The following is a 66418-nucleotide window of genomic DNA, read 5'->3' as shown; positions in this document are numbered from 1 at the left end:
TATATCATTTATAAATAACAAAGAGGAGGGGCCCGAGGCGGAGCTTTGGGAGACACCCGAGTCAACCGGTACTGTACGAGAACAATGATAATTGAAAAAAAAACGTACTGTTTTCGATTGGAAAGATAACCGGAAATCCAATTTAGAAGCTGAGTATTTTTAAGAATTAAATCCAATTTGAAGAGTAATTTATTGTGAGAGAGCGTATCGAAAGCTTTAGCAAAATCCATAAAAATTGCATCTACCTGTTTTCCGGAATTTATAGATAGTGCGAAATCATGAACTGTAGTTACCAGCTGGGTAGAAGTAGAAAATCCTTTCCTGAATCCATGTTGTCAACCTGACAAAATATTGTGCTTATCTAGAAATTCTGAAATATGCTCATGTATTATATGCTCAAGTAGTTTGCAGGAAGTTGAGATTAATGAGATTGGTCGATAGTTCGTAATAGAATGGACATCTCCACTCTTATGTAGGGGCTTGACTTTAGCAGTTACCCAGTCATCCGGAACTTGACCATCTTTCTTACATATAGAAACAAGAATTGTTTGGTACTTTGAAACTCATTGTGCATAGCGTTTTAAGAACTCATTCGGTACTCCATCAGGAACTGAAGATTTTTTAAATCAAGTTTCAAAAGCAAATTCAAAACTCCCTCTTCACTTGTGACAACATCCGATAGGGGTGGGCTTGACACATCAAATGTTTCCAGGACTCCGTTATCCCTTATAAAAACAGATTTAAAATGTTCATTGAAAGCATTAGAAATGACAGAGGAATCGCTAGTTTCTACGCCGTCAATTTCAAAAACGTCAGTGGTCACAGTACTACGCGAAATTAAACTCCAGAACCTCTCGGGAGACGAAGACATGAGACTCGGAAGTTGTTGGCCGTAATAGCGTTCCCTGTCAGACAATACATTTGCTTTCACTTGAGAAGCAAGTTCAGAAATTCTTTGCTGGAGGATACTTACGTCTTTAGAGTACCATCTTTGATTTTTTAAACGTTTGAGCCGTCTTCGCAACTGCAATGTTTCCCGAGAAATCCAGGGGTTCTTCCCTTTCGATTTTTTTACAATGCGTGGAACAAATCTATCAATACACTCATTTATAATGTCCTTGAAACGCTTCCACAAATAATGAATATCAGTAGTGCAGCTCGAAAAAGAATCAAATTCAAACGACAGTAAGTCCAATATCGAAGTGTCATCTGCTCGTGAAAAGTTTGGGAACGAGACCCTTTTGCAATTTTTCTTTAAAACAACATTAGAAAGCGGAAGTATCACTGCCTGATGATCAGATATTCCAGGGAGAACAGAGCAGCTAGCTTGAGCAGCGATTGAGCCACTAATGAAAAACAGATCTAGAATTGAACAAGAGTTTGCCTGTATTCGAGTGAATTCATCAACGATTTGCATTCAGTCAAACGAAAACGCTATATCAATCATTTTTTCACCAATTTTATAGTTAGGTTGTTGCAAAGAGAAAGATGGCCAATTAACATGTGGTAAATTAAAATCTCCAGCTAGAATTATCCGATCCTCAGGCTTCACATGCGCGACAAGGTAGTTGTGTAATTCATCCAGAACATCCTCGGAGGAATTGGGTGGGCGATAAATAGCTCCAATGACATACCTGGTCTTTCCGTAATATGCTTTGCAAAATATGCCTTCGAAATTACGTATGTCATGCATTTTTGTAATTTGCAATGACTGTGTAAACAGGATCGCCACCCCACCACCTCTACTTCCACGGTCATTCCGATACACACGGTAGCCCCGTGGAACAAATTCACTATCAAATATGTTATCGTGCAACCATGTTTCGGTTAGGATAGCAATAAGGGGACTATAGGCCAGGAGGGTTCCTTCTAATTCTGCGGTTTTGTTAATAACACTTCTACAGTTTATATTTAGTATTTTCAGCGACTGAATGCTGCACTTGTTCCGCCATTTTGCATTCTTCTTTACCTTAACACGTGCATTTTTCGCTTCATTCCAACTGAACAAGTTCCCATCCACACTCAGTCGATTATAGAGAAGCTTTACTTTAGCACCGTTCTCTCTCTCGTTTTCGGAACTTTTCCACAGATTTCTGCGTGCCTCACGAACCTTGTATGAAAAATCCTCAGAAAAGGACAATACAGAGCCCTTTAACTTGTGCGTAAGCTTCAAAACAGACATCTTCTCACGATAATCAATAAACTTTAGAATAACTGGTCTGTCTTTGTTTTCAACTATGCGGCCAAGCCTGTGGCATCTTTCTACAGTAATTGCCCTTATACCTAATTTATTTTCGAGGATTTCATTGATGTTATCTTGGAGCATCTGAGGCGTTTCCCTAGGAGGTTCTTTTAGGCCGTAAATGATTAAGTTATTTCTACGGCTCCGATTTTCAAAGTCATCAAGTTTGTCTTCAAGGGATGCTAATTTTTGTTGCATTTGAGTCATAGAATCCTCAATTTTTTTCACTTGTTTAGGCAATGAAGAAAATTTATTCATGTGACGCTCAATCGCTTCCACTCGTTCTGCCAGCGTGCCAAATGTTTCTACTAAATCTTTCTGATTGGCCTGCACGTCTTCAATAGCTGCTTTCATTGTTTTTTTTTGGCCAGCGAGTAGCTCAGATAGCATTTCCTTTTCCGTAAGAGGACCAGGATTAGCTTCAACGTCACGGCAAACCAACAGATCAACAGGTATAGGTGCGACACAAGCAAAAAGAAGTTTAAGACACATTGGGCAAGGCAGCAGCAGCAGGAAACGGTTATCATTACGATAACACGGAGCAGGAAAGTACCTACTAACCTGTATCGCAAGGCAAAGCGGATTACTGAGCATGCTGCCTTCTCTGCTGCTGACAAGCCCACTGCTGTGAAATGAGCTTGCCCGTAGATTTAAAGGCTCCGAAGTGATCACGGGAACCGACGTCACTCGGCGATGATTGCACGTGGACGCTATGATGAAAGGGGGCGTTGTTTCCTCGATCCAGCAGCGATCGTCCACAGGCGATGATAACCAGCCCTCGTTAGGCCAGCCAGACGAGGTGACGTCATCGTTCCGAGCCATCCCCGGGAAGACGGTGCACACCGCAGGACATTCACCCAGAAGAAGTGCCAAGACCTGTATCGCAAGGCAAAGCGGATTACTGAGCATGCTGCCTTCTCTGCTGCTGACAAGCCCACTGAGAGCGATAGAGAGCAAGAGAGAGGGAAAGAAAGAAAGAGGGAGAGAAAGAAAGAAAATCACGAAGATCGGAGAAATAAAGAGAGAAATAGACAAAGGAAGAAAGAGATATAGAGAGAGAAAGAAATAAAGCGAGAGAGAAAGGTTAGAGAGAGAAAGATAGAGAGAGAGAGAAAGAAACAAATCGCCACGAAGATCAGAGAATCAAAGGAAGAGACAAAGAAATAAAAAGAGAGAGATAGAGAGACAGAATGACAGAGAGAGAGAGAGAGAGAGAAAGAAAGTCACCAGAACCGATGAACACTTTGAATATCCTCATTCCTAAACCAAAAGACCGTCCACCAAAAAAAAAAAAAAAAGCTCGAGGCGTCGTCTATAAAATCAGCTGTGCCGACTGTCCAGCGTCGTACATCGGGGAAACCAAAAATCTAAACGAAAGAATCAGACAACATGAAAACGACGTCAGAACATTCAACCGAATACGCAGCGCCGTCACCGAACATTCCGAAGACGCCGACCACAAGATTTCTTTCCAAGATTTCTTTACAAACTGGCGAAAAAGGCTACTACTGGAGTCATGGCACATTCAGAACACGGCGGGTAATATAAACCGGGTGAAGGGCATCCTTCCTTCTTTGTATGTTCATGGCCTTGCAGACGCGACGAAGGGAAGAAAGGACCCCCCGCTCTAGTTCAGCAATAGCACAACAACTCGTCCCCCTGTCCCTCGTCAACGCATTCCCGCGACTAAAGGGCGCCCAGCATCGGTCAACCCAGCCGACCAGTGACGCCGAAGCCCCCCCCCCCCCCACCCCACCACCTCTTTTGTCTCTCTAGAAGAGGTGCCCTGCCAAGTGTCTCCGCACCTTACGCTCTCTCCCCCTTCCTCTCCTTTGTTACGACGGACCTTTTAAAAGCGGCGCCGCCTCCGAAGAATACCCCCTGAAGAAGGAGCCGAATTGGTTCCGAAACGTCGGGCTAGTATATTTCCTTATTTGGTTGGAGTCAATCTCTAAGTCTTAATCAATTTTCCCAACCAGACAGGTAATTATGTCGAAATGTTTAGCTTCAAGTCTATACGTGCAGACTTCGGACAAGAGGCAGTGCAACTTGCAAAGAACTATATCAAAGCCCTGAAAGGCATCTCCACCTTCAAGACCCACTTAGACTTCACCCGGAAATGTAAAGACCAAAACATCGTTCCACGAAGTCTCCAGCTACGCCATCCTATCAACACAGCGGAAGGCCGGGACATCATCAACAAGGCTCAGCAAAGACTGGTGACAGCGCGGATACACGAGTGCCACACAGTGATTAGTAAGAAAGAAGTCGACGCGTTCTTCGCCAGAAGACAGCTCGAACACAATGTACCCCAACTTTTTTCATCAATTGATTCGTTTGCAAAGGCCATTGCGTCCTCAGAAGAAAAGAAACACCGCGAAACACAGAAGAAAAAAACTCTCTTCTTTAATCAAGCAAACCGAAAAACCAGGAGTGTTGGACAGGCACACAGTAACGAATTTATCACCGAGAAAGCTCACAATAGAAGAGACTTCAGTCCTGGCAAAAGGTCATAAATTCAACGTCACCACAGATAAATTCCCCTGCCCAAGATTGTCGCCGCCCTCGAGAGCGGCATCCAGCAGCTGGACCCTAAATTGCGGGAACCGCTCAGATTAAAAGCAATAGGCATAATAAGGTGCAATAACAACCGCCGAAGAGAAAGAAACTTGTCATCTGACGAAATAAGAGCGCTGCGATTACTGGGGGAAGATAGGGACATTGTAATTTTACCAGCGGACAAGGGCAACTCAACCGTCGTGTTAAACATGCAGGACTACGAGGAAAAGGCGTCCACCCTCCTTAACAGCCAAGACTACGAAAAATTAAAAAAGGACCCCACCACAAGGACCCAATCAGTACTCAATAAGACGCTGGTCGAAATTTTCCGAAACCACCCAAATTCTCAAAATCTTTATCTAATATTAATGCGCAGGAACGGGTCCGCACCAGCCTTTTACGGCTTGCCAAAACTACATAAACCCTTACGGCCAATCGTAGACTTTTCATGCTCCCCACTTCGATCACTATCCACATACTTGCACCAGATTATATCGCCACTCACCGGAAAGACAGAATCCCACGTGCGCAACCCCGAAAACTTCATCAAGCTCATATCAAATGTACGCCTCAAAGATGATAAATGCCTGGTCTCTTTTGATGTGGTCTCTTTGTTCACCAGAGTACCCATTCAGTTAGCAATATCCGCAACAAGGGATGCCCTGGAACGCGACGACACACTCGACGAGAGAACCCCCTTGAGTGTAGACGAGATCTGCCGCCTTCTCGAGCTATGCCTGTCAAATACCTACTTCACCTTGCGAGGCAGCTACTAGAAGCAGGTGAAAGGAACTCCCATGGGGGCCTCAATTTCCGTCACCATGGCTAACCTAACGATGGAAAATATCGAAGACAGAGCTCTGAGTACTTTTTCCCCGAAGCCAAAAGCTTTCCTCAGGTACATGGATGATTGCTTCTGTATCGTGAAGGAGTCGCAAGTCGAAAACCTGCAGAGCCATTTAAATTCCATAGACCCGGATATACAGTTCACGTCGGAGCGCGAACAAAACGGATCGTTACCATTCCTAGATGTACAAGTTACACGAACCAACGGCAATCTAAAATTCTCAGTCTACCGAAAACCAACCCACATAGGCCGCTACCTACACTTCGCATCCAACCATCCCGCACACCACAAGGCATTGGTCGTAAATTCTTTATTGAAAAGAGTCGAAACTCATTGCACATTGGAATCAGATCAAAAGAAAGAAAGGAGAACGGTTCTCAACGAACTCAAAAGGAACGGCTATACAACGGAATTCATTCGAAAAACAACCCGACAACAAAAAAGAAAAAACAAACTACGAGACCTCCAATCGTTGACTCCCCCTCGACCACAGAAACGAGTGTCCATCCCATACGTCAAAGGTACCAGCGAAGCTCTCAGCCGAATATTGAAAAAAGAAGACCTCAAAGTCGCGCATAAACCGATGAACACTTTGAATATCCTCATTCCTAAACCAAAAGACCGTCCACCAAAAGAAAAAGCTCAAGGCGTCGTCTATAAAATCAGCTGTGCCGACTGTCCGGCGTCGTACATCGGGGAAACCAAAAATCTAAAAGAAAGAATGAGACAACATGAAAACGACGTCAGAACATTCAACCGAATACGCAGCGCCGTCGCCGAACATTCCGAAGACGTCGACCACAAGATTTCTTTCCAAGAAACCCAAATCCTTCAAACAGAGACAAACGGGCGAAAAATACTACTGGAGTCATGGCACATTCAGAACACGGCGGGTAATATAAACCGCGTGAAGGGCATCCTTCCTTCTTTGTATGTTCATGGCCTTGCAGACGCGACGAAGGGAAGAAAGGACCCCCCGCTCTAGGTCAGCAACACCACAACAACTCGTCCCCCTGTCCCTCGTCAACGTATTCCCGCGACTAAAGGGCGCCCAGCATCGGACAACCTAGCCGACCAGCAACGCCGAAGCCCCCCCCCCCCCCCCCCACCCCATCACCTCTTTTGTCTCTCTAGAACAGGTGCCCTGCCAAGTGTCTCCTCACCTTACGCTCTCTCCCGCTTCCTCTGCTTTGTTACGACGGACCTTTTAAAAGCGGCACACCGCCACCTCCGAAGAATACCTCCTAAAGAAGGAACCGAATTGGTTCCGAAACGTTGGGCTAGTAAATTTCCTTATTTGGTTGGAGTCAATCTCTAAGTCTTGATATAGTCCTTGCATATGATATTACAGGAGCAAATTTATATACAGGCGCTTCTGTATTGCAGGTATGGGTCACCAAGAGCTCAAAAGCATGCTATTAGCCTCTAATAAACATTATTGTAAATCTGCTAGCAAAACCATTATGCCAGTTTTTCAATTGGCTTTGCACAGCAGAGTCAAAGCACCTTCACTAAATCGAGAGCGTAAAATTGATGCAGGCAGAAACCATTTTTCTAGGTGAAGTATTTATCTGTAACAAAACATTTGTGTAAATGTAGAATCATTAGTAGCTTGACAACACCAAAAACAACTTGAGACGTATTGGAAAGTACAAACGGCCAGCAGCTTGACACCATAAGAAAGTTGAATACTGACAGACGTCAGTATTCAACTGACGGTAAATGAGCAAATAAATAAATACATAAATAAATGCACACGCAGACTGACATGACACTCAAAAAGAACACTAAGTACTTGCCTTCTTTATCAGGGAGCCAGTGACAGTAACCATGGCACGAGTCCATGGCATCACTGAATACGCCCATGGCATCACTGATATACGGAGTGGTCATTTTTAAGTTTTACGATATTTTTCAAGACCGCCTGTTGCAGATAAAATAATTCTAGTCCTTGAGGTGGATTATTCAGAGAACATATTCAATTATTTATAAATATTATTAACTTCTTCATTACCTTACGGCTCCTATTACAATTTTCAAGTTGTAGCCGGTGAGATTACACGTTGTTTACACTTGGAATGATTTTCCAGAGTGACACCAGTTTCAAGATATATATACGCCATCAAACGGACCGTAAAAATGCACTGTTGTTCAACTTACTTCTGTGACACAGCGCTCTTGTATACTTTGAAGAGCCAAAGTAGCTGGAACGTCCATGTTTTTCGTCCCATATTTTTGGAAATAACTCGGAAGTGGTGTCATCCTGGAAATTCATTTTAAGTGGATAGGTCTTGCAAACTCACCAGATACAATTTGTAAACTGCAATATTCGTTGAAAAGTAATTAAGTGAATTAGTAAACTTGCGAGAACGTTGAATATGTGTTTAAATTTGTGGTGTTAGTAATGCCTACAACTTTGAATAGTACAGCTCAAGAACAAAAATTATGCTATCTGCCACAGGCAATCTTTAAACTTCTGTAAGACTAAAAAATTATAACTCTCTATAGCCTTCTTATTTATTCGTTGAGTGGTGTGTGCCAATTTTACTAAGCTTTATCTACCTCTCAAAGAACATGGCAATTGCAATAAGTGATGCCATGGTAGCAGTACTACTGTGCTACATTGCTTGTTGCATGATCCATGTGCTTTCTGCCATGATTACTTGGTTTCTGAGCAGGTCATTCCATACCAACTAACCTATTCATTTTTACTGCTTCATATTTTTATATGAAAAACCATCGCTACTAGTGACATGCTGGAAGACTAAAAAATTATACGTCGTGTCAGTTCCATTTCAATTTTGTTCAGTGCCACAAATAAATTTATAATGAAAGAATTCACAAAAAATTTAGTTTCATGCGCACATGAAAGGCACATCACTGCCAATACCAAACAGCTTTTGTTGCACTTTAGATTCAAGCTTGCTTGTACCTCTTAGTTCTTACCTCTTGCCTCTTAGTTCTGTATTGGGATAGCAAAATAAATCATTTTTGCGAACTTATCTAAAAAAGTTTTCATTGAAATGAACCACTCTGACAATAGCACAAATGCACTTGCAGGTGTATGTATGAAACCAAAGTTCTCGAAAAACTTTCATTGTACCTACTTTTGCTTACAAAAAAAAAAAACTTGAAATGATGTGTCATCATGGAACAGCAGTTAAACCCGTTTTGAAAACAGCTCTCGAAAACTGGGTTGTTTGGCATGAAATGACCCAAGATAACTATAAAATAATATGGTAAAGAAACACTATCTTTGGTGGAGCTACAATAAAAATTAACATAGAAATATAGTGAAAAATTACAATTCACAACGCTTGTAGCTGCTTTGAGCCATCCAACATGTGCTCTAAGGAGACTAGCATAATTTGGGTGATATTTAAAAAAATACAAAAAATTACAAAACATAAAACTTGTATTCTGAATTGAGCCATGCAACATGAGCTCTTCAAGAGACTAGGGTAATTAATACAAATAAAAGCCGGCAGATGCCACGCCCTGTGGAAATCTATGTTATACGAAGCCGTGTGCGGCGACCCTACCAAGTTAGCGAAACGACTATGAGAGTACCAGTAGGCAGCTGTTTCATGACCTACATGACACGCATGTCATGACATTCATGTCATGAGTCATCAGCAGTCCCTTTAGCTATACCTAAGAGACCTTAAGGCGAAAGCCATAGTCGTGCTCATGACAATGCTTCTACCACCAGCCTTTAGTGTTTCCTTCACTTATGTACGCACGTCAGAACCCATTTCAGTGGCTTTTGATTGTTAATCTTTTTTCGCTGAGTCATTAACGTTTTTGCTGAGTCATGCTCATGACAGACTTCTACCACCATCCTTTAGTGTTTACTTCACTTAGTGCCCACGTCCGAACCCATTCCAATTGTTTTTGAGTTTTATTCTTTTTTCGCTGAGTCATTGTCATTTATGCTGGGTCATTCTCATGACTGTGATTTCTACTGTCATCCTTTAGTGTTTCATTCACTTAGTGCCCAAATCCGAACCCATTCCAGTGGTTTTTAGTGTAGATTTTTTCGCTGAGTCATTGTTATTTTTCCTGAGTCATGCTCATGACTATGGCTTCTGCCAGCATCCTTTATTGTTTCCTTCACTTAGTACCAACTTCCAAAATAAACCATTTCAGTGGTTTTTGAGTGTTAATCTTTTTTGCTGGGTCATTGTCATGACCTACATGACACGCATGTCATGACATTTATGTCATGACCTGTCACTCATCTTCGTCATGCACTCCTCTCAAACTATGCCAATTTTAGTACCTGCCAAGTTAACGAAACAACCATGAGAGTGCCAGGACGTCGGCAGCTGTTTCATTGCCTACATGACACGCATGTTATGATATTCATGTCTTGGCATATCATTTATTTTCTTCATATACTCTTCTCATAGTATGCCACTTTTGGTGCATACCAAGGTAACGAAACGACCATGAGAGCACAAAGACGTAGGCAGCTAGATAGATACAGTCAAAGTAGCAAATGTTCCCCAAGAAAGGCTTCACATTTAAAATTAATATAATCATGTCATGAGTTACAAAAGCACATTTCTGTGCTCGATGAAAAATTCGAATTGGGTTCTTCAGGATTCCAACATAAGAACCATAAGTGAACGCAAAAATGTCCAGATTTACAAATCCACAACACTTCTGTGTTGGTTGAGATGTCCAACTTGGGCTCTTCATGAGAGTTTAGGGCTCATGCGAGAAGCGAGGCCAGGGTGTTCTTTTCATAGGGCATGTTGGTACCAGGAAATTTTCGACAAATGAAGCCTGCAAAAACACAAAACCAGAACAAGTTTTAAGAACCAAGTTCCACATGCAAGAGTGTGGCATACGGTATACCCTCCTTATAACAAAACCGATTTATTTCTTTTGTTTATCCAAACTTTTTGCAGGTAAGACTGCAGATCATGACTAGTTTATTATATTCAAAGTGAAGTGGCACGAGACTCCACTTAGCATAAATGCAGAAGAGGGCAAGAAGGAACAGCAGACTGTAGCAGAATAACTTTATGAATATCCTCGATGGCAAAAATGTGAACTTTGCTTGCTTAGAAACAAAATGGGTAAAATAATTTCATATTTACACGGCCTCGACAAAAATTGTTGTAAAGTGACGTCAGTCACAATCAAACTGCCTCGCAAGCGCTGGCGGTGCGTGCGGTTTCTTCTACTATCGTTTCCCTTGCCCTCCCTTCCGCCTTTCATTTTCGTATATATACGCTCCCTGACGGAAGCAATAAACATTCATATTCCAACCTTCCAACTGAGTGCTGTCGTATTCGGCATACACGGCACGTGTGCCGCAACTATGCAACAGTGGCGACGAGGCCAGGTAGAACCCTCGAAGATGAAGTAAGCCAGGCAGTCAAGTTGGAAACAAGGGAAGCAGTGGCCGCGAGTATACCGACCATGGCTCATCACCAGCTGCCAGAGTACGGCTACCAGTGTGACTGGAAGGCCTACATCACGGAGGCAGAAGCTTATTTCGAGGCAACTGGCGTCAGTGACTCGGGAAAGAAAAGGGCGTTGCTGGTAGCTGCATTAATTACGCGCACCGTGCAAGTGCTCTCAGGACAGGTTGCACCGAGGAAGCCTAACTCGCTGACGTGCGAGGAAGCAGTGAAAGTTTTGGATGACTACTTCGACCCTAAGCGTCATGAGATAACGGAGAGCTTCCGGTTCTTCAATCGCTGCTATTTGGAAGGTGAGGCCATTCAACAGTTCATCGTTGAAATTCGCCGAATTACGGATGGCTGCAATTTCGGTGACATGCTAGATCGGATGCTTCGCGACAGGATCGTTGGTGGAGTCAGGTCAAAAGCTTTGCAGAAGAAGCTACTAGCGAAAACGGAGTTAACATTCAGGGAGGCCGAAGCAATTGCCATATCGGCAGAAGCAGCTGAAAAGGATACAAAGCAGATGTCTGCCGACCTTGTTCCCTTGCTCAAGGTTCATGCAGGCCAAGCGCATGCTGATGAGTCGGTGTTAGAATGTGGGCGTTGCGGAAGCAAGAAACACAACAGGAACGTTTGCGGCTGGGCGAAAGCTAGGTGTTACCGCTGCGGTGGATACGGCCATCTGGCCAAGATGTGCCAAAGTGACGTGCGGAAAGGACGCTTAAAGGCACGTTCACAATGCAGACAAGGAGAAGCTTTCGCAGTAACAGCGGATGTCAAAAGGGAAAATGTAGACGATGACGATGCGCACATTTGGACAATAACCGCGCCATCGAAAGGTCAGCTGTCACCTCCTATTCGTCGTACTTTCACATGGTGTGGCATTGACGTACCCATGATTGTGGACACCGGTTCACCCGTCTGTGTCGTGTCCAGAGAGCTGTTTGAGAAAAAGCGTGAACAGTGGCCGCCATTAACACCCGCATGCATCAAAGTGTCCTGTTATCTTGGAGAGCTGCCAGTATTAGGGAAATTGAGTATGACGGTGTTCTACAAAGACAAGGAGGTCAAGAGTTCTTTGATAGTCCTGAACCGTTCAGGTCCGAGCCTCTGCGGACGAGATTTGATTGCCAAGTTCAGCGATGCAGGATCCTCGGTACTCAACGTATCAGTGCAACAAGGTCCTGGCCCAGGAAGCAGCCGTACCCCAGCCATGGATGCTGTCCTGTCCGAGTTCCAAGACGTCTTCAGCACCGAGCTGGGTCTAATCGACGGACACCCTGTCCATTTGAAGCTCAAGGAAGGAGCCACGCCGAAGTTTTGTAAGGCCCGTTCCCTTCTATTTGCTATACGCGACAAAGTTTCAAAAGAAATTGATAGGCTCGTAACGCTTGGAATACTGTCACCTGTAACGCACGCCGAGTGGGCTACCCCTATTGTGCCTGTCATGAAGAAAGACGGCACGGTGAAAATCTGTGTCGATTTCAAGGTAACATTGAATCCCATCTGTGAACTGGAGCAGTACCCATTGCCAGTGATCGATGACATTTTCGCAAGCCTGAACGGGGGGGGGGGGGGGGGACTGCTTCAGTACGCGGGATTTACGCGACGCCTATAACCAGGTTCCCCTCGACAAGGACACAAGGAAGGTGTGCGTAATTAATACACACCGTGGTTTGTTCTGTTACAACCGACTGCCGTTCGGCATAGCTTCTGCGCCTGCTATTTTCGAGCGGAAGATAGAAACAGTTCTGCAGGGTTTGACAGGTGTTCAAGCTTACCTCGACGACGTTGTGGTATCGGAAAAGCATGGCAGCGCCGGCAAATTACGAGAAGTACTGCAGCGTTTTCGTGAGCACGGAGTGAAGCTCAGACTTGAGAAATGTAGCTTTCGTCAAGAGGCAGTGACGTATCTGGGTCATAAAATCGATCGTGAAGGTCTCCATCCAATCGAGAAGCATGGTGAAGCAATCGCGCAAGCCCCCAACCCCAAAATGTTCAGTAGCTGCGGTCGTTTCTGGGCATGATTACGTTTTATTCGAAGTTCGTGCCTAACATGTCTTCCTTACTTGCACCGCTGTACAAGTTATTGGAGAACAACACACGTTGGTTCTGGGGACATACGCAAGAAACAGCATTTAGTGATGCAAAACAATGCCTTCGGGCAGCGGCAGTGCTGGCTCACTATAATCCCGAGAAACCCCTCAAGCTAGAGTGTGACGCTTCACAGGATGGAATAGGTGCCGTGCTTTTCCATACATTCGGAAAGATCAACAAACCCGTTGGTTTCCGTTCTAGAACGTTAACAAGGGCTGAGAAGAACTACTCTCAGCTTGAGAGAGAAGCCCTTGCTCTTGTATTTGGAGTGTCCAAATTCCGTGATTACCTCACAGGCCGAGAATTCGTTTTGGTCACCGACCACCAGCCGCTCCTGGGTCTGCTGAAGGCGGACCGACCAACTCCAGCATTGGCAGCTGCTAGAATACAGCACTGGGCGCTGTACCTGGGCGGATTCCGCTATCAGCTTCAATGCTGTCCTGGTAAGCAACTCCTCAATGCTGACTCTCTTAGTAGACTGCCGCAACGTACATCTGAGCCGAAACTACCAGAAGGAGATCCACCAGACTATCTGCTAGCCTTGGCTGGGTTCGACGAGGGAACTGTGTCGGTTGAGGAGCTAAGGCAGTTGTCTGCAGATGACCCTTCTCTGAGTCAAGTTATGCGATTCACTAAGAACGGTTGACCCTCCTGCGCAAAAAGCCTGAACATGAATATCGCACCATTTTTTGACAAGAAATTGGAGCTGTCTTTGACTCACGGGTTGTTGTACTGGGGCCGTCGAGTAGTTGTTCCGACGGAGGCGCGACGTCGCGTCTTATACCTTTTGCATGAGACGCACCAAGGATGGTCCGCTATTTAGGCGGTCGCCAGATCGTCATTCTGGTGGCCAGGTTTAGATCACGACATAGAGTGGCAGCATCATGTCAAAACTGTGTTCAAATCCTGCCCATGCCGGCTACAGCAAAGCCAAAGAGCTGGCCCGTTACTGATGAAAAATGGGCAAGGGTTCATATCGATTTTGCTGGTCCTATTGCAGGGAAGATGATACTCGTTATCGTGGATGCATACAGCAAGTGGATTGAAGCTGTGCCACTCCGACAAGCCAACGCTTCGTGCACTATCAACTGCCTGCGCGGTATCTTCTGCAGATTTGGCGTGTTGCGAACCATCGTCTTGGATAATGGAGCGCAGTTTACCGGTGACGAGTTCGCTACTTTTGTCAAGAAGAACATAACGCATCCGGGCACAGCCGTATATCACCCCCAGTCAAACGGTCTAGCAGAAAGGGCAGTGAGAACAATTAAGGACGGCCTGAAGAAGATTGGTGAGGGGCGGTTGGATGATAAGCTGAACAGACTGTTTTTCAACTACAGGAGGACACCTAACCACTCGGGAAAATCACCGTCAGAGCTGCTCTTCGGATATCAAATTCGATCGCGGTTAGATACACGTTTTCCTCCTGTACACGCAGGGCCAGCCAACGAACCAGACGATTGGCAACTGTCATCACCTGAAGCTGCCGTGTACGCCCGCAACTTCGGAACGGGTGAGAAATGGACGCCAGGAATTGTACAGTCCAAAATAGGTTCTCGGATGGTTGCCATACGAACGCCGGCCGGATCAGTACGACGACAGGTTGACCAGGTGCGGAAGCGGGAAAATTCGACGCCACCGCTTGGTACAGATCAAGAAGCGGCAAATCAAGCATCAAGAACAGGTACTCCTAGTGACTACCCACAATCGCCGAGACCGCCAGCTGAACAAGGGGGCATGCCCGAACCAGAGCATGAAATCCAACCGGAACTCGCAGCGAGCAACGCTGCCACGGATGAACCCGACAGCCCACCCCAAGCTTTGCGGCGCTCTACACGTCAAAGAAAACCCAACGTAAATATACCTGGTAGCGAAGCTTCCATAGAAGCCCATACGTTCAAAACATGGTTGCTTACCGGCGGTTCATGGGGCTTAGCGCCATCTGTGTGAGGAGGGAACACTTTCGGCGGAAGAAAAAATAATTTGACGTCATATCCGTCAAAAACAGAGGTGACGTCATTTTGTTCTGATAGCCGCGAAGTTTGTTTTTGGAGGCCTACCATTAGAGCTGTATATTCAAATGCCCCGCCATTCGCCTTCATGGGCGTTCCGAGTTTTCAGCGCGAAAAGCGATGCCGGAAAAGATCAGCCGTACGGGTGTCGAAATCGCGTCGCTGCACAGAACATACTTTCTTTGGAGGCCGACGAACACTTTGGGCGTAGATTGCGTGAGTGCTCGTCCTTTCGTCGGACGCCAAGCCCGTCGGCCAGCGCTGTTGCACGAAAACAACTACAGTAAACAAGTATCTGACGGTCGCAACTCACTACTTTTGACTGCACAGGTTAAGAGACAATAAAACTACCCGCGTCACCTAATTCAGACAAACGTCGACATGCAACACAACACATATGAGGGGGGGCGTATTGTAACAGGTGAACTTTACGAGCGCGCCTTTCCACGCACTCCAAGAGTTGCATGGCATTGCAAGTGATAGTGGCGTCAACGCCCGCCGCTATCGATGGGCGCTCTCACGGTGGGCCCTGAAAAAACTTATATATTGATAATGATCTAGTAAAATACAGTTGTATCTTTTCTCGCCCTGCATATATAAAATGAATTAGGAATTTTATTTTCGTTGAATGAGTCTAACTGCGTCTCGCTTTAATTTAAAAACGCTTTTTTTTCTTTCCCAGTGTTTATTCCCTCCAAACATAGTCGCGCTTCAATCGCTGCTCCCATAACCACCCTTGCTGATGTCGGTGACAATTGGTTCTGAACCGCTTTTCGCCCGAAGCTTCGCGACCTATGTGGATCGACCTTGGAAAACCAGTGCAGCGACTCCAGTATTAAGGGAGGAGGCATGTTGTAAAGTGACGTCAGTCACAATCAAACTGCCTCGCAAGTGCTGGCGGTGCGTGCGGTTTCTTCTACTATCGTTTCCCTTGCCCTCCCTTCCCCCTTTCATTTTCGTATATATACGCTCCCTGACGGAAGCAATAAGCATTCATGTTCCAACCTTCCAACTGAGTGCTGTCGTATTCGGCATACACGGCACGTGTGCCGCAACTATGCAACAAAAATGACAGCCAAGCATTCCTTCACCGTAGTGGAACGGTTCCTTTCAGTTGGAAACAAAGTGCGGCTTGGGTACGCAACGAGGCGCTCGGCTCCACCTTGCCACTCTACTGGGACGGCACAGAGGCCAACGTTGCTGACATCCGTGTGCAACTCGGTGTCACTGTCTTCGTCAAAGTGTCCTAGAACTGGAGGTGTTTGCAGACGTTTCTGCAGTTCACAGAAAGGCTAAACAAAACGATCGCTGATATGATTTCTATGTATGTTGATGTCGACCACAAAAACAGGGACGACGTTCTCCCATATGTTACGTTTGCATATATTAGCGCCGTTCAAGAAACTACCAGCTTCACCGCTTTTCCCTTGGTGCATTGCCGGGAAGCTGTAACGAGGTTGGACTCAATGCCCACCCACTGTTCTAATGTTGTCACTGATGCTGCCGAATTCACTCGATGCGCCGAAGAGGCGTGCCAGCTCGCACGAACGCGTATCCACTACCAAAAACACAACGACGCCGACCGATACAATCTTCGTAACCGAGACGTCACTTACCAACCCGCTGACACAGTACGGGTGTGGACACCGATCCGCCAGTGTGGTCGGTCAGAGTAACTTTTGCGCCGGTACTTTGGACCTTATACGATCGTTCAACTACTCGGCGGCGTCACATACGAAGTGATTCCTGAAGTAGAAGGCACCACGCGCCGTCCCCGAGGCCCACGCCTGTCCGATGTCGTTGACGTCTCTAGGTTGAAACCATACTACTTTCGCTGACCGCAAAGCTCTAAACCTCTCTCACCATCTACGTCTTCCTTAACGGTATCACTGTGGTAATCTCCAGTGCATGCATGTTCCGCATCGAGATGATGCTTCTAGGGAGGGGAAATGCCACGGCCTTGACCCGAATGCCAGCCGCTCGGTGCAATTCAAGGCAACATGCTAGGCATGTTGGATTACTCCCCGAAGAAGAGAACGACGAAGGTGCCAGGACAGCTTCATAAAAGATCTATAGCTTCGACCGAAGTCTTTTGTGGTTTTGTCTGTGACAATATCGTTCATAAAGAGGCGACTACTGGCCACAAAAATTATTTCTTTTACCTTTCATAATTAAAGTGTGCACCACTTTATTGTGCTTTTCCAGTCTTCAAATACAATTCTGTCATGTCACTAGAAATGAGTGTGGCTTCACTTGAAGTTACTTTTTACGAGCTCAGACTCTCTACTTTAAATATGCTGCCTATAACGAAGTTTGTTTCCTGCCTGAATGACTGTTACAACGGCGATTGTCCTTATTGATGCTTTGATCGAAACAACCAAACAAAAATGCCACACAACTTGTGTTCGCTCTGCTGAAAGGCTGCTGTCTGGCATCACAGGGACCTCCTTCAAGACAGGAGCAACTTTAATTGAATGTGGTCTGTTAAAATAGGTGAAACCACTGTGTTTTGCGTTACAGAAACTGGAGGGCCATATTGATTGCCGGAATCCGGTGGAAGTGCTGTCCCTCGTATTCAGCAATTACTTCACTTGATCATAGCTTCTCCACAATTCCTATACTATAACAACACTTTAAGGCTACTTAAGCACGTCATATATGCCACAAGATTGGTAGCGTGCTTCACAGACAACTCTTCATTGCAATGATAGTGAAGCAGTGCCACCAATGCGCAAATGCACCTAACTTTGTCTGGTGGACGCACTAAACTTCTTGCAATTGGGGCTGCTTTTAAAATTAGCACGTTATTATGGAGGCGTTAGGAACTTAAGATCAAACCAACAGTCATTCGAAATAGTACGCTATCGTAGCATGCAGTTGCAGACCCAGGCTACTTGCAAGTCATTTGTTGTCCGAATGACAATTTGGTAATTTAAAATAAAAAATGTGACTGAAAAAATGCAACGGGAAAGGATTTACGGTACTTGCATATAACAGCGTTGACCCTGATAGGGACAAGAGCCTCTTTTTGCCCATTGATGGTGTCGTTTCCGAAGAGTGAGTGGCCCACGTTGTTCTCCTCTGTGAACACATGGTGATGCAAGGCCCTTGCAAACTTGCCTGGTCCACCATGGTACGCCATGGTAAGTTGTGCCAGGATCATCTGAGTGAGCACCTCTGCAACCTATGTGAACCTGTATGTTTAAGTAAATGTTAGCAAGGTAGTTTTAAGGCTTTTAAGCACATTTACACAACAGCCGCACTCCAAATAAATCACAGCAATACTGCCTGCTCCAGACCAAAAATGCTGATCTTACTTCACTAGTGCCATAGCTTTTTCTGCTGTTTGTATGCCATGTTCTTCAGAAAAACAAAGATTCATCCAGCACCCCAAATGAGGTCATAATAATAGGTAAACCAAATTATCCAAACTTTAATTCCAGTAGCATTCTCAGGATACTTCACATACTTTAGGGTTCTCTGTCTCTATTTTCCAGCCAATTTGCGTCGCTTGGTAGTCAATGGTCTAATGGGTAGAGTATCGGGCTGCTATGTTGAGGGAAGCGGATTCATAACCAACCGCAAAATGAATAACCGTACAAAACTGTTATTAACTGGAGACTTCCTTCTAGTTGGGATAAACTGGAATAAGTTAACTATCGGCAACAGAGATGCAATAACTGTGAGCGTCTGTTTGATATAATGTTAAGTTTTTCTTTATCACAAATTGTTAAAGAAGCTAGCGTGCCCAAATAAATGGCTGTTCAGTGCTTGACCTTGCTGTAGTATCGCCATCGATAACGCCACTTATACGTATTGAAGAAGAGATTTCAGATCATGAGATGCTAGTTCTAACATTTTTTTACTCTGAGTATGAGCGTTGCGTGTAAGGCCAAACCATCTCGAACAGCTTTCAAGGACTATAGCCGAGCTAATGATGAGAGAGTTATTGACTACTTAGGAGAAACCTCGGAGAGTTTCTCAGCTCAATCCTGCGGAGGCATTAATGGCCTTTGGATAAAAGAGAAAGAGGCTATAATGCATATCGAAAATAATTTCATACCTACAAATCTCAAAAGAACTGAGCGGGAAACACCGTGGATCCCGCGGAGCACAATTCACCTAAAACGAAAACTAAAAAACGTCGACGAAAAGGGATGAATTCTGCGGGGATAAGAGAGTTCACATGCAAATTGAAATTGGAAATAAAAGCTGTTAAAGACGATTTCTTTTCACAAAGGTAACAAATTTCCTAAGGAATCAACCGCAAAAGTTTTGGCGCTACTTGTCGAAACCAGAAGGCGTGAGCAGTAAAATAGAAGTGGCAGGTTTGGTCATAGAAGACATGCGCATTGTAACAAATACATTTAATACCTATTTCCAATCCGTTTTCACGCGCTTGCCGACCTCGAGTGCGCCCGTGGCAATCGCTGACGCCCGGATGGGCGAAGTTGCGATAGCAGAGTCAGGCATTTTAAACTTGCTTTTGCAAATATACACCACGAAGGCGCTGGGGCCCTATAATATATCAAATGTTTTTTGAAACGATACGCGCAACAGCTGTCTCCCTTTTTGCAAATTATATTTCCCGAGTCGCTGAGTACAGCCTCTGTTCCAAAGGATTGGCTATGTGCCAAGTATTCCCCATTCATAAAGAAGGCAATAAATTGCACGTGGAAACATATAGACCGATATCACTAACAAGTTGCTGCTGTAAGTTGATGGAAAACAATAGTAAGTAAAGCCGTCATGACATACTTAGAAGAAAATAACGTATTATGTCCCATGCAACACGGCATTAGAAAAGGCTTGCCAACTATATCACAATTATTAAAGATAGCACATGACTTCGCATCAATAATTAACTCCAAATTCCAAGCTGATGCTATTTTTATTGAATTTTCGAAGGCTTATGATCGTGTCGTGTACTGTCAACTAATCGAGAAAGTAAAGTCTGTCCTAATTGAACACAATATAGTACAATGGATAGCAGCCCATCTGTCAAACCGAACTCAGTGTTTTACCATAAATAATTATGACTCTCACCAATTTGAAGTTTATTCATGGGTACCAAAGTGGTCCACATTGGGACCATTATTATTTCTCATATACGTTAATGACATCGCGGGTTGCGCAGAAAAGGGAGTAAAATTGCGGCTCTTCGCCGATGACTTGGTAATGTGTACCTATGTCCTGCAGTGGACATAGGTATAGGCTGATGACGATAATGGCACGTGTCGTGATGCCAGTCTAACATCCCGACAAAGACGGTTTACTGACCTCATTATCTCTTTCAGTTTGCCGCCAGTAGAGTAAATATTACTCACCATTATTTACTGTGTCAGTTTTTCTTTAGTATTTCTTAATTTAACAAAGGCGCAGTATTGCAAATACAGCAAATTCATTGGCAAAACGAAGCTTTACACATTTGTTTGCCACTTCAGACAGTCGACAAACATTACCATCAAATGCATCAGACACACCAAGAAGAGATGACTGACATGGATACTGAGACATGCTGTTCAAAACGGAAACCTTGTAGCCAACAAGACAGACATCAGAGCTATTGCTGAATTGGCTCAGTCTTTAGGCACTGTTTTGCCAGTGTGATGAGCCTCATCAGCTTGACCTTTATTTGTCATAGGCACTGCATTGACCACAGGGAGGTAAATTCTTCCATTTGTAAAAGTACCTTAAGTCGTGCATTTTCTGCAGCTCTTATAACCCAAGTGGTATTTTAGAGAAAGTATAAATGCTCGTGCAGGAGCGTCAGAAAGCAGTGCGATCAGCTGGACGCCAATGATTCTTCCTGCAAATAGAAAAAACACCTCCTTTCAGTGCTTCATGGAGCCCCTGAGTAAATTATTTCAAGAAGTCATGGCTGCTAAGAGGTTTGGAGTGGCCAAACTTAACGCGAGGCGGAAACACTGCATGACTTTGGATTTTTATGACATGACATAGTATAGGCCAGGATGTACGTGCCTTGGAGCTTTCGATTAGGTGTAATCCACCAATATTTATGATGAATTCAAGGACCCAAGGAAGGGCGCTTTTCAGACTTACAAATCAGACTAGACAAGAAACCAAACTACCTGGTTACCATGTGGTTTTCGACAACGTGTGAGTTACGCCGCAGATTTGCGTATATATTGTGTGTTTCTGTCCATAAAACATCAGTTGTTAGTAAGCGCTCGTCCGTGTCGTTTCTTGTGTCGTCTGTTTGGACGCTTTAATACTTCAGTAACATGCACTAACTAGCCTAACAAAATGTTCTGCTTGACAGTACTGCCCGTTGCCCATCTGTACAATGCCTGCGAAAACTCTCGGAGTTCTTGTCAGGATCACTGCAGACTTAAGAAGATGTGACATGTCCAGTGATTAGCGCAAAACCTTCAAGTGGTCTGAAAGGCATCGGTGTATAACATTAAGCTAAAGCACCTAGGCTCGCAAACCTTCTCTCAAGAAGGAAGTTAGCTGCTGCACTTTCACGTAACGAAGCATGGTGACTACTGTGAGCATTGGTGTTAATGCCTTCGGCTAGGTCGGAGCTGCCAGCTGCAGCATTTCCATCAAGCGGCTGTGCCCGTACACAGGAATGCTCATGCCTTCTGTGTGAGCATTGCCATTAGTGCCTCCCGCTGAACTGCGAGACGACCCTGTAGGTTTGCCAAACACTGGAAGGTGCAGCGCAGGCTTGTCGGCAGTCTCTTATCATGGCTTCTTACTCTTAACAAATGGTGCTCGGACGGTGAACAAGAACAGCCAGTAGGCGTTAAGACTCTTGACATTTCGTGACTAACTGCAACATTGTCACTTACATGGCCCTGAAAAAAAAATGCCTCGACATGAAACCTGCAAGTTCTATGTATTTTGACATAACTCGTTTCAGGAACTGCTCTGTCACGTACGTCTCAAAAAATTTCCTGTTTGCATACTATCTTAGCTTGGGGAGCTCGGAATTGATGTCTTTTCCAGGTGGAGGTGATGCAAGCATGTGTGAAACGAGCTGATCAAAAATACCTGCAATGCTTATCATATCTGAATCTACCGCGCTCCAACACTGATGACAATCTTTTTCACAACGATCGCCGCCCTTTCCACTGGTATCAAATGATTGCACCTTGATTGCACAATTTCACCGTGTAGTACGTTTGCGGATTCGCCGTATCACTGCTACCACTTGGTTCGCGACTCTTAGATAACATTTTGCTGCATTATTGGCCTTGCCCACACGTTTGCAACATAAAATCAGCTGCATGTCGCCCGGTGAACTTGCTGCGTAACGACAAAGTACTTGTAGCAGCAGCTGTGTCAAGCTACATCAAGCCGCTGAGCACTGCCTACCCAAAAGAAAACTATGACAAAACGTATACAAACACAGTAAGGCGACAGTGCAGAAGGAAAGGTTCACAAAATAACGTTTTTAGTATTGCAAAAATAATAAATTTTAATTAAACATGTTGCTTCCCTCGCACTTTATGTTATTTGTATTCCTGAAAATGGTCACGGTGTTTGATGCGCTAGAAAAGTTTAGATAGAAAAACAGCATGGCAATGATAACCAAAAAGAAGCATTACCTAATTTTCCATGTTTTTTACACAATAAAACAAGAAAATTTTGTGTATATGAGGAGTATATGGTAAACAAAGCACTTGATATTATTAGGGACTGATATTTAATAACTTATTACATGAATGCAGTTCTTGCCTGCCCCTAAACTAAATTGGTGAACATTGTCAGACCCTACTACAGGTTTCCCCGCTCACGTTAGTCCAAGCCCCAGTGAACATAATCCAAGCTCCACGGAAGCGTCTGTGTAAGCAATCGTTTGGTGAGTAACGACACGATCGATCCGAGCACATGGACGTTAGACCCTGCCAGGTGTAGCCGTCCGCCCTCCCACATGTGCCTTAGTCTTTCGCTCACTTCATGTGTACCTGTCTTCTCACTTGTGAATTTCTCGTCTTCCAGGCAGCTAGGGTTAACCTTGTGTGAGATAACCAAGCTTTGTTATCGCAGGCCTTGATTTATATACATGTCCTGTCGTGTCCCCTTGTTGGCTTCTGCATGTATTTCTTTCTGAAAGACATCGATGACATTATCAAATCTTTGTCCTTGCAAAACAAGGTGACTAAGGCTTATCCTCCACACACGAATGACTTGACATAACACCCGAACTGAACACTTATGACATGCTGGCAATGTATGTGTTTCTGCCAGTCATGTTGCTTTTTGTGAAGTTGGCGTAAACACATTAAGGCATGAGGCGTTTAGTCACCTTTCTTCCCTCTTATTTGTTCAAAACCCTACGTTCCCCAATATGGAGATTCTGGTCCTGTCCAGCTGCTGCATGCCCTTACCAAATCATAGCTATAGCTGCACCAGAATTCGGTGAAACATGTGGCAACGGACTACGTAGCAGTCACGTGAGCAGTGAAACAAATTCAGGCTAGTTGGCACTGCACGCCAGGTATGTGAGAATGCATGAGACTAGGGGTGACCTTAGAAACAAGACTTTATTGCCTCCCAACTGATTTTTTGCAGAAGAATAAATAAGACAAAGCGTGCACAAGAAATGCTATTTAATCGTGTAGTGACGAGATAGGGGGTGCTCACACATTCCACTTCTTATCCGTTTGCTTCAAGTATCTTCCCTCAAATAACACATGTGCTTCAATTATTTCCCTTGTAAATTTAAGCTTGGCTTTTCTCTTACTGCTTCACTTGTCATTCATGGTAGCAAACCCACAACACGTATGGTAACAATTTTCCTTACTTAGACGTGCTAATACTGTGCTTGTGCTCAGGTAATCTTGTGTTCACACACCTTCCTTCATATGTCAACTGTTGCGGGCCAGGGTATGATGAACATTCAACGGCGTCTGCTTGAAGCTTCAACCAGATTACCTATTAGAGAGGGTCCGGCAGGGAAGACGAGGCGACGTAAAAACAAATAACGCAAGTTTAATACATGGTTGTGGTATGGTGAAAGGTGGTGCGGTGGAGCAGAGGTAGAACACCCGGCTTCTAATCTGAAGGTCGTAAGTACGAATCCTCCTCTAATCCACGACATTTTCAGGGCATGGAGTGGCGCCTAACGCGGGCAAAAATTATTGCTGAGAGCTAGGGGGGCTACACTAGTCGAGATGCAACCTAATTATGAAGGCCCAGTAAACTTCAACAATGTCACTCCTTTACCACAACAGGAATTGGCCTCCCTGGTGCAGTATTCGGTCACTACCTCCCTCATGGCTTCTACAATTAACCCATGGCCCTGAATCCCCAGCGGCTGCGGAGCACCTGACCAAGGCGGTGGTCAGACCTGCAACGCGGCAGAGGGTGCTCAGAATATCTGGCTCCAGACAGGCCACCATGGAAAACTTAACCTGGCAACGTTCAACACTCGCACCCTATCGAGTGAGGCTAGTTTAGGAGGGCTATTTGAAATTTATAAGGTATTGCCTGGGATATTATTGGCCTTAATGAGATTAGAAGAACTGGTGAGGCTTATACAGTACTGAATAACGGCCACGTCCTCTGCTACAGAGGTCTTCCAGATACACTGTTAACAAAAATAACACGAAATGGGAGTAAACCGCTCGTCCCGTATCGCATTCCCGTTTCTGGTTTTTTTTTACTACGTACCAGTCGAGGTAAAATTTTACTCCCATGCTGACTAAGTTTTTGTATGTAGAAACGAGAGTAATTTTTTATTCTATGTGAAGGTTTTTAGGGATGATAGTAGGACTATATTTTTATTTCGATCACGAGGTTCTTGCGGCTATTCCTGAGAGTTATTTTTCAAGCCCATTGGCGAGTTTATTGGGTCTGATGTGAGAGTATTTTTTACCTCTGTCATTAACTTTTCTCAGCTTTTTCCGACAGTAATTTTTCAAGCCCATTCTGGAGTTTGTTGGAGGTGATGTGGGATTACTTTTTTTACGTCATTTATCCAGTTTTCTAGGCTATTCCTGGGAGTTATTTTTAAGCCTATTCTCGGTTTTTTTGGAACTGATGTGGGGGTATTTTTTTACCTCGTTATCAAGGTTTCTTAGTTCTATCTGACAATAATTTTTCAAGCCCATTCTGTAGTTAGTTGGAGCTGATCTCGGAGTATTTTTTTACCTCGTTCATCAAGGTTTCTTGGTTCCTTACGAGAGTAATTTTTCAAGACCGTTCTGGAGTTTCGTGGGGCTGATGTGGAAGTTTTTTTTTTTTTTTACATCCGCCAGCCACTTTCTGTGGTGTTTCCTGGGTGAATGCTTACTTTGTTTTGAGAGGTTATAGAGAAAAATGTGGAGTACTTTTACTCCTGTGAGGAGGTATATTCTACAGCATATTACTCTCACGATCACATTTAATATAGCTTATTCAGAGCAGGGAACTCACTTTACACAACACATTCAACTGAAAAATTCGAAGACAATTGAAAGACTCCAACGATGATTACAAGGGTCCCAAGCATGAGTGCATATTTATTAGTTCTGACATGTTTCGCATAAAAAAAGTCAGGCGTGAGTTAATCATCACAAAACTATGGCCTTAAATAATGCTGTGATGAGCATAATAAATATTTGTACTAATACACAGACTGGGGCTGCTAACTAGATCTCTCATAGCAAAATAAAATATATCACAACACGTTCAATGTGCAATCCCACTAAAGTACAGTGAAAACAAACAACTAACACTCCCCCAATATAAAATCTTACTCGTAAATACACAGTCAGTACTAGATGCGTTCAAATTAGACCCACTGAATATCATGCAGATCATTTCTTCAAACAGGCAGTTGTCCAGAACATGGGCGTGAAGTGCATTCAATGGATCATTATGAACAAAACTACGCAACATTAAAATATTGCACTTAAGGCCAAATGGCGTCTGCTGCTAACGGCCATTACTATCCCAGACGAAATGAAACAATCATGTGATAAATACAGCAAGCACTCGTACTATCACATTAGTGCCAGCAACTGCCTACATCTCTCACGGCAAAATAAAAACTATCACAACACATTCAAGATGTAGTGAAACTAAAGCATAGTGAAAACAAACAAGTGACACGCCCCCCCCCCCCCCCAATACAATAACCAACTCTTAAATACACAGTCAGTAGTAGAGATGTTCACATTACATCCACTGAATACACAGATCATTCCTTCAAACAGGCAGTTGTCCAGAACATGGGTGTGCAGTGCATTCAATGGATCATTATGAACAATACTATGCAACATAAAAATATTGCACTGAAGGCCAAATGGCGTCTGCTGCTAACGGCCATTACTGCCCCAGATGAAATGAAACAATCATGTGATAAATACAGCAAGCATTCGTACTATCACATTAGTGCCAGCAACTGCCTACATCTCTCATGGCAAAATAAAAACTATCACAACACATTCAAGATGTAGTGAAACTAAAGCATAGTGAAAACAAACAAGTGACACGCCCCCCCCCCCCAATACAAAATCCAACTCTTAATACACAGTCAGTAGTAGAGATGTTCACATTACACCCACAATAAAACAATCATGTGATAAATACAGCAAGCATTCGTACTATCACATTAGTGCCTGCAACTGCCCACATCTCTCACGGCAAAATAAATACTATCACAACACATTCAAGATGTAGTGAAACTAAAGCATAGTGAAAACAAACAAGCGACACGCCCCCCCCCCCCCCCCTAATACAAAATCCGACTCTTAAATACACAGTCAGTAGTAGAGATCTTCACATTACACCCGCTGAATACGCAGATCATTCTTTCAAACAGGCACTTGTCCAGAACATGGGTGTGCAGTGCTTTCAATGGATCATTATGAACAATACTATGCAACATAAAAATATTGCACGTAAGGACAAATGGCATCTGCTGTTAATGACCATTACTGTCCCAGCGAAATGAAACAATCGTGATAAATACAGCAGGCATACTATCACATACTTCATACTATCACATTCATACTATCACATCAATGCCGGCCACTGCCCATCAAATCTTTCAATTCAAAAGAAAATCTATCACAACGCATTCAAGATGCAGTGAAACTAAAGTACAGTGAAAAAAAAACAAATGACACAATATACAAAATCTAACTCTTAAGTATTGCAACAAGCAAATGAGGCAGTTAGCACTAGAGATGATCATTAGGCCCATAGATAGCATACTGACCTTCAAACAGCTAGTTGCCCAAGACATGGGGGCACAGTGCAATGAATGGATAGTTAGGAAGAAAACTGCAACAACCAAGAGCAACATTTTCTATCAACTTTCAAACTTTCTAAGGAACTTTCAGATGAGGAAAGTGGTGATTGCTAATACACACGACTGAAAATATGTGTGAAAACAGCCATTAACTGATACCACCCCCCCCCCCTGGTGCACAAAGAAAACGTATGCAGCCCTTTTTCCACGGAAGAGGAACATGTTGCACAACTGTACTGCGGTATTCATGGGTATAAGCCAGATTTCGATTTCGTTGCCTAAAAATTGTAGTGCTTCTTAGATAGTCTAAAAGGTAATTGTGCGTGTTGCCCTTGTCTGTTTCTAGGCATGCGGTTGTGATGGATGTCATATGCTTGTCTCACAAATTGAACATAGTGCTATCTAAGTGCGACTACAAGGATGTATATTTGTAGCTGCCCTCAATCCCCTTCATGTTGCCAGTCAGCATCTATGGTGTCTCTTTCTTCGCATTGTTCATCTAGCACTGTTTACACACAGCAGGCATGTCTGAATACCAAACCACCTTACTCTCCACAGTTACTCTAAAGTGAATGCGTTATGACAAAGTGTAATCTGAGAAGTCCATGATAAAGAATAAAAAGAAAGAAAAATGGCTAATTCAACTCCCCCTTGAATTACCCATTCTGGGCCATTAAGTTTTGTATATTACACTTGTGGTGACTAACACAGCCACGTGGGCCTAACCCTAGTGGTAAAGGACATCCTTCGAATTATCAGTTGGTACAGAACTATTGAGCATGCTGCTGGTGCTTTTGCCCCCACTGAGAATACCAGTGGCACACTAACACGTTTTGTTGCTAAAGGTCCATTACAGTGACACTAAAGAGAAACAGTAAATCATTTTAGACTGATAAAACAACCTTTCAGAACTTTATATTCATGAACATTGTGGCAATAAGCTGATTATTACAAGAGAAAATGAAGATTTAACTTTCATTTTTAAATGAGCACGTCAGTGTGGAGTCATACACTTCAACTAAATTTATTCTTTGACTCTTTTAAAACAGAAATAATCAATACTGGCCCATAGAACATTAACTAGACTCCAATAGACACTGTCAAATTCAATATCACAACGAGCTGGTGCAGGAATTATAAGGTGGTGGTGGCGACACCAGTTTTCATTTTTGCATGTTGTCTGGCTTATCAAGCCGATTCTCACAGTAAGAGTTGTTTTTTCGATGTAGTAGAAGAATTATTTAATAAAGCTCGAATAAATTTTCTCTTTCGTGTCCCTCTAAAGCAAGCACTGTGCTACCATGACTTGGGCAACCTGCAGGCCACAGAAGCTACAGCTGCTTTTGTTAGGCAAAATAATTTTTACTGAAACTTTTCCGAGGAAACGTATCTGAAATTTTTTTGCCTAGCAAAAGTTCTTGTAAAAATTGACTAACTCCAATGCTTTCACCCGTGGCTTTGTGTAGCTCAAATCCAGAAAGCAGTGCTTAATAAATGTCAAAATCCTGTGGCCCTTTTTTTGGGTAGACAACATGGAAAACCCAGAACGAAGCGAAAAGGCAGGCCAGGCCTGCCAGCAGTGACGATGTCACAAACAATCGCTGCGCATCGATGTGTAGCGCGAGGGAGCCATCAGATGCCCTATGGAGGCATGGAGTTAGTGGGACCACAGCTGTCTGTGGAACAAAACAACAGAAATAAAAACAAAATGTATTACATGAACCTAAGGTGACTCCACAACAAGCCCCTAATTTTGATGGTCACGAAAAAGCAAATGCCTTGGTTTTCTATTCATTCATAAAGTGTGTGTTATATTTAGACTTTCCTAAAAGGGGGTATATTAAGATATGGAAATAACTTCACCTTAATGGAAGTCACAGCCTATGTGCACAAAGCACACTATTCAGAAATGCAATAATCAAGACCTAAATAAAAGCTAATTAATACACTGGAACTGCATAAAACATGTTCATTAAATTTTCGCTAAGCATTAGAAGCAGTTTTAAGCAACAGATGTCAGATGAAATCCATGCATTTGGGTTCTCTTGAGCAAAAGGGTCAGCAGCTCCCATCTAGTGAGAGAAGGGCAGACCCGCAGTGCCCCCAGAAAGTTGTGATAGGCAGAAACAGGCCCCACATGCAGTCCAAAAAAGACTAACACAACTGTGCTTCAGTCCAGCTATTGCATATGTTAATATCTCCTGTCTTGAAGCACTTACCTCTGTCAAGATAGCATCAAGTGATTCATTGCAGCGGCCGGCAATGAAGTTGAGGACGCCAAGCACACCATCCTCTGCAAACAGTTAGGGAATGCACTTCAGTACTATTTTACTACCAAGACTGACTTATGAACTATACATACATTTTATGTAAAGAAATTAGAGCTATGCATGGATCGAGGTAATGTTGCTTCATGCATAGGGCTATAAAGGGACAGGGCACACATCTTGCCGTTTCTGTAGCGCTGGTGTGTGCTGGGCGTGTTGGTATGCAAACTTCAATAATATTTTTGTGCAAGCGCACAGGCACAAAATGTAGATGCGAGCACCACGTCTACGTCTCCATTTTATCTCGGTCTGCTTACGCCAGAATGTTATCCATGTTGTAGTTTGTGCAATAAACTTTTAACGTAACAGTTGTTTGCAATGCTGTTACATTATTGCAAAGCTGTTTCATATTTATTCTGTAGTTAACATTCCTGGCCATCTCAAGTACACTTTAGACAGCACAGTACAAAGAAAACTCATTCTTAGTGTTCAGGAAACCAATCCGGATATTAGTAACGTTGTGCAGATTTCTAATTTTGAATTAGAAAATGCAGTGTTGTGCCAGAACTACATCTTTAGAAGACAGTTACCAATCAGAATCATCACATGAAGTCGCATTAAGCAGGCTCCTACAAACTCGGCATGCTCACTCATAGTGGTTAATCCTCTACAGCTTGAAAAAAACCTGTTGCAGCCTGCATGTGAAATAGTAAAGAAGTTACTTGCTCTGGGTATTTTAGCTTGAGTTAATAAAAATAATTATACAAAAGATTTAGTATATTGTAACTCATGTATATAGAAAAATGGTTGATCCCTGAAAGGAGTAGCAGTAGTTTGGTCAACACTGAAAATCTATAAAAAAAGGCAACACACAAAATTACCAGTAGCCATGGCAGAGAATCTTACAACCTCGTCCTGCTCCCCGTGGTCCACAATGATGCTGCATAGACGGCTGCCGCCGTGCTCAATGTTGTCCACTATTGTTCGTTTGAACAATATATTGAACTCCATCAGTAGCTGAAAACAGAGACCATTATGATTAGCATGATTGGCATGAAAATGTTGAATATAAGCATACCGAGTGTTCTGTTGCGAGGAAGGGATACTGCAGAAGTGCCTCCGGCAACGTGATTTGCCGAAGACACTCGTGTCGTTCCTTGGTTGTCGCGAGCAGACGTGGCCGAAAATCTTCTGCGTCAGCTATGAAAAAATTGTCCTGCAGCCACTCAATATGTTTCTGCCGTGACTCCAGGGTCTCCCCATAAACGATGAGGTCATTGTTGTCCTGCAATATGTAAAACCAGCACCTCAGAGGCGAAACATTGATACTTAAAAGAAAAATATCAGTGACACAAAAAAACAGCCAGAACATGTGCACCACTGAGAACACTTTACCGGCATTTGTCAGAGTTACATGCATAACAAAACAAAAATAATAAGCAAGCACTAACAGAGAGGCGCCACAGCTTCTTGTTCGCCACCTCTACCACTGGCTCCCTGGGACTCTTGCGGTAGCTTTGGGCCCGAACGGCTTGCATTTCTCTGGACACGTTCACCGCCTACTTCCTGTTGTTTTTGAACTTATTCTGCAGGGCTACTTTCCATGATTCCTGTAGATTATTTGAACAAAGATGCATAAAAGACATAACTTTCGTTACTTTAGTGCATAAAACAGCACACATGAATTCCAGTTGGCTAAAGAAATGTGTGTGCATACCTATAACAAAAGCCCGTTACCTGTTACTGCGCATCACAAACAATTTTTAAAGGTACTTGTTCTATTTATATCATTTCATTCTGTGGGATCTTCGTTCTTTTACTTGTGTAAGTGTAAAGATTGCCATCTTTACGGACTCTCGCGCTGCCGTTAGCAGATTACAACGCAGGCAGATTGACTGTCCAGTTGTGCACAGCATTACTGACTCTGCCAACAAAATTGTCTCATATGACATCTCTCGTTGCCCAATGGATACCTTCACACAGTGATCGCCAGAAATAACGAGGCTGTTCGGCTGGCTTTACTTGCGCCCATATCGGCTGTGCCTGCCCTGAAATGTTGTGCTAGATTGATGACGCTCATCTGCTGATTTGTCAAAACCTACTCAAGGAGCATCCAGACCAACGTTTCGCAAATGGAATGTTTCCACCTCGTGATCAAGGCTTGCCTCGTCGCACTAGAGCACAACTACTCAAGCCACGGATTGGCTGTGTGAACGTTTATACTGAGAAGGACATGTGGCCAGTCCAACGTGTACGATGATATTGGAGTGTCCTGCTTCCATTGCGCAGCGCACGTCGCTTGTGAGAGACTGTCACCTTCTTGGCCAGCAGTGTACGACACTCAATGAGTATTTGTTCCCCAATGTTTGTGCGTTTCGACGCGATCAGGTGCATCACACTCTCGCTTTTCTAAAAGAATATCTTAGGTTCACGTTTGTAGCCTATTTCTGCTTTCGGGTGGCTTGAACCCAGACACAATTTTTTCTATTTCGATATTATTTAGTGGCGCGACCTGCAGTGACCGGCCCTACTACGTGTGACCTGTATTGTGTGTTCTACCTAATTCTTTGAGATATGTGATCTTTCTCTTTCTTTTCTCGTCCATCCCCTTCTTCCTATCTTCCAATTCTATGTTGCTGTCTCCTGCTTTCCGAAGAGTAGGCAAGTGTTGTGCCCCTTCCGGTGACAGTTGCCAGGCTGATTTTCGCATCCCTTTCCTGTCTACTGTATATACAGGGTGTTTCTGCAAACACTTTCAAAATTTTTTAAAGGTTGCATGTGGCAGATGGCACAATTCTAGATCATGAGCTGGTCTATTCCAAGAGGCATACATTACTTGCACAAAAAACTGAAATGCATAATTGACTAATTAACTTAAATTAACTAATTACGTTTTTGAAATAATTACCTTGTGGCCCGTATTGCCATTAACAAATTTAGCCGCAGTTCGTAAGGCGGGTCCACTTGGAACGAATTCTCAGGATTACACCAGTTTCTATATATTATTTCCCGAACGTTGCGGAGAAATGTATTGGCGTTCCAATTACTCTTCTCGCAAAACGTCGTAGTATGCATTATAGCATGAAGGTAACTCGATTGCCAATGCATTTCTCTGCAAAGTTCGGGAATTAGCATCTTGAAAGGGGTGTCATCCAGAGAATTCGTTGTAAGGGAATTCACCTTGCGAACTCCTCGGCTAGAGTTTGTAAACTGCAATATGGGTCATAAGGTAATTAGTTGAAAACTTATTTAGGTAATTTTTTAATTAGTCGATTAAGCATTTCAATTTTTTGGGGCAAGTAATATCCGCATCTTTAAATAGACCAGCTCATGAACTAGAATTGTGCTATATGCCACAGGCAACCTTTAAAAATTTGTGAAAGTGTTCGCTGAAACACCCGGTATGTTTTCAAAACAAATAATAATAATGTTACTAGTACTACTAGTACTAGTTATGTTTCTACCATTTCAATCTGTTGGATCTTCCTTCTCTTACTTGTGTAAGTGCACACAGGATATATAACACTGAGAACTAACTCCATGAAGCTTTTACTGCTGTATGGTATCAGAACACCACCAGAGATTTTAACTTTGTAACAAGAGTTTCGCGGATTTCGGTATATTCTATTCATTTCCTGCATATAATCTCAGCTTGTTGCATATTACATAAAAAAGACTCAGCTATTTCAGGTGCCTGAATAAAGTTACACAATTATCAAGGTTCTTGAATTAGGCTTCCTAGTTTCATAAACACCGAATCATTAATGCCTATCGTCATCTCATCATTGCATTTTTAACAAACTGCACATCTTCCTTGTTGTTGCCCTTCCCCGAATATAAAACCCTGCAATGAGCTCTGCCACACCACATCAATCCAGCTGTGACAACCATTGCATAAGGCCTCAATGAGGCACCTATGTACTAAAATGGGAAGGGAAAGATGGGAAAAGTTTTACACTCACCATGCCACTGCCTTTCTTCACATTGTCACGCAAGTGCGGATATTTTTGAATTAGTTACTCCACAGCAGTGCAATAAAGTTCCTTGGAAGGATACCTATACAGAAGAGATGTATCAATATGCATTATCAGTACAGCCAGAAAACATCTCAGGAAAGCACTAAAAGCTGTAAAGAATCTTCAGAAAACCAATTAATGCAATGATTATTTCTTATGGACATTCTAAATGGTTGAAAGAAATGATAACTGATTATCAGCCTCTGACTCAACTTAGGGCAACCTGCAAACCACTCTATGTCCAAGCCAAACAAACAAAAAAAGATTCATTTAGGACAAAAGGTTGTATTGTAAAGGAACTCACGAAATACACCACGCAACTTCGGTTTCCTACATCCATGAATGCAAGCATTTAAACATACACACATAGACAGGCAATGCAGTAAGCTGTTTATAAAAACGCAGGATGCAGGTGCACTACACCTCTGTTAAGGGCATGCAACATATCCCCTTCAGTCACGGTCTACACATTTGTAGACACGACTTATTTTTGCCATATTTGTGCAGTTGTGGCAAGGAATAAATCACAAAAATTAAGCTTAAGGTAAATTGAACGTTCTTAACTCAAGTACCTATGTTATACTTCTGAGAAAAATCTATCGCTACCAAAGATCGCTTTGGAGAAGGCACTACAGTGTTTGACGGGAAGTGGAATAGGGGACGTTTCTGTAGCAATTGCAAACTTTTGTTTTCTTTCTAGTAATGCGTGCAACCAATAATTAACTTGCGCAAGTAATTCATGCTAGTCATTCAATTATATTTATTAAGAAACATTATTGAGTGCACAATAATTAAATACCTAATCACTGTAATTATGGTGACTCATAATAAAATGCAGTCATTCTACCACCTTTACTTGTTCTTAACGGCGTCTGCAGCATATTGGCATGAAATTATGTAAATTTCATACATTTATCAACAGCTGATCATAATTCGGGACTAAAGGGGCTATCTGGCTTGTTGTTCAATTACTACCCTTTGGCATTTACATTATAACGCTTTAAGGTAGTGAGAATATTCTGCCTGCAAGTCACCTTGCAGAAGCAGAACTTGTGTGTGACATTGCATTGTGGTGTAAGAATACGGGGACAAAGGTACGTGGAACCCAAAGATGCCACCCTCCAACTTATTTTATTCACAACAGTATAGCCACATTATGATGCAGCTCCCTGCAGTACCATAACACATACCTATAACAACTACACCTACAAAGCAGCACTTGGACAAGTCAATGCACACAATAGCCACCCAAATATACATCTAGAGACTAAATTTCTTCATTAGCAAGAGCCAAAGAAGCTAGGCTGGCATATTTGTAATGACTACGCCGGATGTCTTTCACGTTTTTTTAATGCGGTGAAAGGCATCAGTAATCACATCAGTGGCACTTTATATATTCCTTATTGTGTTTTTTTTTCTGTAGTTGCTTTTTAGTTATGAACTAGCTAGCCTGAGAATGAGTGCTTCTGTTTATCTGGGCTCAGCACTTTTTCCTTGCTATTGGAATGTTACTGCAGGCAGTATACAGCGTGTTTCAGCGTACACTTACAAACATCTTTAAAGGTTGCCTTTGGCAGATAGCACAATTCTAGTTTATGAGCTGGTCTACTCGAAGAGGTGGGCATGCAAAAAAAATGAAATGTCTAATCAACTAAGTAACAAAAGTGCACTTAATAAGCTTAACTAGTTACTGTATGGCCCATATTGCAATTTACAAATTCTAGCCGTGGCGTTCGAAAGGCCAGATTCACTTGAAACGAATTCTCAGGATGACACCAGTTTCAAGATATTGATTCGCGAAATTTGTGGAGAAATGCATTGGCATTCCAGGAACTTTTGTGCTTGAATACATAAAACAATGTTTTGTTAAGAAAGTAGTTAATTAGTGAGTATTGTTGATTAGTCCTTATGCCTTTCAATTTTTTGTGCTAGCAATGTCTGCCTCTGAGTAGACCAGCTCATGAACTAGAATTGTGCTATGTGCCCCAGGCAACCTTTAAAAAATGTTTATAGTGTTCGCAGGGAACACCCAGTATTAAAAACAGTTGTATCCTCCTGAATAGTTGGCCTGTTGCATTCTGTCCCAAAATGTGCGATTCAGTTCAACCTTCAGGTTAGATAAATTTGCAATCGATTTCATGATATTCTAGTACACAACAAAATTGTCAGCATAGCACTGTGTTCAAAAGCCTCTCATTCACTTGCGCTGTGGACTGCCTTGTGTTCATGGCAATGTCAACGAATATCTTCACTGTAGTTGCCTAGAGCTTGTTCCGCTACGCGATAACTGCACTTTGCAATGGGCCTTGAGATGGTTGGTATTGCAATATGAGTTGGGCACTCAGATTTAGATTGCTTACCAGTTCAACTGGTTTTATAGGCAATTCCCTACACTAAGTAAGCAGTTCCACCTGGTTCACTAGTTGTTGCAGCTGGGAATCTGCTAATAAACCACCGCACCTAGTAAGAACTAGTTGAGTATTTTCAGTATTGCACAGCATATACAAAGAAGTTTAGTAGTTTTCTGACTATAAAAAAAGCATTTATATATTCTTTGTTTACCACATATCTTAAAACTAAAAAAAGCAAGAAGAACCTGAAGGAAGCTGTAGCAAGTGTTAGTACAACCAAAACCACTAGAATATAGTGGAGAAATGTGTGAAAACTATCCCGAGGAAAAATGTGGAAGCTATTGCTGTCATAACTTCGCTTTACAGGAAGTATACGTGTCTGCAATATCACGCTATACTAAGGTCAACAGTTGCTCCAGTTTATAAACATTAGTTTTCATATCTCGATTCACCACTAAAACACTGCATGAGAAGTTAAATTTTTTGCTCTAATATACCACTTGCGCAAAAGAAAAAAAGAAAAAGTTGACACAGGAAGAAAGAAAAATAGACATGAGGCGTTAGTGCTATGATTCAAACTGCCTGCCTTGACACCGAAGATGAATGCCCTAACGACTGTTATGATGGGAGCCTGTTTTCTCTTGTTTGATGAAAAAAAGAAGGCACCAGTACCGCGACAGCAGCCTCAGCAGCACTGTGAGAGGCTTACCACAAAAGGTTTGCCACCATAAATAGCTGTGCTTTCTATCAGCTATAATCTAGTGAAATAATTTTTTATTTAGTGGTACAACTGGTTTATTGCCAAATTCAGTCGGCCCAGACGGATAGCAGTAAGACCTATAAAAATATTATTTGGCACCAGGTGCTTCGAACTAATAATTATACAATAAAAAAGTCCACCAGTAATCAACATTAGGGACCAGTGTGATGGCAATCACTGCAGTCCTTAAGAGGTTAGGCTGGAGGCCAAATTCTATGTAAGTTGACATAACATGGTACCAGACATTAGGTTAATGCAAAAGCACTGCTTACCATGCTATCTCGAAACACGCTTGAAAAAGGCGGTTAATGATTGCCCGCCTCACCCCCCCCCCCCACGGGCTCTTTCCACTTTAAGGCCTCTTCGTATGGGACGAATGATAGCAATTTGAATTCCAAATAGTCGATCTGCCTGTGAAGGGGCACATGCACCTCCATGATGGAGAAGCCATCACTGAAAAGGATTGTTATTGTTAAGTTCACAAAATAGTAACTGCTTTTAGCTGCAGCGAATTACAAAGGGTCTTTCAGTGCTTTTTCTATGAAGTACCAGCTCTTACCTGAGACCAAGAAGCTCATCAGTGGGTCCAGCATTGTCAAATGCATTTGAGCAGCTGGTGTCGGGGCTCGTGCACTGCATAGCAGTCATGCTTTCCTGCGGAAACTGTTCCTGATTTGTACACTAACAGAGGTCCTCAATGAAAGAATCAATGTCACTTCAGCCCCCTAAGCTGTACTTTAAATGACTTCAAGCATATTGCAACAAGGCCATTTGTGGTGCTGGTAATAATATTTACAGCCCTTCAAAATTATAGTTAGACATGTGAGCTGTAGCGGCAAGGTATTTGAAATTGCTTGAAAAGCTGACTCGGCTTAAAAGAATATTTTTGCTTTTAAATGCAAGATGCACCAGCTAATACCAGCACAATAGCAAACACTACTGATACCAAGTAGTAGACAAGCTAGCCAGTCAGCAGAGTCAGCCAAATTCTACGTAGTATAGCGAAGAGGAACAAACTATGGATTACTTGAACCTGACACCTAAATCTGAATCTGCACCTGCATCAGATGCAGATTGAAGAGAATTAACAGCTCCACATACTGACTCCCTTGAATGCCTCTACAAAATGTACATTACTTCTCTGTCTCCTCTGACAACTAAGTCGAGGAGATGTCACGTTTCCATTACAGGTATCGCGTCCTTTATTATGTTTTCTCTTTCATTTTTGCAGTGCGCGGCCGTTACAATTACATTTTTTCCACGTTGTGCATTAAATGATTTACCGAGGTCACGTGTCATAGTCGGCAACATTGCATGCAGTGCCTCTGATGTAGAGATGTTTAAGCCTGTGATTTTCATTATCTGGCAAAAAGTGCTTGAAAGCAAGGGCGCACAAGCTCTAAATTCAAGTTCTAACTGTTTTTTGTAGCATGTAGTGGTTTGATACTTCACAAACACATTAAGTGTGTGATCTACACACCAGGCTTGTGTGTTTGCATTGCCCTGACCTGATGAAGGGCCTTCTAACTTTTTTCCTTACCGGGTCGTAGGAAATGGGTGAATTGGATCAATAGCTTTTCGACACGTAGTTAAAGGTTGCTGTCTGAACTCTTCCACAAACAATGCCATGCACCGTATGAAATGAAGGCTGCGCTTTTAACTGTGTGTCAAATTTTGCAATTTTTGGCACACTGAGGACACTCAAACAATTAAACGGTCGCACGCTCTAAAGACACTTCCCTGGTGGCTTCTTGACTTCTATTTCAGAAGAATACACTCACATCTGTATGAGGCGCTGTTTTTCTTGCCACCTTTATCTTCTCCTTGGAGGAAATTATGACATCTGCCTCCAGGTCAATAAAGTCATCCAGATCGTCGTCGTGGATCTGGAGCTGAACAAGGGATTTTAATTATAAATAGCAGTGTTTCTTGGGTGCGCAAATACTATTACAGCTCTTGGTGCAGCCTGCTCACAGCCCAAAGGAGCAAGAATAGAAACATATTACACACGGTATAGACTCACGTTGTTACGTTACGACCTCCTAAGACTTTTTACCGAGCTGATGGCGCAGTTTCCTATTGATATTTTTATCCATGTAATAGCTAAACTCAAAAATTATCCAAGACCTACAAAACAGTGTAGCTACTTACAACATGTGACTAAGTGGCACGTGATTTATTGATCGGGGATGAATAAGGGCATACCAAGAGTGTCACATCATGTTGCATGCTATTAATATTAGCTTTAGTGTGCTCATGTATCATGCACCAGAGACCTCAGGAGAGCACCTTGATAAAGCAGAAAATCCAGAGCACTGAAGTAGCAATTATATATATATATATATATATATATATATCATAAGAAGCCAACAAAGATATATATAGAAACAACTATATGCAGTTGTTTTTCATCCATATTTATTTTCATTAATTTATAATTTCTTTGACTCAATAAGGGCAAGTAATTTCCCCTATGCTGTCTTTGTTGGCTTATGATATGACTAATAAAAATCGGGCCCCTCAGTTTCCTTTTTTCTCGTTCACACACACACACACAGACACACACACACACACACACACATATATATATATATATATATATATAAGGTGTTTCACGTAGGTGGAGCCAAATAAGCATATGCAAATGCCACGCCTAATTAGGTAATGCCTTCATATGCTTATCAATTATTATAATTAGATGAAAGGTCAAAATGACAAACAAAATGTACAGCAACATGAAAAACTCCCGATACAGCTTTCTGTTGCTCAATACGGGCTACATAAAAGTATTTTTCCGAGCGTGAAAGAAGCCAGCAAATGCACGCAAAATTGCCGCGCGACTGGGCGCTCGAGGCACTTTGCGTGTATTCGCGGGCATCTTTCACACTCGGAAAAGCACTTTTATGTACTACCACATATTGAGCAACAGAAAGCTTTATCGGGAGTTATTCATGTTGCTCTACAATTTTCTCACTTACACCTTTCATATGATTATAATTAGGAAGTTGATTAAGACCAACTATCTAATTAGTCCGAATGCATAAAATAATAAATCTCCAAGAGACGGCAAGCAACTTTAACTTGGTTCTGTCCAGCTACGTATCATGTGTATATTTTAATTTTTGGCTCAAATTAAGTGAACCACCTTGTATTTCGCTGAAGCACGTGCCAATTCTTGGTAGTATTAAATTTTTCTCACGCTCGGAAAAGTTATTTATGCTTACGCATGTAAATACACTACCTGTAGACAAACCTCATAACGCGACGGATTTACATGCTCTTTGTTTCAACTAGTGGGTTAGTGCAGCGATGGTCACAAGTATATTGTGGTGCGAAAAAGAAACTAAGACGAAGAAACGCACATCGAAAGTACCGTATCGAAAGGACGGGCGCCTTCGTTCTTTTAGTCCATAATAGTTGTACCAAAAGTACTGAAAGTTCCAAGTTTGCATGCATTCATGCTTGGGAAGTTACAAGCAGCGAGAAAAAACGCGCGCACATACATAGAAAAAGATATACAAAAAGCGCTTGTCTTTTCTTCTTCTGAGTCTCTCTGTACCTGTCCGCGTTTTGTCGCGTTGCTTGTAATTTTCCAACCATGACTAGTTACGGAAGTGACACTATATTAACCATCACACCCAAATGCAAAGCAGTCAAGATATTCAAGGTACTCACCAGTGTGTTCTCGTTGACGGGCACAAATGGCGCCAAAGCCGCCAGAAGTTCTGCATAGGCTGCTGTCGGCAGCACGAACTTTTTACGCTCGCCTGTTTCTAAGATGGCTAAACACACTACACCTGCCATCTTGAAAGCTACAACTGCAGAACGTCAAAGTTCGTAAAATGGAGGGAACCGCGGAGCGCGAGAAGTGCGCTTACTCGTAGGAGCGCGAGTCGTGACGGACGGCCGCGGATGTATAACTGCGCGCCAATTTCATGACAACGCTGGGTGGCGCGCTCGTCGGCGCGTCGCTTCTGAAATCCATCGAACAGACGGTAACTCTAGAACAGACGTACCTGAGGTTCCACGTTCGAGCGCCAAGCGCGTGCAGTTGCACTCATCGCGACTTGCACCCGGGCTTGCCTGGGGCGTGATTTATATATATATATATATATATATATATATATATTGATAAGACGCGTTCAAGGTTAGATGCGCTTGGCGTTTTTATGAAGACGAGGACGTGAAGTTCTCGCCGGATTGTTGGGCGCGACCGCGTAAGCGCTGTTCTGCGCGGAGCTTGCGAACAGCGGGTCGGCCGAAGACTTCCGCGAAGCTCGCTTTAAAGGCGGACCAGTTGGCAATATCAGCTTCGTGGTTGTGGAACCACAGCTGTGCTACGCCCGCCAGGTAGAAGTTGACGTAGCTGAGCTTGTCGCCGTCATTCCATTTATTGTGGGCGCTTACCCGCTCATATGAAGTGAGCCAGTCCTCGACGTCGTGCTCGTCGGTGCCGTTGAAAATGACAGGGTCTCGCTGTCGTGGTACGCCGGAGCAGGCGACCACCGGTGGTGCGGGAGCACCCTGCTGTGGCGCGTCGTCAGGCATTGCCGAGGCGGGGGGTAGAGTCCGGGTACGGAGTTCCAGGATGAAGAGGGAACCAGCACCTCCACCAATTGATTAGACGCGTTCAAGGTTAGATGCGCTTGGCGTTTTTATGAAGGCCAGAAACAGGCAACGGCCAAGCGGAGCGAGAGCGAGCACCAACAACAAGAAACGTCTTCTTCTTCGTCCTCTGCTGGCGCCGGTATTTGTCACTACAATATATATATATATATATATATATATATATATATATATATAATTTTATAACCGTTGACACCACATTGCGTTTCAACCGATGTTGCAGTAATTTCTGTTACATTGTGCATGGAACATGTTGTTAGCGGCACTGATGTAGTGCTCTTGACTAAGCATTCATATAAATTGTTATCGAGAGATAAGAATGTATTTCTGCACTTTCGGTCTCATTTCATGTCTTGCTGTACATCTCTATATAATTCGCAGTTTTCATGTTTATTGCATTCTTGTCTCCTTCCTAGTGTGTGTGCATCTGCAGATAATTTGTAGTGTTAATTATTTAACCTGTGCTACAAAGTACTGAACATGAATTCCCACCTGACAAACGGGTATTGTTTGCACTGCGCCTCTGCTTTGTTCGATGTTTCCCAGTGTGTGCCTTCGTTCTACGTCAAACTTGCATTGTATTTAGTACCGAATTGTTTGTTTGAGCGTTTTTAACGCTGTATATACAGTTCTGTGCAATATCCTATTGACAATAAAATTTTCTTTAAGTGATCACGAACCTGTGCCGCTCACGCGAACGTCTTTACATGTATATAATATTGAAAGCTTAATTTGCCTTCGATCTATCACTCGACCCACACTCTGTTTTCACCATTGGTGCTCCCTTTCATGGCATCAATTTAAAATAAAGTGAAACAATCAAAGATACCTATAGTTTACTCAAGAGGAGCTAGGTCTATTTCGAGTGTAAGTGCAGGACACGCGCACCATTCAGCAGACCAGTAAGATAATTCCATGGCGCTCAAGGCAGCAATGAGATCAAACCAGAACGACATGCGTCCCCCTATAGTCCTTTAATATGTAATAACGACACGGATACCATGGAAACGACGCCCACTGCTCAAGCTTTCTGCGTTTGCTGCACTGCTGCGTTTCATAAGCGTTGAACTACGCGCGATACTTAACCCCGACCAAATGCAGTGGTACGTTAATTAGGACAAGATATGTCCCAAGTTCGCCTAGTCATGACAATGATTTGGGGAAATGTAAATTGTGCGTCGCGGAGAGAGATGAAAGAATTAAGTAACGAAAACAATATTTCACACGCTTTTCGAAAGGTACGCAACGAAGTGAAATGATCCAACCGTTATTTATTTAATATATATTCTTATACATCGAGGTTATAGCTGCACAAGCAAGATTATAATAAATAAAAGAAAGACACAAACGTTTTCTTGCATGTACGTGTACGTCCATGCATGTATATATATATATATATATATATATATATATATATATATATATATACCCAGTATCGGTCGGTGGACCGACCGAAACTGTTGGGTAAATAAACCTAAGCTAACCGCGAAGTCGTGCTTCTCATTTTTCTAAATGCGCTTGGCCCATTGAAAAATCCAGTTAGTATATATATATATATATATATATATATATATATATGCAAGGTTTCGACTTATGTGCTGCTGCTGCTATTTCCTTGCGCGCCTCGCCCTTACGAAAATGAATTTAGAGTTCCTTTAGAACTCCTAATGAGTTCCTATGAAGTCAAAAGGAACTCTATAGGAACTCGCGCTCTATAGAGTCGTCTGCATAGAATCTCTATACGAAGTCTAAAGCAACCTGTCTATAGAAACATGTCATTTCACACACAATAAAAGTGCAATAGAGGGTGTATTGACGTTATATGTACTGAATTCTTTAAAGTATTCTTTAAAGAACGTCTTTAGAACTTCTAACGTGACCTCTCTATAGAATGGCTCTCCGTTGGCTTTCTATAAATGTTCTATAGAGGGTGTATCGATATCCTATGTACTAAATTCTATAGAGGAACGTTTATAGAGCGTTTTTAGCACTTCTAATGCGGCCTGTCTATAGACTGGCTCTCAATTAGCCCTCAACAAATGTTCTATAGAGGGTGTATTGATATCTTACGTACTCAATTCTATAGAAGAACGTTTATAGAAAGTTTTTTGCACTTCTAATGTGACCTGTCTATAGACAAGCTCTCCATTCGCTCTCTATACACGTTCTATACAGGGTGTGTCGATATCATATGTACTAAATTCTATAGAAGAATGCTTATAGAACGTTTTTAACACTTCTAATGCTGCCTGTCTATAGACTGGCTCTCCATTCGCCCTCTGTAAAAGTTCTATAGAGGTTGCATTTCCATCGTATGTACTAAATTCTATAGAAGAATGTTTATAGAAAATTTCTAGCAGTTCTAATGTGGTCTGTCTATAGAGCGGCTCTCTATTCGCGCTCTTTAAGCATTCTTCAGGGTGTTTCACTTACCTTGTGCCAAACATTAAAAAATATGCAAATGCAACGTAGCTGGAGAGAACCAAGGTAATGTTTGCCGTCGCCCTCAGATGCTCAAATTATTTTTACATTTCGCCTAATTCGATAATTAGTCTTAATTAATTATTGAACTTCTCAAGTATTATAATTAGATAAAAATTATCAATGAGAAAATTGCAGCGCAACATGAAATACTCGCGACACATATTTCTGTTGCTCAATACATGCTGCATAAAAGTGTTGTTACGAGTGTGAAAGAATCCCGCGAATACATGCAAAGTGCCTCGAACGGCCAGTCGCGCGGCAATATTTCAGAAGTTGATTAATTATTTAGGACTAATTATCTAATTAGGGGGAATGCAAAAAAATATGTGAGTATCTCCAAGCGACGGCTAACAACATTACCTTGGTTTGGATAGTTCGGTCCAGCAACGTGGCATTTGCATATTTTTAAAGTTTGGCTCAAGTTACGTGAAACACCGTGTATGGAGGGTGTTTTGACATCATATGTATTAAATTCTATAGTAGAATGTTGTGGAATGTTTGTAGCACTTCTATTGTGGCTGCCTATAGACTGGCCCTCCATTCCCACTCTATAAGCGTTCTATAGTGTGTGTATTCACATATCCACTGAATTCTATAGAGGAACGTTTATAGGACGCTCAAAGAAGCTACCGTGCGGCCTGTCTATAGAATGGCTCTATATTTGCACTCTATAAACGTTTCAATAGAAGGTGTCGAATATTGCGGAATAATATCTCAAAGTGTCTTTTTAACTCGAAAAGACAACAGTGCAACCATGCAAATTTTTGTACTTGCAACAAATGATATGAAAAAAAAACTATATACGCTAGTTCAGAGCGAATTGGACAATCGTTCTCAGCAGAGAACGTACTGAGATATTGACATATAATAGTAAGATTCACGTACTGTAACACGTTTAGATATTTTGCTTTTTAGCTCGATGTACAGAGCTGTTGCTAAGCTCTTGTAAAATTACCACTCGCGCCAATTTCCAAGCAATAAAAAGCCTGATTATTTCAAACCCGTTTCATGGGTTTTTACTATCAAGCAAGAGCATCCTTATAATCACTGAAGAAGGCGAACAAAACAAAAAGCGAAATTACACAAAGTAACGTCAAGGAAGCGCATTGTGGTTTCTATCGCCGATGCAGGTGAATCACAAAGATGACCAAGGAACACTAAACAAAACTATGCGTAAGCAGCCGCGTCTATCTGCTGGAACGCAGTGACTGCAGCACTTGGCAGCAAACACACAGAACGCCGCCGCATATTTTGGCCCACGTCACTAAAATGCGACGCATGCACGCTGCAGAGACATGCGGTTTTTTCGAGGAATCTTCGTAGGTCGCACGATACACAGAGAAGGCACGAACGACGTGAGTGCAATCCGCGCATGATAAACACACCGACACGAAAGCAAGATACGGACGACATGGGTATAACCTGCGCCACACGAGCAAAATTAAGAACCATCGCATATTTGTTGCTTTGTGACGGACAATTACAAAGTGCACGGAAACATCGCACACTGCCATGTGTACCTCCGAGATTGTGTCAAAAATTTCTGGGCTACATTCAATGTTGAAGACAGCAGGAAGCTATTTAAAACGAAGTTACGGCCCAAGTAGCGCAGCTAACGGCTGCGGGAAATGTCATTTAGGCGCTTTAAGGCAGGTAATTGGAGTTCAAATCGTTCAAATCACGCCCCAGCCACGGATTTCTCAGGATCACATAACCGAATCTCGAAGGCCATGCTTTGTTGGCTACTTGCGGCATAAGTGGTTCAAAAGCAAGAATTGGTCATGGAATTTCTTCCTGCGCTAAATTGTAGTGTACAATATAGACTGGTCGATGGTTCCTTTTGTCTCGCAACATATATATATATATATATATATATATATATATACGTAATTGGGCACAAAATGGCACAAAATCGTGCAGTAGTGGTTATTATTGCTGGCATCACGGAGGCCATAACAGCCTCACAAGTATACAGACGGCGCTGGCGGCGCCGGTCCCACGCGGCCGGTAAAATAAGTCGTGTTGTTATTCCTCCGTCGTGAATGTGCCGGTCGGTAGTGCACGCTGCTTCGATGTGTTTGTTTGATCGTGTGTTTTTAGGTTTGCCGTAATGAAATGTGGTGTAGTTCGTGTGCACGAAAGTGCCGGAATGTAGCCTGCGTCTCGCTGCAAACTCGCCGTATGCGTGGCGCGCCAGGCAAATGTGGACCAACGATTTTCATGCCGTGGAGTGTGTTCCCTTTGTCTTGGGTGGTCGTGAAAAGTTTTGTGGACGTCACGATGAAATAATGCGTATTATTAGCGTGCCTAAGCTCGTCCATTACGCAACGGCATGTATGCTGGATCAACATCGTCGACGCAGCACTGGCAACTCGGAGAGCTCTTTTCGATCTCATCGTACTGTTCAAAAGGTAAGCAATCGTAGTTGCTAACTACACGTGTGCTGTGCGTGCTTATCGTGTGCATAGAGTGCCTTGCGGACGTAGGAAATAGAACACCCACGGCAACAGTGAAATCTGTGCTGATGCTTGCGCCGCACTGGTTGTCAGCATTTAGTTACGCAAATTTGTTGCCACAATGCGGAATTGATAATCCTGATAAGCGTTTTCTTCCGCTGAGATAGATTACGTTCGGAAATCATCTTGTGCACCTGTGCGTGAGCTCCCGTTTTTCTGCTGCAGTTGCATAGTAACGATCCACCTACCTCTTCACCGATTCTTTCAATGACGTTTCCTTGCTTATAAATGCTTCGACGTTGTGGGTAATCTCTGCTTACGAGGTTCTAGGCTTACGAGCAGGAGGAAAAAAATGTAGGCCAATCACAGCTTGCTACTTACTAGTATAGCTTTCTTTTCATGACAAGCTGTGCTGACATAACTTTCACATAAATAAACATGGTAGGGGAAAGTTGCTTAATCTAAGTAATAAAAAAACGACTCTCTAAAAAATTTAAAAATACATTCTAATGTGCAGTTGCGACGTGCCCAAAAATTTACTTTGATGAAGAGGTCCATATTATCGAGCCATTCAATAATTTCAACCTTTTGCTTTCTTGCCATCATGTACTAGTGCAGACATTGTTTTCGTGACTATTTTAGGTGCTCCTTGCATGTGTTTACGATATGACAGCTTTATTGCTCCACTGCTATAAGCTAACACAACTCATTTTGTAGTTTCGAGGCCTTGGCCCGCAACAGTGTCCACTAAAAGGAGGAGCCCCCAGAAATGCAGACCCCATACGAGTGCCTGCAGCAGCATGGCTGGATGCTCATGTCAGGTATGTATGAAATGTACATGTTCCAAAAAAGTTGGATCTTGGTATCATTCATGGTTCAGTTTAGCGACACATTAGTTTATGCAGTTTACTAAAGAGGATAAATATTTATGCAACTGTATTCAACTTACTTACATGTGTGCGTGAAGATTATGCACACATTATTATGTTCTGTATAAAACTAGACCTAACATGTCCTGATGTTTAGTATTTTTTCCTGCATAAATTGTTTGGCTGCAACATAAATTTTATTTTTGTTTAGTACACAGTATGTTTATCGCTTTTTAGTTTGGTTTTATTGTCTTAAAACTGTTTCCTATGCTGTTGCATTTATTTCCATATTTTTCCTGTTTGTGCTGCAAGGTCATGCAGTTACCTGTGCATGTAAGAATTTGTAGTGTAGTTTGCCACATATGTCACAAGTCTAAGCACGTAGTGTGCGCACCATTGTTTATCATTAATATCTTCCCAGTTATTTCTGTCCTGTTCCCAGAAAAACTGTCTGGCAAATGTACATTTGATTAGCTTGAATTTGCTGAAAATAAATATGAAGGTCAGTATTCGCTCTACTCAGTTACTTCAGTAATAAATAGGCAGACTGATTTCGATCCCTTGTCATCTAGAAAGGATATCTTTTTTTCGTGCATTATTAATGAAAGCTCGCTCACACGTCTTCTTATTTATGTGGTATGCCTCACTGATTTCTCTAGTTAATTTTTCAGTGTGGGTGAACACAGATGAACAATCTTAATCCCACATTATGCTCTATTGTGACAGTGCATGGCCAAGTAGGACAAGCATACTGGTCTTTTGAGTGAAATATGGTCATCTCTTAGGCACATGTTTAGGTACCGGCCAGTTTGCCCTATGTAAGTTTGACCACATGTGAAAGGAGTACAGTACACTACCTGTGACACGTAATGGACAAATTTGGTGGTATTTCTCACCGACGCAAGCCTCCCTTGCCTGCTTGCCTTTCTCAATTCGCTTGCGGGCTGCCATGCATATCCTGCCTGCTCTATTTTTCGCTAGAAATACATGTGCATAGCAGTGTACAAGTGAACTAAGAAAGGCACCCTGGCCAGGGAGACTTGCTTTATTAAAGATACCATTAAATTTGTCTTGTGTCTGTGAGGGGTAGTGTTGTCTATTTCTGTGATCATATGCATATTTGGTCAACTGTACATGGCGCAGACTGGCCGGTGCCTCAACATGCGCCTAGGAGAGAAAATTATACGGACCAGGGGTTGAGCGATGAAGCCAATTTTTCCCTCTGCCTGTGAAAGCAATGCGAAATTGAGGACGGCAGTCCAAACTTGGCATTGCAAACTTTTCATTGCAAACAACCCTAAAAAAGTCTGATTGGTCCCCATGCAACAGATAGTTAAATTCATTGTTATCATGATTGCTCAAAATCTCAAGCTCCACGTGAGAAATTGAATACTGCCATATTACGCATAGCACATACGAACTATGGCGACCGGCAGATGTAATATTGTTTCACCCGCTGAACAATAGAAGCCCAGTAGATCATTCTCTTTTTCTTCCAAAAATTTGTTTGCTATGCGTAGCGCGATGTCTATATAGGAGCCTTAGTTCATGGGTGTTCCTGCTTGCTTACATATGTTAAACTTAAAATGAGTTGTCATTACAAGATGACGTTAATGTGCGACTGGGCTGCTGTCTTTTGGAAACACTTTATTTTTGTCACTAGCAATGGCATTCTAGTGTCGGTGCATTGGCCTAGTTCTAGTGTCACAAAATCTTGGGAAAGTGAAAATATTCTCAATAGTGATTGCCTGAGAACTGTCCCTCTTCACGGAGATACTTCTGCTACTTTCTTGTTATAATTTTTTTTCTGAAATACTTAAATGAAACAGTGTAGTGCTACAACTATATACATATAAATATTTATACCACATTTGTAGATATATATATTTGTGACATGTTTGCGCCTGCCTATACATTATGGCTAAATGTTCATTACACCTTTTTAAAATGATTTTCAATTGTATTTTGCAGGCTTCACCGTGGCAGAGTACCAGGCGGAACCAACGAGGTTAAAAGCTAGCCTTTCCTCGCTGCTTTCCAGGAAGTGAAGTAGTGGGCGATCATGTAAGAATGAACTTGCAACATGTGAGCAGTAGCCAAAGCTTCATACAGGTCATGCTGGTGGTAAAAACTGGAATGCTGAGACAAACCACATTATTTATTTATTTAAGTATTAAATAATTTACATTTATTTGTTTATTCCTCACTAAAGCCTTACATGCCTCCAGGAAGGAATTAGGTAAAATGGGAAAGCATTATTAAATCAAAGTAAACACGTCATTCAAAAAAGCATCATTCGCATAGCACAAGCATGATCTAACATTTTTTATTCAAGTGACGTTTCGTACAAATCCACGAAAATTCCAAGACACGAAGTTATTAAGTTAACAACTCTTACTAAAAAAACAGTGATATCACAGTTCTGTTAGTTGCACCTAATCCATAACTAAAGTTGGCGAAATTGACGTATCATATACTGCTCTAAAATACAATCATAAATTTGTGAGTAGGACGTGCAAAATGCTTATAAACATTGGAACATTTCACGCAAGCTGTAAATTCATATATCATATTCCTTGACTTAAGACATAGCTGATCCAGTCTGCAGAACTGTGATATGTGTTTTTATTGCAGAGTAGGGGATTATTAAACTTCATGCTTCATGCTCTGAATTGAAATTCTTCCAACAACCGCTAGACCTTAACTTTCTGAAATGCTACAAATTTAATTCAAAATAGCCTTGTGGTTGTCTCAAAACCATTTAGGAATTTCACACGTATTTAAGGAGGGACATCGGAGTGGGTCCTTAGCTAAACCTCGAGGCCAATTCCGATTTGCAGAACAGAATTGTGCTTGCTAGTTTTTTTTGTGAGTAATAGTTCTAAACATAAGCTTTTTTAATTGTGCAATTTTCAACCATTCTTAATCAAAATTGGTCTAAATGTAAATAACACCAATTAAAAATGTTTTAAATAACAAACATCAAGTTCAGTTCTGTGGTTGCCAAGAAAAACGATTTCACTATTCACATGCATAGAGCTCCTGAGCTAAATCGTTTTCTTAGGTATTGGTGTGCGGCATCAGTCATGTTTGTATTTACCAGCATAATTTCGGAATCTTGAGCCTGATCTCAAAATTTGCCTTATAACAACATTCAAGCTTATTAAGCTTTCTACAATATATGATGCACTTCTCCAGGGGTACCACTGTTTGCTGCATTTTTACAAGGACTGCCAGTGTTCTTTTTACACTTCAAAATAGGCCAGAATGCTGTGTTTTATAAGTTTAGTGTGGTTTTGTGGAGCTGACGCAAAACATTGCAGTGCACATATATCTGTGCACATTGATATGAATCTACTTTCAGGCTTTAGTATCCAACCATTTAATGTGCACTGCTGGAACAGCAGGTCCTTCTGCAGTTTTAATGCGAAGCTTTCTTGTCTTAGACAAGCCTGCTTTTCTCAGGTGTCAACTCCAGTCGAGTGTGCCACAAATGTTTTCCTGTTTCGTATGTTAGCACCACCAGCTTGATCCGTGAAGCGCATTGGCAGCTACAGTTTGTGTGTTGCAAGTTCTAGGCTGAAGCATGTATGCTGACTGTTCTAAAGTGTGTATGTAGTATGTATGATGCATGTATCTAGTCTGAAGTGCAATAAACGTTTAAAACAGATCACTTTGTGGTTGTAGTGCCAATTATTTTTGCCACTGCATTTACTGTAATCGTTAATGCCTACAGTACAGTTCTCTAGAACCTTGGCAAAGTACAAGCACATTACAAACATCGACATAGGTTTTATAAAGATTTGTCTTTTGGGTCTGTAAAGCAACTGCAGAGAAATGTTCTAAAGAAATTTGTCTTTACAATCTTGAAAGGAACTCAATAGAAATGTTCTATAGAAATTTGTCTTTAGGATCTTTAAAAGAACTCCGTAGAAACGTTCTGTAGAAATTTGTCTTTACAATCTTGAAAGGAACTCAATAGAAATGTTCTATAGAAATTTGTCTTTAGGATCTTAAAAGGAACTCCGTAGAGATGTTTTATAGAAATTTGTCTTTACAATCTTAAAAGGAACTCCATAGAAATGTTCTATAGAAATTTGTCTTTAGGATCTTTAAAGGAACTCCGTAGAGATGTTCTATAGAAATTTGTCTTTAGGATCTTAAAAGGAACTCCGTAGGAATGTTCTATAGAATTGTGTCTTCAGAGTTCCTATAAGAATGCGGTGGCCAAATAACTGTTGGAACTCTATAGGAAAATTCTATAAGCAGTCAAAATAAACACAATAGAATTCTATCGAACAAGTTCAAAAGACTCTCTAAAAAACACATTAAAATTTTTGTAAGGGCGTCGGGGGGTGGTTCAGAGCGTGTATTCGTGCCTCGAGCGACCAGTTGTGCGGCAATTCTGCGTGTATTCGCGGGCTCCTTTCACCCCCAGAAAAAGTTGTCGCAGTTTCACCTGAAAGGCGAAGCATCAATTGCGATAGCAAATTTGAAGAGAGCTATTCGGAGTAATGATAGCAGCTTTATCAGCTGTATAAACTTCGACATGCAGCAGCACCGGCAACACGCAGAACTGTTGTCGACGCCGTTGGCGTTTTGCCCGCGTTCGCTCAAAATGCGTGCGGCGTTGGTGACTGTTGCCGGAGCCTCTCATATAAATAGGCACTTGGTGCCGCAGCTAAACGTCGCCTCCTTTCTCTCCCCCCCTCCCCCACGTCCTTTCGCGCGTCGGAAGAAGGCACGTTTGCTCTACATATATGGTGATTGTAGAGGAGTAAAGAGACGGCTACTTCTGCAGCCCTTAAGGGAGCACAGCGCAGAACGCGCGTTTGTTCTCCGCCGTGCGTTCACTCCCCGTGAAAGCACGCGTCCCTCGCGCTCTTTCACTCGCACATACAGCGTTCGGCGCGCGGCGACGATTTCATCTCCACTGACGTCATACGGAACCTCACGGCGACGGCGACGGCAGAAATCTGCTTTTGAGTGTCCATATAATTGCTATCGCAATAAAACACATTTTTGTAGCACGTATTGATAGGCACTTGGTGCCGCAGCTAAACGTCGCCTCCCTTCCCTCCCCCTCCCCCACGGCCTCTCGCGCGTCCGAAGAAGGCGCGTTTGCTCTACATATATGGTGATTGTAAAGGAGAAAAGAGACGCCTACTTCTGCAGCCCTTAAGCGAGCACGGCGCAGAACGCGCGTTTGTTCTCCGCCGTGCGTTCACTCCCCGTGAAAGACGCGCCCCTCGCGCCCTTTCACTCGCACATACAGCGTTCGGCGCGCGGCGACGATTTCATCTCCAAATGACGTCATACGGAACCTCACGGCGACGGCGACGCCGACGGCGACGGCGACGCCGACGGCAGAAATCTGCTTTTGAGTGTCCATATAATTGCTATCGCAATAAAAGCTGCATCGGGAGTTTATCATGTTGCTCTACAATTTTCTCATTGACACTTTGATAATTAGGACAGTACTTCTCGAGTTAGATAATTATTTACGATGAGCTAGAAGAATCTCAGTAACGATAAAAATTACTGGCGACTACTCCACTGTACGGGAAACAATACGCACTAGGTTTGCATCGCGTAACGCCGTTCCTTCTTTTTTTTAAATCGCGCTGTGTGATAGCTGGGACACCCTGTATACAACAAAACATATTGCTGTTCACATATAATCTCGATCCTTGCACACAACCCCTTTACTGTGCGGGTTCGGCTGTAATGCCGACTGTTGAGTGGCGCAACTATAGAATAAAAGACACTTTTTGTGGCGAAGCAACAAGATACGTACGTCTTTTCGCTTTCGGAGCAAAACCAATGGACTATTTATTCAAGAAGGTGTTTACACGAGTCAAAATGCAGCAAAATAAACACGGATTGCTAAGTCCGGCCTGCTCGGCACCGACACGAAGCTGCAGCTCTCATTTTTCTCGGAGGCGTCAGGGATCTGCACCTTCTACACCCTGCAAGTGGCAATCAGTGCGTCTCTTCAAAACATGTGGAATACATGTACGGTATGATGTTGCGGATCTGCATGGCGGAGCGCCGGCGTGGACCGGGGAAGGGCTAACACCGTGGCTAACACGGTACCGTAACCGGGGTCTCTGACTATGCATATATAGTGTAAACAAAACGCGCAGTTGCCGCATATTATTCACAACAACCGTGAGGCATAACAAGAAGAAGAGGTGTTGGAAAACACGCGTTTCAATCGATGTGGTTGAGCTCGCTACAATTTGAAGCATCGGAGAAAATGAAATAAAATGAACGCGTTCTATTCGTGTCCCAAAACCAAATTATAACGCGAGCCGCGTTATTAGGGCAGGAAATCCCGTAAAACAGCTTCCATTATATTCTTTGAAATACGGTATTTGTTAACGTGAAACTCTCAGAAGTAGCATAGCCTCCGAAAACGGCGGTGGCAACTCTTGCATCTTTCCCTTCTTCCTTCCTACCACAGATCTCGGAAGTGTCGAGTACGTACTTACTTTCTCCACCGAGATAGAGAGTTTCTTTCTATCGAGATAGAAAGAAAGTGATTGTGTAGAGGAATCGGTGCTATCTGCAACGCGCGAAATATCGACAAGCAAGCGAGCGGCCGCTGTGAGTGCCCACATGCACCATCTGGAAAGAGAGAAAGTGATTGTGTGGAGGAAGAGGTGCTATTGCATGGTGTAATTTTTTTCGTGCGCGAAACCGCGAAACATCGACGAGCGAACCACCTTCAGCGTACTGCACTCATATTCTGTTCAACTTCGCGCAGGACGCCCTGCCAGAGTGCGAGAACGTTTATTTCTCTTTTTGTGAGCCGGAGGTTATGCAGCCACGGCGCTGCGTACTGCGTTACGCTCCTACAACGGTAAGTTGCATGCAGCTGGTGTCCCCACGTTCTTTATCTTATATTATCTGAATAACCAGTAAATTCACTTGATCGGTTGTTGTTTAGCTTAATTATTGCGAAACACGGATTTTACTGAGCGTCCCCTGAAATGAGGGCTTGATATATGGTGGCCGTATTTTCTTGTGACAAGTTTGGGCCCCATTTCGCCCCATGTCTAACGTGAGCGATCATGATCGATTGAAGGGTCGTATTTGACGCCAAGTGTCCCAGATGCGGTGCTAGACCACCGCAGACTTTCCTTATCAAATTCGTGCCTTTTCACATGCCACAGGGAATATTTTGTCAAAATATTTTTGCAAAAAATGTTGTGTTCGGTTGCGTGATGCCCTCTCAAATTTCGCTTGCTTATGTAAAAATGTGCGTCATAGAAAAAAAAATGATTTCAGAATTACCTTTCTGCCTAGTCCTGCGAAAATATACTAGCGCATCTATAGAAGTTCTGCTTTGACATGTTATTATGAGAATTAAAAAAAAGGTTCTGTGTTCCACGTCGAAAGCTCGCTTCAATTTCGTGCTTGAAGCGATGACCGCTGAAATTAAATGTTTACGAGTTCATTATTGGTAATTTGTTAATTAGCAACTAATTACCAGGTATCCTCTGTGTGTGGTCGGCGCCGCTTCCGGCATGTCTCCGAAGGAACCAGCTTTTCTTTCAAAATACCAATTTTGACATATAACTTAAAGTCCTCGTAGAAACACCCAATATCATCAGCAGCAGCAGCAGCCTATATTTATGTCCACTGCAGGACGAAGCCCTCTCCCTGCGATCTCCAACTAGCCGTGTCTTGCGCTAGCGTATTCTAACTTGCGCCTGCAAGTTTCCTAACTTCATCACTCCACCTGGTTTTCTGCCGACCTCGACTGTACTTCCCTTCTCTTGGTATCCGTTCTGTAACCCTAATGGTCCACCGGTTATCCATCCTATGCATTACGTGGCCTGCCCAGCTCCATTTCTTCCGCCAAATGTCAACTATAATATCGGCTATCCCCGTTTGTTCTCTGATCCACACCGCTCTATTCCCGTCTCTTAACGTTAGTCCTACGATTTTTCGTTCCATCGCTCTTTGTGCGGTCCTTAACTTGTTCACGAGCTTCTTTGTTAATCGCCAAGTTTCTGCCCCATATGTTAGCACAGGTAGAATGCAATGATTGTACACTTTTCTTTTCAACGACAGTGGTAAGCTCCCTGTCAGGATTTGGTAATGTCTGCTGTATGCACTCCAACCCAATTTTTTTTGTAAATTTCCTTCGCATGATCAGGATCCCCTGTGAGTAACTGACCTAGATAAACGTACTCCTTTACAGACTCTAGAGGCTGACTGGCGATCCTGAATTCGTGTTCCCTTCCCAGGCTATTGAACATTTTCTTTGTCTTCTGCATATTCATCTTCAACCCAATTATTACAATTCCTCGATTGAGACCCTCAATCATTTGTTGTAATTCGTCTCCATTGTTGCTGAATAGGACAATGTCATCTGCAAGCCGAAGGTTGCTGAGATATTCGCCGTTGATCCTCACTCCTAAGCCTTCAGAGTCTAAGAGCTTGAATACTTCTTCTAAGCATGCAGTGAATAGCATCGGAGAAATTTTGTCTCCTTGCCTGACCCCTTTCTTGATAGGTAACCTTCTACTTTTCTTGTGGAGAACCAAGGGAGCTGGGGAATCCTTGTAGATATTTGCCAATATATTCACGTATGCCTTCTGTACTCCTTGATTACGCAATGCCTCTATGACTACTGATATCTCTACTGAATCAAATGCCTTTTCATTATCTATGAAAGCCATATAGAGAGGTTGATTGGTACTCCGCAGATTTCTCGATTACCTGATTGATGACATGGATATAATTCATCGTAGAATATCCCTTCCTGAAGCCAGACTGCTCTCTTGGTTGGCTGAAGTCAAGTGTTGCCCTGATTCAATTAGAAATTATTTTGGTGAATATTTTATACAATACTGAAAGCAAGCTAATGGGTCATAAGTTCGAATCGTACTCCAGTCCACTACATTTTTAGGCATGGAGTGGTCCCTGACACCGGCAAGAAACACCCGGTATACAGGGTGTTAATTTTTAAGTTGTACGGAATATTTAGAAATTGCTATGGCAGGTAGCATAATTCTTATCATTTACCTGGGTTATTCGATGCGGCAGACATTAGTAGCACGGAAAATCGAAACACATATATTCAACTTATTAACTTCTTAGTTAATTGCTTTACAACACATATTGCAATTCAGGAATTGTAGCCGGTGAGCTTGTCAGGTGTATCCACTTGGAATGAATTTCTAGAATGCCACAAGTTTGGAGATATGTGCCATCAAACTCACCGTCAAATACGTTGTTGTTCCACTTAATTATTTACCATAAAGCTGTTTCATACATTGAAGCACAAAAGTAACATGAACGCTCATGTATTTCATCTCACAATTTGGGAAATATCTCGAAATATCTTTGCAGCTTGCATTCGCAAACAAATTTTTTATTGAATTGCAAACCAACTTGGGATAACAAAAGTTCCACACACAGAACAATCGCTAAATTAAAATGAAAGAAAAAAATGTCGACGTGGAATTAAACTTATACAATTATCACAATACATTACAGAATACGTAATGGCGCAACCATTAAACAGCACTAGTTTTTTTTACAACATTATGATCAAGAGATGGACATAAACAATGACAGGATAAGGAGCAGTACACCCAAAGAAAACGTCATACAAGGCAACACGTTCCATCTCCACAAGAACTTGAAAGAAGTTCACCACCTAATCAAAAGTGTCTGTCGATTCAGCTGGCATTCATTTTGATCGTAGATGTCCTTTAGGCGCATAATCATATGAGATAAATGTACTCTTGAGATACCTACTCTTTCTGCATTTCGGTCTTGCATACGAGTTTTTCATAGCCTATACCAATAATTAAGCTGGCAGCATTGGCCTTGACTGCATGTTGCCTAATGCAGGTCTACTGATAAACCTGCATTAGGCAACGCTCGGTCAGCGCCAACAGTGCTATCTTATTGGTATAATCTTCATTCTTGGAGTAACACTGTAGCGATGGTTCTAGTTATGGCGGAGTCTACAGCATTCTAGTTCACTGTAGTTACGGCAATGCCTCCTTTACTAGATGCCCCTCGCGTTGCTCGCTTTACCATTGGGGCGGCGGTTCCCTTAGTTCAGCATAAATTCCGTGAGGCGGCACTCGTTGCCTTTTCAACTTCCGGCGGTGGCGGCAGCGGCGGTCGAAGACTTCCGCCGGCGCTTCGATAGCGCCTGCCGACTCCGAGACGGTAACAGATGGTACAGTAATCTCAGAGGCCGCAGCACGTGATCTAAGTTGCAGACAGTGCGCCACAAGTGGCGCTCGTTGCCTTTTCGCGGAGAAGAGAAATGAGAGAGGGCACGGAACCGGGTTTACCGGACCACGCGGCAGGCATCTAGTAAAGGAGGCATTGGTTACGGTAATGATGGCCATGCCCTTTCTTTTGTGAAAAATTTATACCCATTGTAACAGTGAGCATTTGAATAAAAAGAAGTATGACTTACAGCCAATCATAAAAAGGTCTTGTAATGTTCAGGGAGAGACCGAGTCATCTAAAAAAATTAACACGAAAGATTTCGTTCGCTTTTGACCATATCTAACAAGCAGTGGAACAAAGACATTTTTAAATTATTATAATAAACACATCTAAGCAAAGCGTCACTAGATACACAGGCAGACCTGTTTCCAGGCTCTTTAGAGAGATGATTCATACAATTTTTGTTGATCACACTTTTACATAAACGAGCAATATTTCAGATCATGAGAGAGAAAAACTTCTTTTGTCAGAAATGTTGCAATGTTGCAATCAGGAAAGTCTGCAATGCTCAAGCTGCCAAGCCTGGGACACATGGCATGGAATGACCCAGAAAACGAAAAAAACAAACAATAACCATAGATGTATCTTAAGCTTCATGTATGACACAGATTTGGAAGCCCACTCAAGCATGAATACACAGTGGCAGCTCTGTTCAATGTGTATATCCATAGTTCATCCCTTCATTGTGAGAGACATCCGTCAGGTGCTATATATGCCATGGCAGCATGTCGGCGAGGTTGTCCCCGATAATTTTCCGCTCAGCTAGAGACATACGATATGGGCGGCGCCACACGATTGATGTGTCGTCTGTCAGAATGCAATGATCTGCAACGGTTGCTTGGCCTAAGGTCGACGAATAGGCGTAAAAAGAATTACCATGTTTTTTTTTTCGACAAATCAAGCAGCTGTTGCGTCTGCGCAGTGGTCAAGTCACAGCTGATGACTGCTGTCAGGGCGGCGGCCAAAGAAGGGTCCTCAGAAGAGACTGGTGTAAGTGGCAGGACGCATACAATAAAGCAAAAATCGGTTGATGAAGTCGTGCCAGTGGTTCGAAAGACATCGATAGTTGCAAGGGAGATTATAACTTCACAAAAAGATAAACGGTTCTCACCCATTGGTCACACAAAAGTATAAAGACATTTTACTTAAGTTATACATTATGATTATGCTTATTATTATTATCAAATATTTTTTGGGTCATAGTATTGCTCATCTAGTGATTTCACTGGGTTTAATTTGAACCCATTACCTCCTATTGAAAGATTCCATTGAACTCAATGGTTTTGTTTTGACTGGGTGGGGCGCTATCAAGCACCCAAGTACTTCAAAAACTTGATTTGCTGAAACCATATTGTCCTCCTTGCATCAGGCATTCTGTCACACGGTATGTTCTTTCCCAACTGCTGGATGAAACCAGCATACAAGTATAAAGATAACTGTATTTCGTAACGCGTAATGCATGAGCTCTTTATTGCTGTATTTAATAAATACAACTGATAACTTGCTGTCATTGCAAAATGCTTAACATTGTATGTGGTGATATCCAGGTGCCACTGGAGCTTTCGTGTTCTGTCTCGTTCTTATAGTTATGTATTACTACACTCTTTTTCAATAATGTACTTTGTTATACCAAATGGACTCGACGAACGCATATGCTTGTCCCCGGTGCCACTAAAGAACGTGTTCTTTAGCTACTCTTTTCCGGCGCTTTTGCACATGGCATGGTGCAGAGAGTAACTGGCATTGCAATCTGGAAGGCTGCGTCAAGACTTACAGACTGTATAGCACTTTCTGGAAGCATGTCAGGCAACACCACAACCATTTGTTCCTAACAAGTACCAGTGAGACCCCTGTGGAGCCAGTACACTTCAACAGTGCACATGGTGCAATGCAGGAGTCCCTCAGTGTGTCCAGTGATGAGGAGCCTGAACAGCGATGTAGCAGCAATACTGCGGTGCTTGACACCAGTGATCAATGTGCAATGCATTTGTCCTCTCTGCTGTTGAAGTGGCCAGAGGGAAGACAATTACCGGAAAGCACGACTAATGTATTTGCCAATGATTTGCTCCACTTCATTAGACAGTTCAAAGCGACATTTAATTCAGTGGAAACTACAAGGCTTGAGCATCTTGCGACGAAATCCGGACGGGAGAACCATTGGAAAAGTGTATTTCCTTTTGTGTCTCCTAAAACCATGTATCTTTCAGATTCCCAAGATTAGCGCTTTGAATATGTTCCGATCCTAGAAACTATAGAAGCAGTTGCTGGGGTGCGCAAGCTTTTTGGTGAGTTCAAAGAATCATGTTCAACCCTCTTGCAAGACATATCTGATGACAGCTATTTCAAAGAGCACAGCATATTTAGAAATACCAGCACCAAAACATTATTGGACATTCAGCTCTATTTGGATGACCTTGAAATCTGTAACCCCTGGGAAGCAAACGTGGAAAGCATAGACTTCTGGCTGGGTACTTAACAATCTTAAGTATTCCACCACAATCGCAGTCAAAGCTAAATGATAAATACCTTCTAATGCTTGCAAGGACATCCCTTGTGACCAAGTTCACTCTTCGTAAAATTCTTGAGCCACTTCTTAAAGATCTGCAGCAACTAGAAGCAAATGGTATTGAGCTTAACGGAGAAATTGCGAAAGGCTCTCTTTTGTTTGTGAGCGGTGACAACTTATCAAGCCACCAACTTGGTGGTTTCCGTGAATGTTTTAACACGAAAGTGTTTTATGCCGGGGTCCACCAAGACTTCACTGACGTATTTCCGTGACGGAAATACGTCAGTGAAGGTGAACGTATTTCCGTCACGGAAATACGTCATACGGAAATACGGAATGACGTTCTTACCATGTACACGAACATAATACAAAGAAAGAAACCAGAAGAAATAGTTCCACAAACATGCAAAATTTGGAAATCGAACCCACGACCTCTCGGTCCGCGACGATAGATCGCCGAGCGTTTAACCCATTGCGCCACAAACGCATTTGCAGAGAGCTACACAGACGCGCCTTATATATCTAACACTCCTCCGTGTACCCGCGCTCTTGCTCGGGGCGGTGCCGCCGCCTACGAGCAGAAAAGAGAAGTACTGCATTATGACACTAACGCGCACCGACAGTGAACGCTTCGGTGGTCTCAGCACTACGACGCCTCGATGCCAGCATTCGAAGGGACGCTGGCATCAAGAAGCACTACCAACGCCACCTAGGCGGCGTTCACCGTACTCAGCACAGCGGAGCGTGGCCTCCGCAATTAGCTCTGAAAATGTTTCTGAAGTTGATCGCGGAGGCTGCAATTACGACGCGCTGTACGCGCTGATTTGACTCGGTGACGATTCAGTTACGTGCTTTGTCTTGCGCGTTGTATTAGTGTGTCAGTTACGTGCTTCGTCTTTCGCGTTGTGCTAGCGTGTGCAGCGTAGTGCAGCTTCCATATGCACGACGGTTGCTCATGGTCATCGACGTTGGTAGTCGTGATGGAGGAGACGTGCCACCAGGCGTCAGCGTGGGTGCATCAACGCCTAAGGGCGCTTTAGCCACAAAACACCAATAGACATTATATATCAATGTGCAATAAACATTACACTACTTCTGTGAAGACACGTTTCACTTTCGTGTTCTATACCGATTCCTATATAAGAGGGATCAACCACATTTTTTTTTCATCTGGCCCTATCTGCCGGTACTGCATAGCAACCAGAAATGAAATTAATGACAAGTGGCATGACGATGACTTTGTTATTAGAACAAAGGAAATGCATGCTCGTCATATTCAACTTATAAAGCAAGATCCAACTCTCTCTAATACCTATGGTGTTACAGGTGAAAGCTGTCTAAGTGCTCTTAATTCTTTTGATGTGACTCAAGGCTTGCCACTAGACGTTATGCATGACCTTTATGAAGGGGTCATCCCATTTGTCATGAAGCATGTCATCCAGCACATTGTATCAAGTCAGCTTCTAGCTCTAGACCAGCTGAATGAGTGGCTTGCCAAATTTCCTTTTCAATCAGGGGACAAAAAGTCTAGACTGCCTCCCCTGTCACGTGCAGCAGTGTTTGGAAGAACAACCATCAAGGGGTCAGCTGCTGAAAAGCTCTGCTTTTTTCGTTTTTTCTCTTTGCTTGTCGGAGACAGTGTCCCACAAGGAAATCCTGCCTATCAAGTATACCTCGAACTCCGTGCTATAGTCGACATTGTTCTTGCACCACAGGTGACTCGTGGTTCAGTTGCCTATTTGAAGGTGCTTATTGAGGACTTCTTCAGTGCATTTAAGGAAACTTTTGCAGATGTGAGCATTATCCCAAAGATGCACTATTTGATTCATTACCCCAGCCTTCTACTTTTGTACGGCTCTCTTTCTAAACTGTCCTGCATGCGTTTTGAAGCAATGCACCAATTTTTAAGTCACTCACTAGGAAAGTACGCAACTTCAAGAACATTTCTTCAACACTGAGTCGTCGACATCAAATGCAACTTATGTATGCCTTGACACTACCTCAAGAATCACTGACTGTCATAGGGAGCAAGAGACTAGAGCCAGACTCATTCCCTGACCTCTTGAAAGACAGACTTCAAGAACTCTGCCTGACTACAGCAGACGTGCACTGTGTGGATTCTGTTACTGTTTCTGGAAGGACGCTAAGTGTGGGTGCTGTCATACCTTTGCTTGTACCAGATGATGACTTTCCCGACTTTGCTAAAGTGGCACTGATTGCAGTTTGTAACCTCGAGTTGTTTGTTTTTGCCACCATTCTCGACGCAAAGTATTTTGATGAGCATTTTCATGCCTTTATTTTAGAGAGCACAGCTCATAATGTCATAATTGAAAATGTTCAGCGCTGTGGGGAATTTTATGACCTGCTGTACGTGTACAAACACGGAGGCAATAACTGTGTTAGCCCTCGTTATGCTTTCCTCACAGATTCAGATGAGTAACGTGCAGCATAAAAGCTCTAAACTTCTACATTCCATGCCCATGTTTGGTTTTTCTGTAAGCATATTCGTTTGTCATATGTAAGTGCCGCGAGGTGCCGCTAAAAGATCGGGGCGGCCACCCAAGCTCCGGGAAGAAGAAGTGAACGGGTGCACGAGCGCGGCGGCACGGGACGAGCTCGCAGTGTTCGAGCCAGGCGGGCAGCAGTTCGGAGTTCCTGGGGCGAACGAGGCGAGAGGACCTGCCTGGCGAGACGTCCGTGGCAAGGTGCAGAGCATCGCGGAGCCGGGCGTGGACGAGGGCGTCCGAGGAAACAGGGCTCCTGCTGCCAGTGCTCGAGGCGCTGGCTGACCCGAGTGCCGCTGGTCCCTGAGCTGCTGCACCTGAGCTGTGCCCAGCAGCATTCGTCTGGCACAGATGTTGCTGTGCTAGACGAGGTCCTCACGTGCGACCGCCGCACGTGGATTTCGAGTGGCGTCCGAGCTGGCTGGCCACCGAGGTCGTGCTGTACAAGGCGTTCCCTGCCTGCTGCCGTTGCTGCTCCTGAGTGTGCCGAGCCCGAGAACCGTGCTGGACGGGGCCTGAACGTGTCGTCGTCGCAGTCGGCTCGAGCACAGGTGAATCCGCAGCGCCTTGGACGACGGAAGCGTGAGCCTCAAAACACGGGACTGTCACAGCCCGTTTATACTCGTGTGTTGTGCGTGTGTGGACACACTGACTGCCGTTACGCAGACCATCAGCTACCTCTGTATATATATTTTTAGGGTTCTTTTCCATTTTGATAAATGCTCCAAAACGACTCTCTGTCTTTCTTCCGCATCACTGCGCACTAGCGAAAGTGCCGAATAGTCCCAAACATCACAATTTCTGGCGTCCGCGACAGGACTAAGCTCCATTTCCATCCGTAAGAGCCGCACTTCGCTTGTGTGCAGTGGTCGGAAATGGACTGGGAGAAGTTTATTCCGATAGGCAAGGAGCTTGGCTTGTCAGGCAAAGAACTAAAAGAGTGGATTGACGAGCAGCATAACCGAGAGCGAGATAAACGAGCCGAGGACAGGGAAGCAGCGCGAGTCGCGCATGAACTGGAGATCGCTCGACTGCTAGAGACTAGATGTCGTCTCGCAGAGCACGCGGCTGGAACGGTCGAAACCGTTAGAGAACGCGGGGACAACAGCGGTGAAGCATTTAGAAGTCCCCACAAGCTAATTCCACCCTACAACGAGGGCCGCGACGAACTCGATGCGTACATACAGCGCTTCGAGCGGGTAGCCACCAGCCAGGGATGGCCAAGCGACAAGTGGGCGCTATCATTAAGCTTGTGCCTGTCAGGCGAAGCTTTGAGCGTGGTCGGACGCATGTCTGCAGAGGATGCCACAGATTACCAAAAGCTAAAACAAACTTTATTGCAAAGATTTCGGTATACCGAAGAAGGATACCGCCAAAGGTTTAGCGAGGCTAAGCCAGAGAATTCCGTGACAGGGCGGCAGTTTGCTGGTCGCCTGCTCGGCTACTTTGATCATTGGCAGCAGATGGCGAAAACAGAGAAAACGTATGAGGCATTACGAGATAAGATTGTATCGGAACAGTTTTTGTTACGCTGCGATGAGAGGCTCATCATCTTCCTGAAAGAGCGAGGATGTCGTGACCTCGACAAGCTAGCTGAAGCCGCTGACCATTATTTGGAAGCGCAAGGCCTGTGAAACCTAGCCAGAGGAAAAGAAGAAAGAGAAACTAGTAAAGCAGCCTTGCAGAGCAAGAACTGGGGAACAGAGGCCAGGAAAGAAAAGGTTGAGTGCTTTCTCTGTGGCAAGCAGGGACACCGTGCTGCAGATTGTTGGACGCGGTCAAAAGGACCGAAATCCTTGTCTTGCTGGAAGTGCAGGAAGCATGGCCATAAAGCTGACGAGTGTCTGATTGTAAAGAGCAGCGACAAAGAAGCGTCAAGTGCTGTTGCAGACTACGACCGGATGCCAGCTGCGCGGAATGACGAATACCAGGCTTCTACCACTAAGACAGAAGAGAAAGCAAGCCCATCTGCAAGCACAGCTGGAAAATATATTTGTCTTGGTCTTCTGACGCAAGAGATGCCGACGGCAACCGGATATCTCGACGGACATCCGGTGACGGTGCTGCGAGATTCCGGTTGCAATACTGTAGTCGTCAGGCGTTCGCTAGTACCGGAAAAGAATTTCACCGGTATCATGCGTACCGTTTACCTTCTGGACGGCTCATTTAAGCAGCTTCCAGAGGCAAAAGTCTACGTAGACTCTCCTTTCTTCCGAGGAACGACGCTGGCACTCTGCATGGAAAAGCTACTCTATGACGCTGTTCTTGGGAACATCAATGGGGTGCTCCACCCCACTGGTTCTGACATGTCTCGTGACCCGTCGGGTGTTTCAAGAGAGCATAAAGAGTCGGCACCAGCAGAGGAGCCTGTTCGACACCACAGCGTGTCCCAAGATAGGGCGACCTGGAGCGCAGCTACAACAAGGGGAACCAAGGAAACGAAGTTACCTGCTGCTTCGAACGCACTAGATGTGAGTCCACAAGTTCTGGAAGAGTTGCAGCGAGCCGACCATACCTTGGAGGGTTGTTTTCCGTTGATCGGGAAGGCAACGACAAAGCGATCAGCAAACGTAAAATTTGTTTTGACCAAGGGGATTCTTTACCGACGCTACAGATCTCTTACGAGAAAGGAAGTAGACCAACTGGTTATTCCCCAAAGCCTGCGCCAGTTCGTCCTTAAGATGGCGCACGAAGGAGTTTTGGCCGGCCACCAAGGTATCAAACGCACCACTGACAGAATACTAGAAGAGTTCTATTGGCCAGGCGTTCAGGCTGAGGTGACACGATTTGTGCGCTCATGTGACATCTGTCAGCATGCTGTTCCGAAGCACCTAGTCGGACGCGTCCCCCTAGGGAACATGCCAGTGATTGACACGCCATTCCAACGTGTGGCGATTGATGTAATCGGGCCACTATCACCGACATCGGCAAAAGGAAACCGATATATCCTGACAATGGTGGATTGCGCAACGTGCTATCCTGACGCCGTTGCATTGCCAAGCATTGAGACGGAGAGGATAGCAGAAGCGTTGGTGGAAATGTTCTCGCGTGTGGGAGTTCCAAGGGAAATCGTGAGCGACCGAGGCCGATCCTTCACTTCAAGTTTAATGCAAGAACTAAGCAGACTACTGTCCTTCCGACATTTGCCAACAACCCCATACCACCCTATGGCGAATGGCCTTGTTGAGCGTTTTAATGGCACGTTAAAACAAATGATACGGCGCATGTGCCAGGAAAGTCCAAAGAATTGGGACAGATACTTGGCGCCATTATTATTTGCTTATAGAGAGGTGCCTCAGTCCAGTCTCGGCTTTTCTGCTTTCGACCTACTGTATGGTCGATACATTAAAGGACCAATGGCCATACTAAAGGAATTATGGACACGAACAACTCTTGATGAAGAAACAAAGACAACATATGGTTATGTTATGGAGCTTCGCGATCGTTCGCAGGAGACGTGCAGAATTGCTCAAGAAGAGCTACAGAAAGCCAAGCTGTCACAGAAGAAATGTTACGATCGCAAAGCCAAGCCACGTCAGTTCTGTGCCGGAGACAAGGTTTGATTACTGCAACCCTCGGAAAACAACAAGCTAACTCTAACGTGGCAAGGCCCATTCCCGGTATTAGCGAAACATAGTGAAATCGACTATATTGTCGATCTTGGAACACGTACCAGTCTGTTTCACATCAACCTCCTTAAGAAGTATGAGGAGACACCACCTTCGACGGACACGGCGGGACGCGCGGCTGCCACGTTGCAGATACAACAACCGCAAGAGAAACCGGAACTATTATTGTCCCCACTAGAACAACGTGAGACCTACCGTGACGTCAAAGCCGCCAACACCTTGACTCGTGAAGCGAGAAGCACGTGGACCGAGAGGGCCTTGCTCTCGTGTAGACAGACCAGAAATCCCGCGTCTAT

The 66418-nt window shown here is 43.3% G+C and overlaps 1 protein-coding gene and 1 long non-coding RNA gene across 2 annotated transcripts; one reads left to right on the top strand and one right to left on the bottom strand.

Annotated features, from left to right (window-relative positions):
* Positions 1-11081: 11081 nt before the first annotated feature.
* LOC119462512 (uncharacterized) lies at positions 11082-21790 on the top strand. The gene is made up of 5 exons (XM_037723857.1): positions 11082-11376; positions 12262-12390; positions 13486-13608; positions 14601-15016; positions 21716-21790. Exons 1-5 carry the CDS (start codon positions 11082-11084, stop codon positions 21788-21790), a joined length of 1038 nt encoding a protein of 345 aa, XP_037579785.1.
* A 9344-nt stretch (positions 21791-31134) lies between these two features.
* LOC119462886 (uncharacterized) lies at positions 31135-37114 on the bottom strand. The gene is made up of 3 exons (XR_005194268.2): positions 37052-37114; positions 33615-33708; positions 31135-31262 (listed from the first exon to the last, which is right to left on the bottom strand). It is a non-coding gene; the product is annotated as an uncharacterized LOC119462886 (long non-coding RNA).
* Between the last annotated feature and the right edge of the window lie 29304 nt (positions 37115-66418).

Source organism: Dermacentor silvarum, chromosome 8 (genome assembly GCF_013339745.2).
Source record: "Dermacentor silvarum isolate Dsil-2018 chromosome 8, BIME_Dsil_1.4, whole genome shotgun sequence".
NCBI classification, from domain to species: Eukaryota; Metazoa; Arthropoda; class Arachnida; order Ixodida; family Ixodidae; genus Dermacentor; species Dermacentor silvarum.
Note: the sequence above shows the minus strand (reverse complement) of the source record. Positions and strands in the feature narration are given on the sequence as shown.

What these genes read in the sequence shown, in the direction of transcription:
- LOC119462512 (XM_037723857.1), top strand. Translation starts at nt 11,082, where the DNA reads ATGGCTCATCACCAGCTGCCAGAGTACGGCTACCAGTGTGACTGGAAG. An exon ending in TCAGCTTCAATGCTGTCCTG is followed by an intron (nt 13,609 to 14,600) that starts GTAAGCAACTCC and finishes CTGTACACGCAG; the next exon opens with GGCCAGCCAACGAACCAGAC. An exon ending in CACGTCAAAGAAAACCCAAC is followed by an intron (nt 15,017 to 21,715) that starts GTAAATATACCT and finishes GCCTTCGGCTAG; the next exon opens with GTCGGAGCTGCCAGCTGCAG.